Source organism: Muscardinus avellanarius (genome assembly GCF_963383645.1).
Source record: "Muscardinus avellanarius genome assembly, chromosome: 14".
Taxonomy (NCBI): domain Eukaryota; kingdom Metazoa; phylum Chordata; class Mammalia; order Rodentia; family Gliridae; genus Muscardinus; species Muscardinus avellanarius.
Genome location: NC_137800.1, coordinates 91,541,665 through 91,602,612, shown reverse-complemented (window position 1 = coordinate 91,602,612; position 60,948 = coordinate 91,541,665). Strand labels below are relative to the sequence as shown.

Genomic DNA, 60,948 nt, shown 5'->3' with positions numbered 1-60,948 from the left:
ACACACACACACACGGAACTATGTTTATGCAAAGGGTCTCCAGAAATTTCCAAAGAAGGGCGGAGCCCGGCTCTGCACTGGCTTAGACCTGGTTTTAAACTTTCTTTACACACTTAGAGCACATGTGGTTTGCATTGCGGGCTGGGGGTGTGGGCCACAAATAAGGAACCACACCCGAGCTTCCTCCACCCAGACTTGTTTGTTCTTCGTACTAGGGATTGAGCGGAGGGGTATTCTACCAAGCTCTATACCCTAGTCCTGTGTTCAAGTTTTTATTTTTATTTTTGTGGTATTAGGGGGATTCTATCTCAGAGCTACACCCCCAGCCCTATCTTAATCTTTTATTTTGAAACCAGGTTTCAACTAAGTTGCTGAGAGTGGCCTTGAACCTTTAATCTTCCCATCTCAGCCTCCCAAGGACTGGGCTTACAAACAGCTACCACCATGCTCAGCTAAAGTTTTTTCTTTTTCTCTTTTTAAAGGGGTTCTTTTTTTGTCTTTTTTGGAACCGGGGAGCGAACCCAGAGCGCCACACCTGCAAAGCCGGCGCTTTGCCACTGAGCTACACCCCGGCCCCTTTTTTCTTTTTTGAAGTACTGAGGAGGGAACCAAGGGGCATTCTACCTCTGAGCTAAACCCTCAGCCCTATTATTTTTTATTCTTTATTTTTATTTATTTATTTATTTATTTTTGCGGGTCTGGGATGGAACCCAGAGGCATTTGACCTCTGAGCTACACCCCCTGCCCAATTTTTTTTTTTTTTTTTTTTTGGTGGTACTGGGGTTCCTGGAAGCCCTTCTACCTCCGGGCTACACTCCCACGGGCTACACTCCCAGACCTGTTTTTTAACATTTTTATGTGGAAACAGGGTCTCTTAAGCCAGCGAGGCTGGCTCCGAACCAGCGCATCCTCCTGTCTCTGCCTCCCAAGCACGGGGGATTACAAGCGTGGGCCACCACGCCCGGCCCTGCCCAATTTTTTATTCTTTATTTTGAAGCAGGGTCTCACTGAGTTGTGAAGGGCCTCACTAAGTAGCTGAGGCTGGCCGTGAACCGCGGTCTCCTGTCTCAGCCTCCCAAATGCTGGGATTACAAACACGTGCCACCACGTCCGGCTGCTTTTTTTTTTTTTTTAATTTTTAAACAGGGTCTCACTAAGTTACAGACGGCCTCGCTAAGTAGCTGACGCTGGCCACTAAGCTGTGATCCTCCTGTATTAGCCTCCCACATACTGGGATTACAAGCGTTTGGCAACACACCTGGCTCTATTTTATTTCTATTTGGAAACAGGGTCTCACTACATTGGCTAGAGCCTCACTAAGTTGCTGGGGTTGGCTTTGAGCCTGTGATCACCCTGTCTCAGCTTCCCAAGTCCTGGGATTAAAAGCACATGTCACCGTGCCTGGCTTATTTTTTATTTTGAAACAGGATCTCACTAGGTTGCTGAGTCTTGCTAAGGTTGCTGAGGCTGGCCTCAGGCCTGCGATCCTCCAGTCTCAGCCTCCCCAGTACGGGGCGATGGGCGTGGGCACCCAGCAGCTGCAGCATTGTGAAACATTCCATGCTGCCTCTGTGGCCTCTTATGCTGGCCGGCGGGTGCGCTTGGTGTCTTGGTGCGAGGAGGCCTCTCCTGTCCCCAGCAGTCATGGCGATGACAGGTGCGGCGCCCTGCACGTCCATGAGCAGCCACACGAAGGAGAGGGTGACCATGACCAAGGTGACGCTGGAGAACTTCTACAGCAACCTTATCGCGCAGCATGAGGAGCGGGAGATGAGGTGAGAGCTCTGATCCGCATCTGCGTGGCCCGAGGCCTTGCCGTCAGCCGCTTATTTCTACAGCCACAGGACCTGCGAGTGCACCATGGGAAAGCCTGGGGCGCGCCTGTGACCCTTACCTGGCCGGGCCTGGGGCGCGCCTGTGACCCTTACCTGGCCGGGCCTGGGGCGCGCCCGTGACCCTTACCTGGCCGGGCCTGGGGCGCGCCTGTGACCCTTACCTGGCCGGGCCTGGGGCGCGCCTGTGACCCTTACCTGGCCGGGCCTGGGGCGCGCCTGTGACCCCTTACCTGGCCGGGCGTGGGGCGCGCCTGTGACCCTTACCTGGCCGGGCCTGGGGCGCGCCTGTGACCCCTTACCTCGGAGGCCGAGACAGGACACTCGCAGCTCGGAGCCAGCTGTGGCCGCGCAGCCCTCGGCAGCCTGTGAGGCCCTCTTTCTAAGTACAGAAAGAAATTTGGGCTGGAGGTGTAGCTTGGAGATAGAAAGCTTTTTTGTGGGTCTGGGGATGGAACCCAGGGGCATTCTACCTCCAGGCTATACCCCCTGCCCTATCTTTTTTTATTCTTTCTTTTGAAACAGGGCCTCACTGAGTTGCAAAGGGCCTTGCTAAGTAGCTGAGGCTGTCCTCAACCGTGATCCTCCTGTCTCGGCCTCCCGAGTGCTGGGATGACAGGTGTGCGCCACCGCGCCCCGCTGCCAACCACCATTTTGGTCATTTCCCTCCACTCCAAATTCTGCTTTTATTTTTGTTGTTTTTCACTCATTGCTTACAGCAGGAAGGAAGGAAAAGGCGTGAGAATGAAGTGGGTTTTAGTCAGGGCTCGAGAAGCACCTGTCGGCAGAAGGTGAATGCCGGCGGCTTTGTGATCTGCTGAGGAAGTGACTGAAGAGAGCAGACACAGACAGACAGACAGACTGAGCACGCACGCACGTTTGGTTTGGGAGCGGGGTTCTGTGTTGCGTTATGCAGTCTTTTTCAAGCTGTAAGTTGAAGAATGGGAATCTTTTCGCCTTAGTAATTGTAAGGCGTTCTGTTGATAGTTGTGTAGGTTTTGTTTCAGTGAACTATTTTTATGCCCCTCGTTTGCCATGTTTTTTCTTTCTATTTTTTTCTTTTCTTTTTTTTTTTTTTTTTTTTGCAGGTCTGGGGATGGAGCCCAGGGGCATTCTACCTCTGAGCTACAGCCCAGCCCTATTTTGTATTATTGTGAAGCCGGGCCTCACTGAGTAGCTGAGGCTGGCCGCGAACCGCGATCCTCCGGTCTCGGCCTCCCGAGTGCTGGGATGACAGCGTGCCCGCCACGCCCGGCCCTGCATTTTTCAGAAACCAATTAGGTTACATGGGATTTCAGACAGCAATTGAAATATTTTTCATGCATGTTTTGTTGTTGATTATTTGTTTTAGACAAAAGAAGTTAGAAAAAGTGATGGAAGAGGAAGGCCTAAAGGATGAAGAGGTAATTGACATTGGAGATCCTCCCGGAATCCACAGGGAAGGCAGGTGTCAGCCACGAGGCGGCCTGGGCGCGGGCAGGTCTGCCCGTCCCACAGGAGGTTGAAGGGGCGTGCTTCTGGACCTGGGAGAAGGCAGCACTGAGTGTCCAGCAGAGCAGGATTTCTCTAGAAGCCACTTTAGTTGATTGGAGTTAGAATCCAAGAAGAAGGTGAAACCAAGATCAAACTAAGCCGGGCGTGGTGGGCACGCTCGTCATCCCAGCATCCTGGAGGCTGAGACAGGAGGGTCACAGTTCCTGGACAGCCTCGGCTGCTTAGTGAGGCCCTTTGCAAGTCAGTGCGACCCTGTTTCAAAATAAGAAAAAAAGATTAGGGCGGGGGGGTAGCTCAGAGGTAGAATGCCCCTGCGTTCCATCCCCAGTACTGCAAATAAATAAATAAATAAAACTTGTATTTTATTTTAAAAATTGAAAGGCAACAGTGCCGGCGGAGTGGGCTGCCGAAGCGGGTCGGTCAGAGCCCGGCGGGGCGCGAGCAGCCCGGGCCCTCTGGCCCTGCGGGAGGGACCTTGGCTCTGCCTCCAGCCGCCAGAGTCAGAGTGTCAGCGCCCACCCTGCCCTCCTTTGTCTACTTTAGAAACGCCTCAGGAGATCAGCGCATGCTCGGAAGGAGACCGAGTTTCTTCGTTTGAAGAGAACAAGGCTTGGGTTGGAAGACTTTGAGTCGCTAAAGGTCATAGGCAGAGGAGCGTTTGGCGAGGTAACGCCCGCACGCAGCAGCCCGCTTCGCAGCAGTGCCTCGGCTGCCGACCTGCACCATCTGGCTGTGGAGCGGTGGTGCTGCTCTCGTGCTGGCCAGGCGGGGGGTGAGGGCAGGAAGCCGTCCACGTGTGGGCTTTGTTTTTTTGCAATACTGGGCATGGAACCCAGGGGCATTCTACCTCTGAGCTACACCCCCAGCCCTATTTTTTATTCTTTATTTTGAAAAGAGTCTCACTGAGTTGCAGAGGCCTCACTGAGGAGCTGAGGCTGGTCTTGAGCCATGATCCTCCAGTCTCAGCCTCCCGAGTGTCAGGATAACAAGTGTGCCTATCACACTGCAAAGCCTTTTCTTCTACTTTGTTACCACTAGGTGCTTATATTCAGATTATAATGCGTTTTTCTCAGGTCCTGGTTCCATCTCCAGCATTGCAAAACAACAAAGCAGAACAAAATCACTTTGCTTTAACATAAAAGCACTGGCTTGGTCGTGTGAACCTTTGACTTGGCGTTTCTTTTCTCATTTTGAGGTGCGGCTTGTTCAGAAGAAAGACACGGGGCATGTGTATGCAATGAAGATCCTCCGCAAAGCGGACATGCTCGAGAAGGAGCAGGTGAGCGCCGGGCGCGTCTCAGCGCTCCGCGGCCGATGGTGGCGGTGACGGAGGGCACAGGATGCAGCTCGGGGTGGTCTTCTTAAAGCTGGAACGCGGGAGGAGCTGCCTGCGCCCCGCCGAGCCCACGGTGGTGTGGCGCGAGCCCTCTGAGGTCATGCTTGGTGCAGTAGCGTCTCTCGCCAAAGGCTGGAAACAGAGATTGTATGTTCACTTCGGCACTGAGGCCTGGCAGGTAGGAATGGGTGTGCAGTGTGAAGCTTGTCTTGGCACGCTTTGTTCTGCAGGCTCATCCATTGCAGCCTGAGGATGCTGGGGCGGTACGGTGCCCAGGGCCGCGCAGGTCCTGCTGACAATGCAGTGCTCAGGGAGGCTGCTGCGTGACAGTGCAGCCCATCCCTGCGCCCACCCCGCCCAGACAGCTGGCCAGGACCTGGACCGCTGTGCAAGAGCTCTGCAGATGAGAATAAGGCCGCCACTGGGAGGCCTTTTTTTTTTTTTGAGGGTCTGAGGCATTTGACCTCCGAGCCATACCCCCTCTGCCCTATTTTTTATTCTTTATTTTGAAACAGGGTCTCACTGAGTTGCTGAGGGCCTCACTAAGTAGCTGAGGCTGTCTGCGAACCACTATCCTCCGGTCTCAGCTTCCCAAATGCTGGGATTACAGGCATGCGCCACCAAGCCTGGCTGATGGCATGTTTTTAATAAGCCAGGATGCAGACTCTCCTGAATTGGGCCTCTCTTGCTGATTGATTCAGACAGGTGGCTGTGGGCGCAGGGCTGCGGGAGACCTGGCTGAGGGAGGCAGAGCCCACCGGGGTGAGAAGGGCGCGGGCTGGGGTGAGCACAGGCCCAGCTCAGGCCGGCCCTGTGTCCACCCCAGGACCACAGCCATCCCATCCCGCCTTCCCGCCTTGACTTAGGCCTCTTCGTGTTCTCCTGCGCCCCAGAGCCCAGGCTCGGGAACTCCAGTGTGAGCATCACACCTCGGGCAGGGTCTTCAGCTGAAACCCACCTCGTGCCACGGGGCCAGGCAGGCGCACTTGTTGGCACAGCCTCGTGGCCCCAGTTCCTCGAGAGGCGGAGGCAGGAAGGTGGCCGTGAAGGTGCGTGGGTGATTGAGCCGTCTCCCGTGAAAGGCCGACGGTAGCGTCCGTGGAGGCTGCTGGGCTGTCGGCCCTGCGGAGAGCGAGCCAGTGAGCCGCGTTTACGTGTTGCCTGAAGGTAGTGCACGGCCCGGCCTGCAGTGCCGAGGAGCCGCCTCATTCAGGAGGCGCACGGGAGAGCCCTGCTTTGCGTGTGTCGCACTGGGGAGTCGGGTTGGTTCCTTGGTCTGCTCCTGTATTCATCTTTCAGAGCCGGGGCTGAGCCCCGAGTTTACTCTGTTTTGAAACAGTGTCAGGGAGTTGCAGAGGGCCTCAGCTGAGGCTGGCCGCACACCTGTGGTCCTCCTTTCTCGGCGTGCGCCACCACCCGGGCTGTTTTTTTTCTTTGTTTTTGTGCTACTGGGAATTAAACCCAGAAGCATTCTACCTTTGAGCTACAACACCCAGCCTTCTTTATTTTTTGTTTTTGTTTTGGTACTGGGGATTGAACGCAAAGGCCTTCTACTTCCAAGTAGACTTTATTTCTCATTTTGAAACAGGGCCTCCCTAAGTTGCTGAGGCTGGCTTTGAACCTGCCATCCTCCTGTCTCAGCCTCCCAAGTACTGGAATTATAAGCATGTGTCAACATGCCTGGCTTATTTTTTTTTTTAATGGTTTTCATTAGGTTGCCAAGAGTCTTGCTATGCCGCTGAAGCTGTCCTTGAACCTGTGATCCTCCTGTCTTAACCTCCCAAGTACTGGGATTACAGGTGTTTGCCACCAAAGCCAGCCAAGTTTATTTTTATGAGACATATTTCCTATAGTTTTAGGCAAGTCTCAAAACTTCTATTCAATAAATAGTACTCAGAAAAAGAAAATTGTATAGTGAGGAATATATTACAACTCTCAGAATTATTTCCTATAGTATGTGCCAAGAGCCCAGCCTGGTAACAGGTGATCCAAATAGATTGTTTTATTTTTGTTGTTTTTGTGGTACTGGGGTTGGAACCCAGGGGCATTCCACCTTTGAGCTACACTCCCAGCCATATTTTTTATTCTTTAATTTGAGACAGAAGCCGGGCGTGGTGGGCACGCTTGTAATCCCAGCATTTGGGAGGCTGAGACAGGAGGATCACAGTTTGTGGACAGCCTCAGCTACTTAGTGAGGCCCTCTGTAACTTAGTGAGACCCTGTCTCATTGAGTTGCAGAGGGCCTCACTAAGTAGCTGAGGCTGGCTGTGAACCCCAATCCAGTCTCAGCAGCTTAGCAAGGCCCTCAGCAATTTAGAGAAACCCTGTTTCAAGATAAAAAATAGCTGGGTGTGGTGGCGCACGCATGTAATCCCCATGCTTGGGAGGCGGAGACAGGAGGATTGCGCGGGTTCAAAGCCAGATGCGCTGGCTTAAGAGACCCTGTTTTCAAATAAAATATAAAATAGGTCTGGGAGTGTAGCCTGGAGGTAGAAGGGTTCCATCCCCAGTACCATCAAAAAAGTAAAAAATAAAAAATAAAAGCCGGGTGTGGTGGTACACACTTGTAATTCCAGTACTTGGGACTCCGAGACAGGAGGGTCCAAGTTCATAGCTAGCTTCAGCTGCTTAGCGAGGCTCTGTAACTTAGCGAGGCTCTGTAACTTCAGCTGCTTAGCGAGGCTCTGTAACCCTGTTTCAAAACAAAGTGAATAAAAAGTAGGCTGAGGTGTAGCTTGGAGGTAGAAAGCCCCTGGGTTCATCCTCAGCACCACACACACACACACACACACACACACACACACACTCTCTCTCTCTCTCTCTCTCTCTCTCTCTCTCTCAATAAATAAAGGACCTGTCTCATGATCTTAAACATGCGTTAATTCCTGCACGAAGCGCTGTGTGACGTTGATTGTTCAGCTCATGTCAGCTAATGGGCTCGATGCCCGAGGTCTGACTTCAGTCCGGGCCAGCTAAAGCCTCTCATCACAAGCTCGAGGCTGCTGAGGCTGGCTAGGAACCTGGGACCCTCCTGTCTCAGCCCTGCAAGTGCTGGGGCTGCAGGTGTGCGCCACCATACCCAGCTGCTTATTGAATCTGTTAAAAAATTCTCCAAAGAACATAGTACAGACTGAAAATGGGCCCAGCCTTGGCCAGGAAGAATGAGACGGTAAACACAGGATACGCCAGGTGGGATCTGAGTCCACACGGAAGAGCAGTGTGAGAGCAGCTGCCCTCACTGGAGACTGGCCCGTGGACAGAGCGCAGATACTGTCTTGCACCGCTTCGTGCAGGAATTAATGCATGTTTAAGATCGGCATGCTGTACACACTTAAGACTGGCAGCAGGACCACAACCTCTATTTAAGGCTTAGACTGGCTGGGTGTGGTGGGTACGCTTGTAATCCGAGTACCTGGGAGGCTGAGATGGGATTGCGGGCTTGTGGCCTGCCTCAGCAACTTAGGCCTTCTGAAATTTAGTGAGACCGTGTTTCAAATAAAAGGGATAAGCTGGGCGTGGTGGCGCACGTTTGTAATCCCAGCGCTTGGGAGGCTGAGACAGGAGGATCGCACAGGGTCAAAGCCAGCCTCAGCTACTCAGTGAGACCCTGTTCTCAAATAAAGTATATATATAAAAAAAAAGGTCTGGGAGTACAGCCCGGAGGTAGAAAGCCCCTGGGTTCCATCCCCAGTACCACCAAAAACAGAAACAAAGGCAAAAAGGGATAAAAAGGCTGGGGTGTAGCCTGGAGGTAGAAAGCCCCTGGGTTCCACCCCCAGTGCCCCCCCCACACGCACGCACATACACATGTGCGTGCTTAGCCTGGGGCTTATTCTAGACTTGATCACATGATGCAGCTCAACCTTGGCTCTCCGGCTGAGGCAGGAGAGTTGCTCGTCCAGGGTCAGTCTGGGCAGCAGGGAGAACCTTTCTGCAGAAAACGGGGACAGGTGGGGCTTCATGATATGAGCTTCATAATTTATTTCCTTTTTTACGTGTATGTGTGTGCTAACAGAAATTAGCCCGGGCGCATTCTACCTGAGCTATACCCTCACATCCCTTTTTGTTACATTTTATTTTATTTTATTTTATTTTGGTGGTACCTGGGGTAGAATCCAGGGGCTTTCTACCTCCGGGCTATACTGTCAGACCTATTTTTTTTTTATATTTTATTTGGGAACAGGGTCTAAGTTGCTGAGGCTGGCTTCGAACCTGTGTGATCCTCCTGTCTCAGCCTCCCAAGGGCGGGGATTATAAGTGTGCGTCGGCTTTGTTTTTTATTTTGAAACGGGGTCTTGCTAAGTTGTCCAGGGGGCCTTGAACCTGTGACCCTTCTGTCTCAGTCTCCCAGTTACTAGGATCATACCATGCCTGGCCCCTGTTATGTATTTAAATTGGTCAATTTGATACTATGGTGCATGATTATTACTATTTGGTTCTGGGATTGCGCCAGGGCACTGTGCCTCCAGGCTGTGCCTCCAGCCCTTTTCCTTGTGAAGTGGGGTCTCACTGGCTGTTGAGCCTCACAGTTGCCGAGGCTGATCTCAGTCCTGGGGTTTTCCTGCCTCGGCCGCCCGAGTCCTGAGGTCGCAGCTGTGCTGTGCCTCGGTGCACAGCTGGGGAGCATCATTTTAGCGGAGCAATCCTGCCAGGTCTCCTAGGCTCCTGCAGCTTGTCTCCTCAGCTAGGTATTTCGGTAAAAGTAGAAAACTGGAAATGTATTCACTTAAATCTATAATTTAACTTCCATGTTCTTATTTTTTTCCCTTAGGTCTGGGGATTGAACTCAGGGCACACTACTACTGAGCTATGCCCTCAGCCCTTTTACATTTATTTATTTATTTACTTATTTATTTTGTGGCACTGGGGAGGGAACCCAGAGGCATTCTACACCCCCAGCCCTATTTTATTTTTATTTGGAAACAGGGTCTCGCTGGGTTGAGAATCCCATTCCTTGCTGAGACTGTCCTCAAACTCGGATCCTCCTGTCTCACCCTCCCAAGTACTAGTGTTACAAGTGTGCACCACCACGCCTGGCTGGCACTTACTTATTTTTTGCAGTACTGGGAATGGAACTCAGGAGCGTTCTATATCCAAGCTATACTCCCAGCACTGTGTGTGTGTGTGTGTGTGTGTGTGTGTGTGTGTGTGTGTGTGTGTGTGTGTGGTGTACTGGGCACATTCTACCTCTGAGCTACACCCTTATTTTTTAGTTTTTATTTTGAAACATGGTCTCACTGAGTTGCAAAGGGTCTCACTAAATAACTGAGGCTGCCCTCGAACCTGTGAACCTCCTGCCTCAGCCCCCAAGTCCTGGCGTTACAGGCGTGCGCCACCACACCCGGCTCCTTTTTGGTTGTGAGCCGGCCTGGGCCTCCCCTGAGCCCTGACTCCGCGGCTCCGCCCTGGGTTGGCATGGAGTGGCCCCAGCCCGCGGCTCCTCGCGGCTCAGTGCAGCGAGGCCTCCTGGGCAGTGTGGGTTGCGTGCTGTGGTGCCGTGGTGTCCGGAACTGTCCCTCACCGCACAGTGCACACCCACGGCAGGGCCCCGTGGTCTCACCTGGCCCAGTTGTTCCCAAAAGAGGTTATTAGAACAGAACTCTCTGCAGAGGTGTGGTGCCAGGGGCTCGGCACCTGGAGTCGGTGGGCGCTGGAGGAGCTGCCGCCGCGGGAGCGTGCACTCTGCAGCGAGGGCCTCCCCAGGTTTCATCGGCCACCTCCGGCCCAGCCGGTGTTGAGCTGGTCTTGTCTTGCCCAAGCAGATCTTGCGTGTCGTCACAGTTACGTACTCAGAGCAGCCTTGAACTTGTCTACACTGCGAGCAAGGCGTGTCATTAATCCAATGCGTGTACCTCCAGGTCGGCCACATCCGTGCGGAGCGCGACGTTCTAGTGGAGGCAGACAGTTTGTGGGTTGTGAGAATGTTCTATAGTTTTCAGGATAAGCTAAACCTCTACCTAATCATGGAGTTCCTGCCTGGAGGTAATGACCGAACGTCGCAGGCCCCTCCCTCTCTGCCTCTCCTCCCGCCCGGCTCCCCTCCTCTGCTCCTCAGCCTCGCGGTCTGTCTGCCTCTCCTCATGGCCTTCCGGAGCCGGCCGCCTATCTGAGTGGGCCTTCTGTGATGTAGCGACCTTCCCATTCTGTTAAACACAGGCATTTCTTCCCTTTTTCAACCTGTAGGGCTGAGCGAGGGAGTTGCCAGTATAAGGCCAGGGAGGGCGGAAACAAGGAGGCCTGCCGTCCCTCCTCCAGCTCCCCGCTGTAGAAGGTTTAAGTTTTGACGAGTGGACGTGTGCCTCTCCTAAGGCAGCTTCGAGAGGAGCCAGACGGAGCTCGGCGTCTGGTGGGGGACAGTCAGTTTTCCCGCGAGCAGACTTGGGGCAATTCTGAGGAGGAAAACCAAAATTACCCATTTCTTTTCTGGTTTTTGCAAAGCAGATAGAGCTGGAATAAAATATTGATCTTGAGACAACCCTTAGCTTAAAAGATCCAGGGTCATCAGTAGTTTTTATTAACAACTGATCAAAGTTAGGAAACAGTGGGTCAAGTTCCGCTGTAGAATGGGGAGCGGCTCTTTAACCAGGGCTGGGGGCCGGCGTGGTGAGCGCCTGGCCACTCCCAGGGCCGTCTTCCAGGGCTTCTCCTGCGCCGCAGACCCTGCCCTTTGGGCTCGCGGAGTGCTCGCAGGAGTCGGCCTGCAGCCCGACCGTCAGGCTGGGCTCTCTGGCCACCTGGGCAGCTCTCCCGGTCGGGAGCGAAGGCCACACAGCTGCTCAGCCATGGTCGCCGCACTGCCCGTCTCTCTCAGGCCTGGAAAACTCTGCCAGGAGAAACTGTCTTATTTTTCAAGTCTTGGGTCAAGAAGAACATTCAGTAAATGGTTACATTTTTGCCCGAGTGAAAAATACTTCCCTGCAAGACTATGTAAGATAAAGGTATGAATGAAATGAGATTCAAAAGCCAGTGCAGAGCCGGGCGTGGTGGCGCACGCCTGTAATCCCGGGATGGCGAGGCTGAGACGGGGATCGCAGGTTTGAGGCCAGCTTTGGCAACTGAGACAGCAACCTAGTGAGACCATTTCCAGATAAATAAAATCAGGCCGGGGGTGTAGCTTGGAGGTAGAATGCTTCTGGGCTTGATCCCTAGCACCAGAAAAAAAAAAAAGGCCGCACAGCACTCTGAGGCTCCTCCTCCCTGTTTCCTAACATGAGCTTTACGGGCGTTAAGCCGAGTCTCCTATTTCTCCTAGCTTTAGACTGCTCAGGTGTTCTCCGCTTTTGTCTAACTCTTGACTTTTAGGATCTCAACCTTTCTTTTCTCTTTTAATTGTGGTATTAAGCAGAAATAATTACATTTTGACTTTGCAGAAAACTAAGGACATTACTAGTTAGGTGCTAAAGTCTGCTTCTGTATTTGGAAAGTAGCAGGAAAGCCCCGGCTCCCCGCCCCGCGCCCCCGCCCCTCCACCTCCCTGTCACATCAGGGCACCCCCTTGCCCTCCACGCCCGCGCCTCACGCCGCGCGAGCTGCGTTATCTTCTAGTGTTCCGTGGACAGGGTGGAGAGCGCGCTTTCAGCCTTCCCATATATCCACACTTTGGGCGTTTCAGTCTCTAACGATGGCATTACAACCTGTATGCAAATATTATCTTCTACATGGAGAGAGATTTGCACATATATTTGTGCAAACTGAAAAGTGAATTTTTCTCCCTAGTCCAGAGAATTATCCTAAACACACTCTTTTTTTAAGTTTGAGAGGAATTTCCTTTTCCTCTCAAAAGTAGAATGAGCTGGTGCCCCGTGGCGCGCCCTGGGTAGTGAGGAGCGCCTTCCTGTCCCGGGCCTGGCCGGGGTGTAGAGCGCGCCTCCGTCCGCCGTGTGGTGGTGGCTTTGCATCTTTGCCACAGGGGACATGATGACCCTGCTGATGAAAAAGGACACGCTGACCGAGGAGGAGACGCAGTTCTACGTCGCAGAGACCGTGCTGGCCATCGACTCCATCCACCGGCTCGGGTTCATCCACAGAGACATCAAGCCGGACAACCTGCTGCTGGACAGTAAGGTGGGCGCCCACCGCCCGGCCGGCGCCTCATTCCGCCATCTCTCTCCCTGGTCCTGGGATGGAACCGGGGCATTCTTCCTCTGGGCTGCATCCCAGCCCTGGCGTTTTGAAACGGGGTCTCCTTAGGTTGCCGAGAGCCTCGGTACTTGCTGAGGCTGTCTGGGAACCTGTGGTCCTCCTGTCTCAACCTCCCAAATTCTGGGGCTGTAGGCGCAGCCGCCAGGCCCGACTACATTGTTTTTAATAGGTAAGCTACTTTCTCTGAAAGGCTATGTCCCTTTAATTTCATTAAACATTCCTCTTAAAGGACATTCACTTTTGGGGTATTTTTGGTTTTTTTTTATACTGCTCCCAGAGACATTCTACCTCTAAGCTACACGTCTGTCTGTCTGTCTGTCTGTCTGTCTCTCTCTCTCTCTCTCCTTTTCCTTTTTTTGCAATACTAGGAATAGAACCCAGGGGCATTCTACCTTCAAGCTACACCACCAGCCTTATTATTATTATTATTATTATTATTACTATTATTATTATTACTATTTATTTTGAAACAGGGTCTCACCAAGTTGCAGAGGGCCTCACTAAGTAGTAAAGGCTGGCTGCCAACCTGTGATCCTTTGTCTCAGCCTCCCAAGTACTAGGATTAAAACATGGGCCCACACACATGGCGTAGAGCTTAGAGTGTTATTTTCTTTTTTTCTGTGATACTGGGGATGGAACCAAGCTACACCCCCAGTCCTATTTTTTAGTCTCTTTTTATTTTATTTTTTTGTGGTACTGAGGGTGAACCCAGGGGCTTTTGTTCTACCTCCAGGCTATACTTCCAGACCTACTTTAAACTTTATTTGGAAATAGGGTCTCACTACATTGCTGAGCGCCTCACTAAGTAGCTGAGGCTGGCTTCAAACCTGTGCGATCCTCCTGTCTCAGCCTCCCAAGCACGGGGATTACAAGCGTGCGCCACCACGCCCGGCTCTAGGCTATTTATTTATTTACTTATTTATTTATTTATTTTATTTTGTTGGTACTGGGGTTCCTGAAAACTCTTCTACCTCCGGGCTACACTCCCAGACCTGTTTTTACATTTTTTTTTTTTTTTTTTGGAAACAGGGTCTCCTAAGCCAGTGGGGCTGGCTTCGAACCTGCGCGATCCCCCTGTGTCTGCCTCCCAAGCTCGGGGATTACAAGCGTCGCCACCACGCCCGACTAGGCTCTTTATTTTTGAAACAGGGTCTCACTGAGTTGCAAAGGGCCTCACCAAGTAGCTGAGGTTGGCCGCGAACTGCGATCCTCCCGTCTCCACCTCCTGAATGCTCGGATTATAAGCATGCACCACCATGCCTGGCTGAGTGTTATTTTCTAATAAAGCCAAAGATAGTCATTTCCTCCTAGCATATAGTTAACTCTCTGCTAAGGCCTCACCTGCCTGAACCCTGTCTGGGCAATCTCCTTTGTTAAGGAGGAGCCCAGCCTAGAACCAGCAAGCGCAGCAGCAGCTTTCCGGCAGCAGCGAGCAAACCTGCTCCGGTTCCAAGCCGTAGCCCCGCGCCCCGAGCTCGAGGAGGAGCCGCTCGGCCCGGCCTGGCCCGGCCCGGCACTGCCTCCCCACCTCTGCTTCAGATGCGCAGAGAAGCTGGGTTGTGGAGACGCTCCCTCACAGAGCTGTGGAGGGAGCTCCTGGCTGGGCCTGGTGACGCACATTGACATCTCAGTGCTGGGGACGCTGAGACAGGCGGATCCCAGGCTCGTGGCCGGCCTCAGCTACTTAAGCCCTCTGCAGCCCTGTTTCAAAATAAAGAATAAAAAATAAGACTGGAGGGTGGAGCTTGGAGGTTCCATCCCCGGTACTGCATTAAAAAAAGGAAGCCGGGCATGTGGCGCACGCTTGTAATCCCAGCATGAGACCGGAGGATCGCGGTTCGCGGACAGCCTCAGCTACTTAGTGAGCCCCTCTGCTACTCAGTGAGACCCTGTTTCAAAGTAAAGAATAAAAAATAGGGCAGGGGGTGGAGCTCAGGTAGACCGCCCCTGGGTTCCATCCCTAGTACCTGTCAGTTTCTTCTCCACAGGGTCACGTGAAGCTTTCTGACTTTGGCCTCTGCACGGGACTGAAAAAAGCCCACAGAACGGAATTCTATCGGAATCTGAGCCACAGCCTCCCGAGCAATTTCAGTGAGTGTGAGGCGGTGCCCGGGAAAGAAGGGCCGGCCCCGGGCGGGTGGGCCCCGCCTCTGTCACAGCAGAAAGACCAGCACGGGACGCGCATGTGCAGGAGTCCCTGAAGAGCGCGTAGGACAGCCCCGCTCACCCCGGGCACGCTCTGCCAGCCACGCCCCAAACGCAGAAGGCCCTAAAAGTGACAGTGCTGCTCTTGGGCATTTGACAGCGACGCTTCTGAGAACAGAGCGCGTTGGGTGTTGAGGGCCGGCGCACAGCTGTGGGTGCAGGGAGCCCCGCCGCGCCGCGCCCCGCCTCGCTACAGCTGTCTCTGTGCTTTAGCTTTCCAGAACATGAACTCCAAGCGGAAAGCGGAGACCTGGAAGAGAAACAGACGGCAGCTGGTGAGTGCGGTGGCGGCCGGGGGCGCCACGACCTGTGCGCGCCCCACGGTGTCGGAGGGGCGGACTCCAGGCTGGGAGAGTCCCCCCTCCTGCTCCGCCTTGCGCGGGGTCCTCCCCACACCACGCAGCTGCCTTGAGCTCCGAGGCGCTGGCCTGCAGAGTGGGGACGTCTGGGTAAAGACGCCTCGGTCAGTGCCCAGCCTGCCCTGTGACGGAAAACACTGCTGGGTGGCCAGAGCTGGAGAGAATGGGAGGGGAATGCAGACTGTGCGCACATAAAGAACCCCACAAGTCGAAACAGAAGCCACTTTCTTGCACTTACCTGGTGTGTCGGACATTATCTATTTACTTTTTAATGGTAGTGGGGATTGAGCCAGGGGCATTCTACCTCCAAGCTTCACCCCCAGCCTGACTTTCAATTCTGACACAGGGTCTCACTGAGTCGCAGAGGGCCTCACTAAGTAGCTGAGGCTGGCCTTGAACCTGCGACCCTCCTGCCTCAGCCTCCCAAGTCCCGGGATCACATACCTGCACCTCCATGCCGCTGCCAGGCGGAGCACACTGTGACAGCAGCTGGTCGGGCCTGCCTGCGGCACGGCGGCGTGCGTGCTGGCAGGTTCGAAGGCCACTGGCGGCCGCTGTCGGAGCGTGACTCCTGCTTCCGTGGCACCTTTGGTTCTTGGGAGCGGACCCCAGTCGCGAGGCAGAGGGGCCGTGCCCGGGTAGTCAGGAAGGCTGGCACTCGTTCACCAGCGGCCTCAGGCACTTCTCTGGAGATGCAGTAACTGAAGTTAATCTTTTTTCTCTTTTTTTGGTATTGGGGTTGAGCCCAGAGGTGCTTTACCGTCGAGCCGCGTCTCAGTGCCCATTTTGTGTGTGCTGTGGGGGTTGAGTCCAGGGATCTTCTACCACTGGCCTGTTTCATTGAGACAGGGCCTTGCGCTCTGGCTGGCTTTGGTCCAAGTACTGGGCACACGTGCCAGCACACCCAGCCCTTTTTATTCTGTACTTTGTGGCAAGGTCTCGCTAGTCTTCCCGGTCTAGCCTCAAACTTGTGACCCTCCTGCCTCAGTCTCCTGAGTAGCTGGGGTTTCAAGCTGTAAAACGAATCTCTGATGTTTTTTCCTGGTATTAATTTGGGACAGTTATCTGCAACATAATTTCCTCTTCTTGGGAGCTGTGTTACTCTTTAAACTTGTAAATTGTGTTTTTGTGGAACTGTTTCCGGGGTTGGTTGGTGGTTAGGGAGTCAGGACGGGTGGGCCCCTCCAGTCCTGTCTTTCCGTGGCGCAGCTGCTCTCAGCCTGCACATTGGAGTCACCGGGGACCCCGGACCGTAGTGACGCCCAGTGTTCACCCCCAGAGGTTCTGGTGCAGTGTGTCTGGGGCGTGTAGCCTGGGTGACTGAGGTGTGAGAGACTCTGGCGGCGGGGTGCCATGGCCCACGTGTGCAATCCCAGCGCTTGGGAGGCTGAGACAGGAAGGTTGAAGGTTCGAGGCCAGCCTCAGCACCCTAGTGAGACCCCATTCCAAAACAAACAAAAAGGGTTGGGGGTGTACCTCCCTGGGTTCCATCCCTAGTACCACGCATACAGAAAGAGTGACCCTGTGTGATAGCGCTGTGTGCCTGGTGCCGAGCTCCCGGCCGGAAAGGACGTGGCGGGCAGTCGCCGTGCCTTGTTGGAGACTGATAGTGGGCTCTCTTTTGGAAGTAACAAAAGTCAGGACTCGTCTGAGCGTCGGCGGGGTGGGCACCCAGCCCAGTGCCTCGCTCCCGCCAGGGGAGTGCTCTGCCGCCGGGCGGCGTCCGGCCTTTTCCTTTTCTCTTTAGGAGCAGGTCAGGTTGTAATCCCTGGCTACTTGCTATGCTGATGATTACTTCGGGGATAATTAAATTCGAGCTCCTTCATGTCCTTGTGCTCTGAGATGGGCTCTGTGCCTCATGCGCACCCAGGGTCAGGTCAGTCACTGGGGACGGCTTACGAGTCTGCGAGGAAGGAGGCGTCCGTTTCCACCTGGGGTTAAATGGCATTTGAAGTGTTTTCGAGCATCTGAATGGATGTGGGGTCCTGGGGCCATGGTCTCTTCTGTTCCCAGTAGGGATGGGAAGTGTAGATGCAGGTCGTCCCGGCTGGCCTCGCCCCGGGACCGTGCCAGGGCGCTTCCCGCAGGCGCACTGCTCCGTCCACCCCTTGTGCGCCACGGGCACCGGAGGCAGGCGGTGTTTGGCAGCGTGGGCCTGGGCCGCTGGCCTCTCTCGAGGTGCTGCGTCTGCCGGCCGACTTAGGTCAGCTGACGGAAGCGACCCAGCGGGAATGGAGGGCGCTGCCACTCAGACAGCAGATGGCGAGGCTGGCCCGCGTGGAGATGGACGAGGTCTGGGAGGGCGCCGGCGGCCAGGCAAGGCGGCTCCAGCCGGCGCTGCTCTCCTTCCGGGTCCAAGCCTTTGGGTGGCATGTATCTTATAATTCCAAAGTTGGTTTTAACAGAGCCTTAGTATCTTGAAGTTCTTTTCCTGTGGCAATAAAGCTCTGGTTTTATAATCTTTGGTCAATAAGATTTATATAGCATTCATCTTTGTTAGAATAAATCTAGTCTTTAAAGAGTATCTATAGTTTCTTACCTTTATAATTAGAATGAAAATGCTTTTTTTTCGAGGGGTCCAGGCCATGTTTCATATTTTAAAGCTTGAAGAAACCTCCCCAACCAAAAAGAATGGGCACTTATATTAATATTTATATTTTTAAAATTTAACATTTGAAGCCAGGTGTAGTGGCACATACTTGTAATCCTAGTACTTGGGTGGCTGAGACAGGAGGATCACATGTTCGAAGCCAGCCTCGGCAGCTTAGTGAGGCATTCAGCAACTTAGTGAGACCCTGTTTCCAAATAAAATATAAAATAGGTCTGGGAGTGTAGCCTGGAGGTATCAGGCCCCTGGGTTCCATCCCCAGTAACACACACAAAAAATTAAAGCCGGGCGTGGTGGCGCACGCTTGTAATCCCCGCGCTTGGGAGGCTGAGACAGGAGGATCACACAGGTTCGAAGCCAGCCTCAGCTACTTAGTGAGGCTCTCAGCAACTTAGTGAGACCCTGTTTCCAAATAAAGTATAAAATAGGTCTGGGAGTATAGCCTGGAGGTAGAAGGGCTTCCAGGAACCCCAGTACCACCAAAATAAATAAATAAATACATACATAAATAAAAAATTAGGCTGGGGGTGTAGCATGGAGGAAGAATGCCCCTGGGTTCCATCTCCAGTACCTCAAAAAAAATAGCTATTTGATTACCTGTTTGGAGAAATATATTCCTATTTTACAATGTACATTGAAATCAACTAGAGCTGGGCGTGGTGGCACACGCTTGTAATCCCCGCGCTTGGGAGGCGGAGACAGGAGGATCGTGCTGGTTTGGAGCCAGCCTCGCTGGCTTAAGAGACCCTGTTTCCACATAAAAATGTTAAAAAATAGGTCTGGGAGTGTAGCCCGTGGGAGTGTATACCAGAGGTAGAAGGGCTTCCAGGAACCCCAGTACCACCAAAAAAAAAAAAAAAAAAAATCAACTAGAGATAGAAATTAAATTTCATAATTTTAGAAAAAAGTATCAGACAATATTTGTGTTCTCAGAGCAAGTAAGCTTTTTAAAATGATACAAGCAGTATAAGTCATAAGGAAAATGTCAGTTCATTTTACTACTGTGTATGTGGAGCAGCGGGAACAGTGCGGTGCGGAGCCCGCAGCCCGGCCCAGCCCCGCGCCTAGAGGGCCCGGGAGAGCCCACGCGCTCCAGCAAGCCTGCCTGTCACCGCAGGAAATGGCTGTGTGGTCAGAGATTCCACAGCAGCCAAGATAACTGACCTTCAGCTGCGTGCGACAGCTGGGTGACTCTGCAAGCCTGCCATCTCAGCCACCTGGAGGCTGAGGCAGGACAACTGAAAAGCTGAAGGCCAGCCTCGGCCATTGCAGGAGACTGCCTCAAAATCGCAAGTGAGAAGGGCTGGAGATGCCGCCCAGTGCAGAGCGCCCGGTCAGTCTCAGTACCACAGAGTAAAAGGAAGCAGCATTGGGAGGAAGAACGAGAGCGCGGCAGCCCCTGGACAGAACGACACTGTGTTATAAAGCACGAGACTAAGTAAGAGCCGGCCCGGCGGAGCGCCTCGTACCCGACAGGAGTTCTCAGCCAGGCTCAGCAATTTAGCGAGACCTGTTTCAAAATAAAACTTAAAAGGGCTGAGGGTGTCTCTCAGGCAGAACACCCCAGGTCGCCAGCACCAAAAAGAAAAATCAAGAATCAAAACAGGAAAAACTAAACATCTTGTTTTGGGAGCAAATTAGATCTGCTTGGTGCGCAGAGGCCCGCCCCGGCCTGACCGGAGGGCGGCTCGGCATGGTGACCGGGCGGGGTGGCTCAGTGCAGCTCACTGGTGGAGTTATCCTCAGAGCTCGATGAGGACGTGTGTGGAGGTGACATCATAGTGCTTTTGGTATGACAGATAATACTTCATTTAAAAATCATAAAAACAGTAAGCATCAGACTGGGAGAAAATAGTTCCAGTATGTAGAACTATTAAGGACTAATGTCCTGAATTTATAAGATTTCCTATGAATCAATAGAAGAAAAGGAACAAAACACAACTAAAAAACTACTGGGCGAAGAATCTGGGAAGAAATTTACAGGAAAAGAACCAGGATGGCTAATTATCCTGTGAGCTGGCCTCAGCCTTACTGGTAATCGCTTCATGTTCATCCACTGGTAACGCCAAGTATTGGCGAGACAGGCGCCCGGTGCGTTCGGTAGGAGTTAGCCCTGTGGAGGTAGACCACCAGGTTTAGGCCGGCAGTGCTCCTGTGCGATGGAGGTGCGCATGGGCGGTGCTCCCACGCCGCGGAGCGCCTGGGTGATGCTCCTGGGTGGCGCTCCTGGGCAGTGCTCCGAGTGACAGTGGTGCTCCCGTGCCGTGCTCCTGCATTGTGGAGCTCCTGGGTGATGTTCCCGGGCGGTGCTCCTGGGAAGTGCTCCGAGTGATAGCGGTGCTCCCGCATTGCGGAGCTCCTGGGTGATGCTCCTGGGCAGTGCTCCCGCACGCACTGCGTCGGTGTGCATTCAGTGTGGTCTAGAGAAGCGGCAAACGCCATTGTGACTTACGTGGCGGGAAATAATGCTCCGGCTCAAAATCATGATGTTAAGTGAAAGGCCGGATGTAACAGTCATGTCATAGCCGGCAGGCGTGGGGGTCCACCTGACCGCCCTCCCCGCAGGCCTTCTCCACCGTGGGCACGCCCGACTACATCGCCCCCGAGGTGTTCCTGCAGACCGGCTACAACAAGCTGTGTGACTGGTGGTCGCTGGGCGTGATCATGTACGAGATGCTCGTGGGTGAGTGGCGCCGCCTTCCTGCCGTGGCTCGGCCGCTGGCCGCGCTCCTCATCTGGCTTGTGCCTTCGCCTTCTCCTCGGGCGGCTTTTTAACCGCGCGGTGTGCCGAGAGCGCCCCCGTCCCCTCTGGCCGTCCGCCCCCTTGCTCTCAAGCCCTGGGAACAGCGGCCCCCTGGCCTCTCGCCCTCCCTTGCAGGGAATCTGGATTTGAGGGCACACCTGTGGGTGCCTGCCGTCTGGGTCCATGCGGACCTCTCAGGAGGTCTGTGCTCTTGCCCGGGGGGCTGCCCGCAGGATGAGGCCCCCTCTGCTCCCGGGCACCCGGCCCTGCACCTCGCTGCCGCCCTCCCCGTCTTTAGCGAGCTGGCAGCCTAGTGGGGTCAGAGGCACGGCTTCGCCTGGGCTTAGTGTTGGGGAAATGAAAGTTGGCTTGGACGCTTTCTGGGATGTGTGCGAATCCTGTCTGCCAAGTGGGATGGACACACGGCAAGGGGAAGCCCAGGCAGACTCAAAGCTTGGGGTGCGCGGGCTCCAGAGTCCCTTTCCTATTGCAGGCTACCCCCCTTTCTGTTCTGAGACCCCTCAAGAGACGTACAAGAAGGTGATGAACTGGAAAGAAGCCCTGACTTTCCCTCCAGAAGCCCCCATCTCTGAGAAAGCCAAAGATCTGATTTTGAGGTATCAGAAACCCGCCAGCAACGCTCAGCCTGCGTGTGTGTTACTGGGCTTGAACTCGGGGCTGTCCTACCTCTGAGCTGCGCCCCAGGCTCTAGTTCTTTTCTTTTGGTGTACTGGGGGAGAACTTTCTACCTGTGGGCTGTACTCCCAGACCTATTTTGTATTTGGAAACAGGGTGAGAGCCTCACTAAGCGGCTGAGGCTGGCTTTGAACCTGCGCTATCTTCCTGTCTCTGCTTCCGAAGTGCTGGGATTACAAGCGTGTCCTGCCACACCTGGCTTTCTGTTTCATTTATTTTGAACAGGGTCTCATCGAGTTGCCTTGGGTCTTACTAAGTTGTTGGGGCCAGTCTTGGTCAGCGACCCTGCTGTCTCAGCCCCCAGGTCCTGGGGTTACAGGTGTGCGCCACCACGCCCGGCTTGCCCCGACTTTGACATGAGTGGGTTTCCCCCTCGCCTCGTGGGTTTGCTGCCGCTGTCCCCCATTGCCGTCGTGGAGAGAAGACGCTGCCCTCTGTCCGCAGGCAGGCCAGGTGCGCTGACGGCTCTGTCTCCCCAGGTTCTGCTGTGAGTGGGAGCACAGGGTCGGGGCCCCCGGAGTGGACGAAATCAAAAGCAACGCCTTCTTTGAAGGTGTCGACTGGGAACATATCAGGTATGCCCACAAAGAATGCTCTGCTTATTCCCTCGGGCCGTGCTCGTTTCCAGGCAGGAAGCGCCGCGCGGGCAAGCCGGGCAGGGTCTAGTGGAGAAGGGCAGCGGTCTGGCCGGCGCCCCGTGCCGAGTCCAGGTTGTCCACCGTCTGGGGCGTCCGGAGCGCTGTCCTTGCCCAGTGTTGAGGCCCCGGGACCAGCCCTGTCCACAGACGCCCCTGGGGGTGGCGAGGGTGGCACCAGCCTCCTCACTCAGCATCGGCCGGCTGCTGGGCAAGAGGGAGGGCGCGCTCGGGATGTCACGAGGGTGCCTGGAGGCTCACTTCTCTCAGCAGAAAGGCAGCGCGTGGGGCACGCCGAACTTGGAATCTGAGCTGTCCTCGTGCCTGTCTTCTGGTGCTGAATGCTCTGTCTTAGGCTTCCTCACTAAACTCACGTTCGGGTGCGGTCAGCTGGCTTGGTCCCCCCGCACTGAGAGTGGGGGCTGCCGTGGGTGGGCCCCCAGCCCTGCCACGGGTCTCGCAGAGGAAGCGGCGCACGGGTGCTCGCTGTAGCGTTTGGGCATCTGTTCTTGCAGAGAGAGGCCCGCTGCAATCCCGATCGAAATCAGGAGCATCGACGACACCTCCAACTTCGACGAGTTCCCCGAGTCCGACATCCTCGAGCCTGCAGGTAAGGCCAGCAGCACGTGGCCGCGCGCCACACCAGCACGCTGCGCAGGGAGAGTGAGGGCAGGCCCCGTTCCTGGGCTGCTCAGGGGCCGAGTGAGTCCCGAAGCCTCTTTTGTGGTTTCCTACTCGTAATTAAAGATCAGGCACATCGAAATGACAGGGGTGGGAAAATTGAACTCAGAAAAGAATTCTTGTTCAGAAATACGAGGTTCAGCCGGGTGTGGTAGCGCACGCTTATAATCCCAGCATTTGGAGGCTGAGACCGAAGGATCGCGGTTTGCGGACAGCCTCAGCTACTTACTGAGTCAGCCTTCTGCAACTCAGTGAGACCCAGTTTCAAAACAAAGAATAAAAAATTGGGCTGGGGGTGTAGCTCAGAGAGGTCGAATGCCCCTGGGTTCCATCCCCAGACCCGCCAAAAAAAAAAAAAGAAAAGAAATACGAGGTTCAAAGACTCGGCAAGGAAGGGAAGGCTTGCGGAGCGGGGTGCAACGGTGTCCAGGAGAAGCCGGAGCCTGTGCCGACGGCCATCTTGGGCCTAGGCAGGCGGCCCTTACGTCTCTTTCTTTCCCAGTGGCCACCAGCAACCACCCGGAGACGGACTACAAGAGCAAGGACTGGGTGTTCATCAACTACACCTACAAGCGCTTTGAGGGCCTGACCGCCCGGGGCGCCATCCCTTCCTACATGAAGGCAGCCAAGTAGCCCCAGGCGCTCGCGAGCTCCCCTCAGCAGCGCACGCTCCCCCTCTCGGGACGTGCCTGGAGAAGCCGGTGGCCGTCGCTGCGACAGGGCCGTCGCTGCAAACGGGATGCCCCGTGGATTTCTCCTATGATGCGTCTGAAAGCCGAGAGAACGGTGGCAACCATTTCTGCCGTGTCAGCAGTGACAGCTGACTTGCTGCTTTAGACGCATCCTGAGCCGATTTGATAAGTGTTTTTAGAGTTTGAAGGATGAGGGGAGAACGGCCGTCGTCCAGCACCGAGATTGTCATGCTCTCGCCAGGTACCAGCCTGTACCTGCCACGTGGACACGGCCTGCCCAGTGCTCCAGGGGTCCTGTCTGCTGTACAGCTAATGGACTCATCAAAGTTCCCACCGCTGCCCCTGCGCTGAAAGGCAGCGGCCACGTGGGGGGGGGGGCTTGCCTCGTGGGCCCACGTCTCCTTCCACGGTGCCCTTTATTTATGGTACAGGATCCAGACCCTCGGCTGGGGCTCGCCCTCCCGCCGTCCAAAGCTCTCCGCATGGCGTGCACCAGCTCCGCCCTTTGCTGCTCTTAGATGCAGAGCTGCGGGCCTCGCTCAGGGTCGGGATGGCGCGGAGCCTGCCTCTCTGCCTCTCACACGTGGCGAGGCCTGGGATGGCTGCAGGGAGCAGCGGTGCCCACGGGGGCTGCGAGCAGAGCTTGTCCCGGTCCTGGGCACAGCCGGCTGTGCCCACACAGTGCCGCCATGAGAGCGCCCGCCTGCTTGAGGAGAAGGTGCCTTCGCTCCCGCCTCTGGCCGCCGCCTTGAGTGCAGGCTTGCCTGTGCCTGCCCGGCTGACCCGGCCTCCCACCAAGTGCCTGCCCGCCCCGAGGGCTTCCCAGTTTGGACCTGAGGATTTGATGACACGAGGCCGCCGCCGCCTGCCGTGGAGCTCAGAGGCCTGCGCCGGCCGGGAGGTGCTGCCCCTTGCTCCCGCTCAGCCGGTAGCCACAGGGAGAGGAGTCTCTGGCGGAAGCGGAGCCGTGTGGTTTCCCTGTGTTGCGGAGTGGCTGGGGTCTCGGCTGCATGCGCCAGCGCTAAGGGGAGAGGGGGGAAGAGGCCGCCGTGTGCTGGGGAGCGCAGCGGGGGTTTGGTCGGGGGAATGCCCACCTTCTCGTTTTTAATCCTTTGAATAAACTGTGAGAGTGGAAACGTGCGATGTGTTTAAAGCAGTGTGGCCAGGGACTCAGAAAAGCAGCGTCCTGGTGGCTTCACCTGACCCCTGTGGATGCGCGTCCCCGTGTGGGCTTTATGCTCCCTGGCATCACCAGGAACAAGCGGAGAGGGGCAGACCGCACAGGAGCTGCAGACACGGTGTTCTTTCCAGGTCGCAGGGACATTCTGGGAAACTCTGGTGCCGTGCTGGCCCCGCCCCGTTCTCACTGAGGAACTAGCAAATAATACGACTTTAACTTAGAGGGAATGCTGGTGCTCGGCCTCTACAAGCCCCAGCAGCTGAGCTAGCAGTTCCTCTGGTGCGTGTCTGGAGTTCCTGAGACGCCGCGGGCGTCCTTCAGAGCGCTCACTTAGAGCCGAGCTGCGAGGGTGACGGGCGAGGGTGACGGGCGGCGCCGCGGTGACGGCTGTGCCCCTCTAGACGCGTTTCCTTGGAAAGCACACTGGGCCGCCGCGGTCTCTCTCGAGCCTGTGTGTAGCCCCCCTTTCTGCAGCAGAGGGACATCCTACCTCCAAGTCAGACCTCCAGCTCGTTTTTAATTTTGCAACCGGGTCTAAGTTGCGGGCTTGGACAGGCAGCCTCCACAGGGCTGTGCACCTCACGCCTCTGCCAGAAGCCCGCGTGCCTTCCGCCTCGTGTCCGGCCTGGGGCCAGGGGTCAGGGCAGTCCCGGTTGAGTGTGGGGCTTGGGACGCGAGCTAGCCAGGAACTCCAAGGCAGGCCGGGCTGGCCCTGGAGCGGTGCCACCCGCCCGGCGCTCTTACTGTCGTGGCTGCTTCTGCTAAGAAACAGCACAGATGCAGAAATCATGTTTTATTATAGAAAAAGCATCCCAAATACAGGATTTCGTAAACACTGGTAGGTGAGCAAGTGCAACTTCCAAAGTAAATCCAGAGTGGAGAGGCAGAGCCAGAACACAGCCTCCTCCCAAGGCCGACCGGCGGGGCCGGGGCTCCCGCACCATCCCATCTCCACGGCTCCAGGACGACGCAAGGGGCACTGGCTGCATTGCTGAAGACTCTGCGCCACGCTGGCAGAATCAGAGTTGGAGCCTATGCTCTGAATGTTGTATTTTAAGGACAGACATCAAGGAACACACTAGAAAAATGCTCCCATCGTCCCTGGGCCCATCCCACAGACCTGCCCGGCACCATGGCCTCCCTCACACCTGCCCGCCCCGAGGGTGCACACTAGCGCTGCCTCCTTCCTCTCCCAGCCCCTCAGCAGCGACCTTCCTGGGCCCGCTGGGGAAAAGCCCCTCAGGAAAGCGCTCCTGTACGAACAGCCTGGCTTGCTCACGTAGGCACTTGGAAGGGACGCCAAGCCCCAGCCGCCTTCTGTATCAGGGAGAGCGCCTCTTGCCTGGTGGGCCAGTGTCTCCGAGGGGGACGGCTGCAGAAAGCCTGCCTCTCCCCAGAGGGCCTGTAGACCGGCTCTCCTGTCTCACCACCCGGTAACTAGCAAAGCGCCTGCACACACTGCCCTCACTCCGGCCCCATCGCCCAGGCCGGCCTACAGTTTAGCGGAGACCCACTTTTTGAAGCCTGAGGGAACTGGCTACAAAAGGGTCAGGCACTGCCTCGCCCCACGCCTCCTGCCACCTAAATGAGAAGTGGCCAGCATGGTGCTTCCAGGACACGCAGAGGGAGTCCTCTGCGAAGCACCGTGGACACAGGAGTGCGCGACACGGGACCGCGCTCACCGCTCGCGAGACCGTGGCCCCGCCCACCTCACACCTGAGCCGGTGCGCCTCAAGATGTCAACCTCTGCCTTCAAGTAACCCCTAAACTCACGCCCAGCCCCCAGCCGTGCAAATACCAGCTGCCAATGTGATTGGCGCCCTAGGTGAAGGAAGGCTCGGGCCAATCCCCGCGACTTTTCCAAGCAGAAACGACCGGTTCTCACTGATGCCGGGCACACGCAGAGCACACACACCGGTTCTCACTGTGATGCCGGGCACACACAGAGGACACACACACCGGTTCTCACTGATGCTGGGCACACGCAGAGCACACACACACACTCCTGACACTTGTTCTTCAATCCCGGAAAGAGGGCTTTCAACACTGACTTCATTTTTGGAGGCCTGTGGCTAGAGCAGTCATGAAATGAAGCCCGATGGCTTGTCCTATAGTATCTCATGGAAACGGAGGTAAAGAAAACGCGTCACGTTCTTACCCTTGCTTAGAAGATGTCCCTATTCCCAATCTGATGGGGAAATGCCGGGTGGGTGGCCGGAAGCGCAACTTCCACCAGAAGTGGAGACAGTCCCCAAGCACTTGTACCTGGCCCCGGACTCTTGCCCGTGGAGACGGGAGAAGATGGGTCACCACCCACCACGCACCGTTAGCAGAGCAGACAGCTCCAATACGAGGACCAGACAGCCCACTGCAAAACGAACATGGCTGACGCCTCCCAAACCCCATAGCACGAGAAGGTGCACAGGAAATCCTGACGGAGCTTGCCCCTCAGCGTCGCTGCCCTCGCCCTGAGCACCTCTCGATCTTTCTGTTAAGATTCCGAGCACTTGTGAGACATTTCTGCCCTCATCCTGAAAGCCTTGAAGCCACGACTCAGTCTCCCAGCCAGAGAGAGGCCCTAGAGTGTCAAGAGGACGGGGAGAGGGCCCCTCGGAGGCCCCGCCAGGGTAGCCCAGCGGCTTGACGTGGAGGTGTTTCTACCTGGCTTGTGTGTTTCCCTCCAACGAACCACTGGCTGGTTGAGGCGAGCCTAAACTCGAAGCCAAGGCCTCGCCCTCCACGCGCTTCCCGCCAAAGAGCCCACCCGGCGTGGTTTTGGACTGTTCGCTGCACTGAGCAGCAGTACCGGCCCCTCTTAGGGAAGCGCTGCCTCCCTCCGGCACTGGGTGCGGTCTGGGTGCCGAGGGCCCTCGTGAGCATCTCACTGGCGCCTGCTTCTAGGAGGAGGGCTGTCTGCTTTTCAGGTTGGTCCCTTCGCCATTAAGCAATTCGCTGAGAGGACACAAAACCAGCCAGCCAGAGCCTGAAGGGTGAGCGCAGCTTTGCTAACGCGGGGGAACGGAGCCTCTCCCTCCTCTCCTGCCTCTGCAGCTGTGTGGAGACAGCGGACAGCACCAGACCCAACAGTCCGAGTTACCAGGGCTGGAGCGGCAGCGCAGCTGCCAGAGTGCCGGCTCCATCCCCCGCGGGGGCAGACTTCCTGCGAGGAGAGGACCGTGTTAACTGGGGTGGACGTGGGCCAGGAGAAGCACGCGCCCTGGGCGACACACCAAGGCGGGGCCTAGTCCTGACAGTCGCGGGGGCCCATTTGCGCGAGCGGGGCGTTGAGCCGGTCGAGTTCGTCCACCTGGGGAGGGTGGTGTATCGGCGGCTCCTGGTCCTCCGGGACATCCTCCCCGGCGCCCACCAGGTTCGTGAGGGACTTGCTCCGCACACACTGGAAATCCACGTGGCGGCTCTTCCCTTCCTCCTTCTCCCACGACATCTGGATGAAGGGGCGCTGCACGTAGTTGTAGATGACTTCGGAGCGGCCGCCAGGGCGCCTCTTGATCTTTTCTTTGCAGGTGGGGTACCCTGAAACAGAGGCGCTGTCCTCACGGCTCCGGCAGAAGGCGCCCACTGAGCCGCCCTTCCTCCCTCCTCCCACACCCAAGCCGCGAGAAAAGCCACGGGGAGCGGCCAGCCACTCTACGGAAGGGACAATCCTGCCCCTCCTGGTGGAGGCGCGATGCCTCCGACTCGGGCAGGAGACTAGCTGTGGGGACAGTGCCGGGGACCCGGTCGTGCCAGGGCGCAGGGGGCACTGCTGCCACCGCTGCCGCTCACAGCCACGTGGCTTGAATGAGAAGAGATGGGCTGATGGGCCGCAGGAAAGCAGGGTGCCGCCCAGCATCCCCAGGGCCACGCATCTGGAAGAATGTCCTCATGGGCGAGCGCCCAGGGGGCTGCGCTGGAAGGCGGGAGGTGTAGCCCCCTTCCTCTGGGGCCTCCCGAGAGGCACAGGAAAGACAGAAAGAGGCTTCATCTCAGGGATTCTTCCCCTTCAACACCCAGAGTCAGACACAAGGCAGAGACAGTGAGATCAGGGCCCAACGAGGCAGTCAGGAGGGAGGCGCGCCTCCTGCCCCCAAGAGTGGCCAAGGACCCGTGCCCAGGCACCCGCAAAGCTAGTGAGGCGGACTCTATCCCAAGATGGCCCAGGGACAGGGTCACGACTGGGTGCTGGTGCCCTCCCAGCCGGGGAGCCCAGGCCTGCGCTGCCACTGCAGAAGGCACGAGGAGGCCAGGCGAGGCCCTGCGGCCGAGGCTGAGGGAGGCGCGCTGGGCGGGCCGCGGCCCTGCTGCCCCGGCTCCCTCGGCCTCCGGGTACCTTCGATCCCAATGCGGATGTTTTTCAGGCCCCGCTCCTTCAGCACCGTCTTAGCGACATCGCGATTCTCGATGTATTTGAAGAATCTGTAGAGCTTGGAGCTGTAAAGAACTGAACCAACAGAAACCCGGGTTGGTGAGGACTGCAGCCCGGCGAGGCCGCCAGGGCGCGGAGGCCGCAGGAAGCCGTTATCTGCGCAGAGGAGGCTCCTCTGAGCGCCACGGAAACCTGGGAGCCATAGCAGGCAGCACCTCCACCGCCCAGGCGGCCACTCAGAGAGCCAGGGACGCAGCCGAGCGGGAGGTGCTCGCAACGCTCTGCAAAGCACTCGTCTCCTTCATACACAGAGAGCTAGAGTGTCCAGAGACCACCAAGTAAAAGCCTAACAATACAATCTTGTTAGCCAAAAGGCAGGTTTTCAGAATACAGTTTACAGAAAAGGGAAACCGAATGGCTCCTAAAACATTCAAAAGCCTTGCAAAGCCGGGCCCAGGGGCGCACGCTTGTAATCCCAGCACTTGGGAGGCTGAGACAGGAGGATCGCAGTTCGAGGCTAGCCTCAGCTACTTAGTGAGGCCTTTGCAACTCAGTGAGACCCTGTTTCAAAAAATAAAGAAAAAAAAGGGCTGGGGTGTAGCTCAGAGGTAGAGTGCTCCTAGGTTCTATCCCCAGTACTGCCAAAAAAAGAAAAAAAAGAAAGAAAGAAAAAGTAAGCCTTGCACATGAAATAAGAGGTGCGAATTAAAACTCACTTCTTACCTATTGAGAATAGCAAAGATAGTTTTCAAAATACCATTCCGGCTGGGCGTGGTGGCACACGCCTGTACAGTCCCCGTACTTGGGAGGCTGAGACAGGAGGATCACAGGTTCCCGGACAGCCTCAGCTACTTAGTGAGGCCTTTTGCTACTCAGTGAGACCCTGTTTCAAAGTAAAGAATAAAAAAACTGGGCTGGGGGTGTAGCTCAGGGGTAGGATGCCCCTGGGTTCCATCCCAGTACTGCAAAAAAAAAAAAAAAGCAAATAGAGGCTGCTCGCTGACGGCATGAGATTCATGGCCTGCACATCCACCACAGGCTGGCCTCGCCACTCACGGCAGCACAGAAAAGAAAGGGAAGTTTTTATTATTTTAACTTTTGCAGTACTGGTGATGGAACCCAGGGCCATCCTACCCCTGAGCTACACCCCCAGCCCTATTTTTTATTTTGAAACAGGGTCTCACTGAGTTGTGAAGGCCTCACAAACTAGCTGAGGCTGTCTGCGAACCGCGATCCTCCTGATTCAGCCTCCCAAATGCTGGGATTACAAGCGTGCGCCACCACGCCCGCCCGGCCGAAGGTGAAGTTTTGTAGTAGGACGTGGGATAGGATAAGCTACATGACACACTAGCGTTTGAAGAAAAATGCAAAAACAAGAATACAGCTGCTTACTTGTACTTAATATATGTGGAAGATAGAAACAGGGGAAGCAGCAGCAGCAGCAGCAGCAGCAGCAGGGGCGCACAAGGTCCTTAAACACAGGCTTTTGTACGTCTTCATTTGAATTATCATTACCAATTCAAAAAGATGGGGTGCGTGTGTGTGCGCGCGCGTGTGTTCCTGGGGATGGGGCCAGGGCCTTCTACCTCCATGCTACACCTCCAGCCCTGCCCGCGGGGCGCTTACTTTGGGAATACTCCTCCCCCATCGGCGGGGGGTGGTCTTCGTCCCAGTCCACGGAGTCCTCGTCCGTCAGCACGACGATGTGGCACTCTCGCTCCCCTTTCTTGGCACAGCCCACCATGATGGGCAGAATCAGCTCTTCGAGGTAGTGATCGAATTGCTTGTGAGCACCATCGTTGGACAGCTCATGCAGCAGAGCGCCTGCAGAGACACGCGGCCGAGGGGCTGACTACACGCAGGTAGCTATCTGCTCTACACGCTCAGGTCTACACGCAGGTATCTATCTGCTCTACACGCTCAGGTCTACACGCAGGTATCTATCTGCTCTACACGCTCAGGTCTACACGCAGGTATCTATCTGCTCTACACGCTCAGGTCTACACGCAGGTATCTGCTCTACACGCTGAGGTCTACACACAGGTATCTATCTGGTCTACACGCTCAGGTCTACACGCAGGTATCTATCTGGTCTACACGCTCAGGTCTACACGCAGGTATCTATCTGCTCTACACGCTCAGGTCTACACGCAGGTATCTATCTGCTCTACACGCTCAGGTCTACACGCAGGTATCTATCTGCTCTACACGCTCAGGTCTACACGCAGGTATCTATCTGGTCTACACGCTCAGGTCTACACGCAGGTATCTATCTGCTCTACACGCTCAGGTCTACACGCAGGTATCTATCTGCTCTACACGCTCAGGTCTACACGCAGGTATCTATCTGCTCTACACGCTCAGGTCTACACGCAGGTATCTATCTGCTCTACACGCTCAGGTCTACACGCAGGTATCTATCTGCTCTACACGCTCAGGTCTACACGCAGGTATCTATCTGGTCTACACGCTCAGGTCTACACGCAGGTATCTATCTGCTCTACACGCTCAGGTCTACACGCAGGTATCTATCTGCTCTACACGCTCAGGTCTACACGCAGGTATCTATCTGGTCTACACGCTCAGGTCTACACGCAGGTATCTATCTGCTCTACACGCTCAGGTCTACACGCAGGTATCTATCTGCTCTACACGCTCAGGTCTACACGCAGGTATCTATCTGCTCTACACGCTCAGGTCTACACGCAGGTATCTATCTGCTCTACACGCAGGTATCTATCTGCTCTACACGCTCGGGTCTACACGCAGGTATCTATCTGCTCTACACGCTCAGGTCTACACGCAGGTATCTATCTGCTCTACACGCTCAGGTCTACACGCAGGTATCTATCTGCTCTACACGCTCAGGTCTACACGCAGGTATCTATCTGGTCTACACGCTCAGGTCTACACGCAGGTATCTATCTGCTCTACACGCTCAGGTCTACACGCAGGTATCTATCTGCTCTACACGCTCAGGTCTACACGCAGGTATCTATCTGCTCTACACGCTCAGGTCTACACGCAGGTATCTATCTGCTCTACACGCAGGTATCTATCTGCTCTACACGCTCGGGTCTACACGCAGGTATCTCTGGGGAGAAAGCGTGGCGTGGTCACAGCTGTTATCACCAGGAAGGCCCAGAGAAGTGGCCTGTTTAAAGACAAACCATTTCCTGCTCCAGGGTGGCAATAAGCTGACTTCAGCTGCCCATGCCTAAGGGTCCCCAGTTTTCTCAGCTGCCCGCGGCTAAGGGTCCCCGGCTTCCTCAGCACTGAAGCTCTGCCAGACACAGTGTCAGCCCACGACATCAGCTGTACGAGCGCTGGAGCCCACCGCGTGGGGCGACTCTTTGTAGCCCTGCCTCCCGATGCTCGACCCGACCTCATGGATGGGACCAGAGTGGAGGGACGATGTGAGGGCCTGCTCTAAGTGTGGACAGGACCTGGCCGACCACAGGCCCAGAGCCCGTCACGCACATGGCAGGGAAATGCATTAGGACGCCAAAAATGACTCTGCACTACCTCGGGGACCTGCGAGTGATAAGAACATGGAGTCTGCGGTCAGACAACACGAGTTCTAATCCTGGACTTACAGTGCTAACAGGCAGTTTTCATTTTTCTCATTTAAGTGAAGTTAGCCCCCATCTTTCAGGTCTCAGGGTTAAATGTTACAAGATTTACACAAGTCTATGCCCATAAAGTATGTAGCTAACAGTAAGCTAGAAAGAACAGTAGTAATGGTGAGAAGAACCTAGCTAATTCGCGCTGTGCAACTGGGAGCCTTTCCTCACGGACAGCCTGTTAGAGGCAACACCGACCCAAAAGGAGGCACCTCGCCCGGAGGCGTGGTAGGCAGGCCAGACCCGCCCAGCGCCCAGCTGACTCCGTCCCACAGTCCAGCCAGCCAGCTACGGCAGCCCCGGCCGCCCCCTGAGCCCCGGGGCCCTGTGGGCACTTACTCAGATCCTGACATCGGATGGTGTTGAAGTCAAAGTTAATGCACAGATAATCGCATGTGTCTCTGAGGTCCGGGATGGAGATGCCGTCAGGACAGTGGATGACACCGGTTTTGTAATAATCCTGTCAACACAGCAGGCGGTGTGGGCAGAGGACAAGGTGCAAGGCCGCTTCTTCAACCCACTCGCTCTGGCTGTTACCATGGGCTCGCTCACTAGACGCCAGAGCGCCTCCTGGCTGCACTGACATGTTTAATCATTAGCAAAATGAGTTATGAGCACAGAAAACAAAAGGATGGGCAGTAACTGGAAACCAGAGACCCAAAGCAGTAGCAGTGTGGGTGGAAGTGTGGGTCTCACTGGGGACCAGCCCCCCTCCTGCCCGCCAGGCAAGCGCTCTGCCACGGAGCTGCGCCCCAGCCCTTTTGGTTCTTGTTGAGGCAGGGTCTCATTTGCGGCCTCAGCCTCCCGAGGGACGGACGCCGGGGTGCAGTGCCGGGAGCTCTACGCACCAGCACCGTGCGGAACACCGTGGCGCTGATTCCTTCCGCGATCTCATACTCGCCCTTCTCGTTGGGCCGCGTGAAGTTGTACTCTCTTCCTGGTCCGAACATCCTGAAAAACACCAGGGACGGCACTGCCTTCTCCAGCTGGGCCCGCCGAGCCCACCCAGCCCCGTCCTGCGAGGCGCCATCGCCCCACTCATAATGGAAGCTGGAGCCGACCTGGGCCCAACACCTACGCCAAGAGCACTCCTCCCCGACAGGACAAGAAGCAGTGTTCGCCTTAGGAATCTGCGTGCAGTGGAGGAGGTGGCAAGGCCGTCCTGGCCACTGCTAGCTGCTCCCAAGCCTGCCTCCAACGCCCTTCCCCCCCTCTCCTGCGGCCCTTCTGCGTTAGCTGGGGTGGCTGCGGCCTCTTCCCGCCAGGATCACTGCTGTCTCCCTCCTGAACTGCTGGGGTGGCTGCTGATCACCAGCTTCTCACAACTGCCCCTGTCCCAAAGGTTTGAACATCCCCGCCCTGGCTCAAAACAACCTCCAGAAGCGCCAATCCCAAAGCTCAAAGTGGCACAGAGAGCAGGAACCCGACATGGAACAGCACGCGGTGGCGCCGGCCCTGCTGCCTCCCGGTGAGCCGCGGTGCTTGAGTGGGACAGACCCAAGAACTCACAGCATTTCACCTTCAGCCACCAAGAGGAAGAAACTCTACGCTTCATGGGAAAACTGACCCTCCCTAGCTTCAGAGTACCACGAATCTGTTACTCAGAAAATGCCCCTGGGTTCCATCCCCAGTACCGCAAAAAAAAAAAAAAAAGGTATGGCCAATTTAGAAAAAAAAAAGATTTTTTTCCCCAGGGGCATTTGACCTCCAAGCTACACCCCCAGCTCTAGTTTTTATTCTTTATTTTGAAACAAGGTCTCACTGAGTTGCAGAGGGCCTCACTAAGTAACTAAGGCTGTCTGCGAACCGCAATCCTCCTGCCTCAGCCTCCTGAACACTGGGATTACAAGTGTGCACCACCACGCCAGGCTTGTTTTTATTTTTTTAAACATGGTCTTTCTAGGCTCACTACATTACTGAGGCTGTCTTGGAACCTATGATCCTCCTGTCTCAACTCCCTAGTACTGGGATCACAGGCATGTACCACCACACCCAGCAAAAAAAAAAAAAAAAAAAAAAATATATATATATATATATATATTTTATTTTATATATATTATATATAAAAGAGCACGTCTTAGGTCTCAGCTTATCACGCAGCGTTAACCTGTGCAGTTCAGGAGATGTCACCTTATTTGGTGACCTTGCAAAGGCGCGGGTGAGGCCCACAGGTCGCCACACCCACTTCCACGGTTCCACTTGACCTGACAGCTCGCTGTGCAGGCTCCCGGCGCTGGCTGTGTGCGCTGGGGTGGAGCCCGGGCTCTTACGCCAGGCAAGCCCGAGCCGCACCCCGGCCGCCCACAGCCCCTCTCAGATCACCAGCACGCGAGGCTTTTACCGGCTGCCACCCTTTTGCACAGAAGTGTGAAGGCAGAGGAGCAGGAACACGTGCTCCCGGCCCCACCTCAGACGCATCTGCGTTCAAAGGCGGAGAGCGAGTGAGCGAGCGCCAGAGGACACCAGTTACCTCCCCAGCATGGTGTCCGGGTGCGCGGTGAAGATCTGCGGGTTCACCACGAAGCGGGCGCCGTCCACCAGGAGCGTCACCTTCTCTGGCGCCTGGGGGTAGGAGCTGCTGCCGAAGCCCACGCTGCTGCTTCCAAACCGCTCAGGGGCAGCGAAGGGCTCAAGGCCCCGCTTGCTCCCACTCTGGAGGCCGGCGCCCTTGGTGTCCTCGGGCAGCGGGGCCCCGTGCGGAGGCTGCAGGCTGGCGGGCTGCGAGGCGTGGTCCCGAGGGCGGTCTGCAGGGCCACATGAGCAGGCAGGGCGTGAGCACAGAGCCCCTACGACAGACACACAAGACCCAGCGAGGCGCGGGCGCACACCGAAGGACCCCAGGGGCTCCGGCCTGGCTGTGTGCATGCGGTGGGGACTCTCACTTTAAGTCAACAGCTGGGCGTGGTGGTGCGGCTTGTAATCCCAGTGCCTGGGAGGCTGAGACAGGAGGACCCGCGTTCGTGGACAGCTACCTCATGCGGCCCTTTGCAACTCAGTGAGACCCTGTTTCAAAATAAAGAATAAAAAAATAGGGCTGGGGGTGTAGCTTGGAGGTAGACTGCCCCTGGGTTCCATCCCAGACCCGCAAAAAAAAACAACCAGGACTGTTTTCACATTTTCTTTCCCAGATCGGAGTGGTGGTTCACACCTGCGGCCCAGGGACTCAGGAGGCTGAGGTAGGAAGATCCCAACCGTGAGGCTGGCCGCCAATGTAGGGAGACCTTTTCTCAAAATAAAATTTAAAAATGGATGGGAGCGGCTCCGTGACAGTGTCTGCCGAGCGTGTGATTTCAATCCCTAATACTGCAAAGGACATTCTAGAAAGGACATCTCATCCAATGTTCCACTTTTCCTGGGATTAGCGGAGGCTGGTGGTGAGCCTTAGATCCCAGCCTCAGCGGGAAGTGACTCTCATCAACCTCGTGAGACCGTGTTTCAAAATAAAAATAAAACAGAGCTGGGGTGAACTCAGAGGTCGAATGCCCTGGGCTCAACCCCCAGCCACACACACAAGTCCTGCCCCGCACCTTCACTCCTGGGCCCCGGCTGGTAGGCGGCATGAAGGCCGGGCACGGCCAGGCTGGCGGCTTCTGCTTCTTGAGCGGCAGCCAAGGTGTCGTCCACTAGGCAGCCGGCCTCTGGCCGCGATACCTCGCCGCCGCCATGGTGCGCGTTCATCCTCAGACCCCGTGCACTCAGCGTCCTGGTCAGGGGTCCTGGAAGACAGGAGAGTGCAGGTTCAGAGCTGCCACGCAGGTTTCTTCCGAGGACCGCCACGATCCGAAGCCAAACAAGACACGGAGCTCCCGCTCCCGGGAGACGGCGCGTCTTGAACATCTTTGTAAACTCTTGGTAAGAGGAACCGAGGCTCACAGCGGGTGCGGCGGCGCGCGCTGTAACCTCAGTACTTGGGAGACCTAGAGGAGGGGACGCAGGTTCGCAGCCAGCCTCAGCTACTCAGCGAGGCCTTGTGCGACGCAGTGAGACTCCCGTGGCTACGTGTAGTTTCTACGCCACCACTAAAAAGTTCTAGAACATCTTTCTAAAACACTGGGGCTTGTGACTCTAGATAATGACTGACATTCTTCTGTCAGATCATGTAGTAAGAGCCACTGAAGATTCAGGCAAACACAACAAAGCGCGTGTTTGAAGGCATCAGAACACTCGCGAGGCACTGGCTTCCTGGAGAAGGATCGAGAAGCCAATCTAGGCATCGCTGTGAGGGTGCCGGCAGATGTGACCGGGTCACAACCGTGTGATCCCGCGGGCGGCCACGCCGTGCGCCGACCGGCTCCTGGCGGAGGCTCTCTCTCCCCGGGTCGTTTCTCTGCTGGAGCCCTGGCTGATCGAGAAGGGAAATCAACTGGGCCTCAGTGCGTGCCACGCTCCCTCCAGACTCGGCACGCTGGAAGCAGCTGCTAAACCGCTGTACTCGGGGCAGAGGAGCGGGTGGCGGTGCGCCGTGCTCTCCTTGGGTGGCGGTGCGCCGTGCTCTCCTTGGGAGGCTGACCGAGGACCGCGGGTGGGGCCGCCTCAGCAGTCCAGCAAGTGTCAGCAGCCAGGACGGCCCTTACTTCAGAACCAGAAAATGAAGCGGGGCTGGGGCGGAGCTCAGAGGCACAGGGGCCCGGTTCATCCGCAGTCACACGCGCACAGGATACGCAGTTCTTCTATGTAACTTATGCCAACAAAACAAAAATGTGACATGGAATGAACATCCTACAGTCGACTGAAACTGCACCGAAAAGTCCCATAGGAAAGACTCTTCTGTGTTTTTGGTGGTGCTAGAGATCGAACCTACAGACATTCTACCTGAGCTACACTCCCGCCCTTATTTTATTTTGAAAGCATCTCACTAGGTTGCAGGGGGGGCCTTGCTACATTGTTGAGGCTGGCCTCAAACCTGCAATCCTCTTGTGTCTCAGCCTCCCTAATACTGGGATTGCAGGCATGTACCACTGTGCCCAGCTTCCCCTGCAAAATGTAAATGTTGAAGTCCGCAGTGCCTCAGAATGTGACTGGATTTGAAGGCCATCCTTTAAAGAGGTAGCTGAGGAAAAGTGAAGTCACCACGCTAAACCCTAACACTGTGTCTTTGTAAGAGGTGAGGACTCAGATACAGAGGGACCGCCAGGCGGGACACAGGGAGAAGTCGCCACCCGCCAAACAGGGCGAGGGCCGCATTCACGTCACCCGATTCCACGAGCCTGTGAGCACAGGGCCAGCAGCCACAGACAGACAGACAGAAGCAAAGCCTGTGCAGAAACCAGGGCTGGCAACGAACCCAACGCCCTCCTAAACTTCAGTAAGGCTCTCCCTGACTTGTTTATTTTGGGCACTGGGACTTGAACCCAGGGGCATTCTACCTCTGAGCTACACCCCCAGCCCAATTCTTTATTTTTATTTGGAAACGAGGTCTCACTAGGTTGCTGAGAGTGTCACTACTTGCTGAGCCTGTCCTCGAACCTGCGACCCTCCTATCTCAGCCTCACAAATCCTGGGGTTACAAGAATGGCTTCTCCCTGTTTTGTCTTTTTATCTGTGGTGATTCTACCTCTGGGATACACCCTCCAGCCTTAAACCTGCAATCTGGATTATAAGCATGCGCCACCACGCCCAGACAAGAAACATACTGAACTAAAGTTAGATTAGAGCCGGGCGCGGTGGGCACGCTTGTCATCCCAGCATTCGGGAGGCTGAGACCGGAGGATTCGCGGTTCGCGGACAGCCTCAGCTACTTAGTGAGGCCCTCTGCAACTCAGTGAGACCCGGTTTCAAAATAAAGAATAAAAAACAGGGCAGGGGGTGTAGCTCGGAGGTCGAATGCCCCTGGGCTCCATCCCCAGACCCGCAAATAAAAAAGTTGGACTAGCCTTCTGCTGTCTTACAGAGACACGCAGTAACCTGGTTGGGACGACAACATGCCTACAACGGAAAGGACTGGACAGAGCTCGGCACCCGGCCTCTGAGCGTCACGAGATACTGAAGCCTTGATGACTCTTTACAGGAGTACTAAGCTCACTACCCGTCTCGGGTTTCCAAGACAGCCGTCTGCTTGTCCAGCGCTCTCTCCCGGGCTCGAGCTCCTTCTCTAGCTCTCTTGGTCTGTGATGAGATCGTATCCCGTGTCCGCCTTCCAGACAGTGTGCTTCTGCACTCGCTCCCCTCACCACTTTGAGTTCTCGGGACTGTTCCGTTTCGAAGCCCCAGGAGCCCTCACTCTGCCACCTCCTCGCTGACTGCTCACCAGAAAGACGAGAGGACTGAACTACATCCGGGGCCCCTTCGTCCCCGCAGCTCCTATTTCCACGGCTTCCAGCTGGGTCTCATTCAGCGTTCCAGCAAGTTCCAGCAATCCCGATGCTTTCCGCTCCCTGGCTGAGGGTGGGAAGGGCAGATTCAAGGATGGAAGAGATACCACAAGGAAAGGCACCGCCTGGTAGGAATCACCAGGAAAGATGAAGGAAGACGGCTCAGACTCCAAAACTGGACAGAACCACAGAGCTGAACTTTAACCGCCTCTCTGTTGTTGCTTAAAAAAATTACTCAGCCGGGTGAAATCCCAGTACTTGGGAGGCTGGGACAGGAGGATTGCAGGTTGGAAGCCAGCCTCAGCTACTTAGTAAGGTCCTTCACAACTCAGTGAGACCCTGTTTCAAACTAAATAAAAAAATAGGTCTGGGGTAGCTCAGAGGTAGAAGGCTCCAGGTTCAATCCCCAATATTGCAAAGTAATAATAATACTGATGATAATAATGACTCTAATCATTTTACTTTATAGGCATGTTTTATCTTCTTTCCCTTGGGATGCCAGGGATTGAACTCGGCCTCACATATACTAGGCAAATGCTCTACTACAGAGCTACAGCCACAGCCCGCTACACAACTGTTTGAAAGGGCAAGAAAAGAAAAGGCCTGTTGGCAGACTGCAGGTCACCCAGCCCTCACTAAGTCTTAACAGCAGCACATCTTGCGGCCGTATTTGCAATATTGTCGATAAAGTGACCTACTACAGCCGGGCGTGGTGGGCACGCTTGTAATCCCGCGCTTGGGAGGCTGAGACAGGAGGACCGCACAGGTTCGAAGCCAGCCTCAGCTACTGAGTGAGGCTCTCGGCAACAAGTGAGCCCCTGTTTCCAAAAAATAGGTCTGGGAGTACAGCCCGGAGGTAGAAAAGCCCCCCTGGGTTCCACCCCCAGTACGACCAAAAAAAAAAAAATAATAATAATAATACAATAAAATGACCTACTACAGGGCTCTGCAGAAAACAGGCATGACTGGGCTTTGGGTGACTGAACTGACGTCCAGCTGGGCTGAAGGCCCTCGTACATGTGACAGGTACTAGTTAAAGCAGAGAACCTCCAAGCCCAAGGCGGGAGGAACGTGGGTGCCTGGCTGTCCTGGCTGTGCGGGAGGCCGGGCGAGCCGGGGATGCGGCCTAATGGCCCAGTGTGAGCTCTGCTGACCCGGGGACAGGCCAGAGGGAGAAAGGACCCGCTACTCAGGCGCAGGCAGCCTTCACACAGCCAGGCACAAGAGGACCCGAGGGCAGAGCTTTCCTGCCCCGATGTCAGGCTCAAGAGACATCCTTCCTCTCACTGCCTCCGGCAGGCAGGGCCTGGACGGGCGGGGAGGGAGGAAGCCACAGAGCAGTGAGGCGCCGGGCGCTTCATGAGAGCCCAGGTCCCCACTCCACCTGAGGGACGAGGGGCGCTGCTGACCTGAGATGCCGGCCCAGGGTGCGGACCCGTCACAGAACTCTAGAATCCAACTTGTGGGTGGTGGGTGCTAGGGTGCTGCGGCCTTCGGTTTGACGGTTACAGAGCAGGATTGATGGACTGATTAATGAGAGTTGAAGGTGGAGTTTTGATTTGGGATCCGTCACATCCTACTGATATTCCAACACTTTGATGGGCCATTAAAACCCTCATTTCCCGAGATATAACAGATGCAGGTAAGTTCAAAGCAGCGGGGACACAAAGGGCTTAGAAATGTGCTTTCATAAGCTTTCCAGCTCCGTCAAAACCTGCTCTTATGAGCTCCCTGGATTCTTACTTAAAAGCAAATTAGTTTAACCCAGAAAACTTCAGAAAGAATCACTAATTCCAAAACAGAAACGCCCGTGGTGGTGGCGGCCCGTGCTCTTAATCCCAGTACATGGGAGGCCGAGACAGGAGGATGGCAGGTTGGGAGCCAGCTTAAATACTTAGTGAGGCCCTCTGCAACTTACTAAGACCTTGCTTCAAAAAAAAAAAAAAAATAGGATTGAGGTAGGTTTACCTCCGAGGTAGAATGCCCCGGGGCTCCATCTCCAGTACTGAAAAAAAAAAAAAAAAAAAAAAGGTTTTTCTGATAGTGCAGAACTGGGCTCGCAAGCGTAAAGACGCTGCGGGGCGGGGGGTTAAAAGGAAACTGCCGGCTCAGGCTCCCCAGCTCTGTCCGCAGAGCCGGGGCTGGGCTGGTCGTCTGTGGGTGGCAGGGGAGGCTCGGAAGCAGGGGGGCCGGATCAGCGCCGTCCACTCTGCTGCAGACCTTGTCCAAGTCCAGCCAACAACAGAGTTATTTTGATTTTTGCGGCGCTGGCGACGGAACCCAGGGGCATCCTACCCCGAGCTACACCCCCAGCCCTGTTGTACTTCTCCTTCTGAAACGGTCTCGCTGGATGGCCGAGTGGCTCACTTGGTGAGGCTGACCTCGAACCTGCGACCCTCGGTCTCAGCCTCCCCAGCACTGGGATGGGGCGGGCCGCCGCGCCCCGTCCAACTACATCCTTCTTAAAGGGGAAAGTAAGTGTCCGGGGAAAAACGGAGGAAAGGCGGCGGCCGCCGGGCTGGTCTCCGCCGGGACTCGCCGCGGCCCGCGGCCTGCGGCGGGCCTCCCCCGGGCCGCCCGCCCCTCCGCGCTACCTCCGCTCCGGCCGGGGCTCGCCGCGCGCCCGCTCCGCGCCCGCCGCCGCCGCCGCCGCCGCGGGGACCCGCCTGCAACGCGCACGTCACAGCCCGCGCGGGGCACGCCGGGAGCCGCCCGCCCGCCCCGCCCGCCGCGGGGACCCGCCTGCGCCGCGCACGTCACAGCCCGCGCGGGGCACGCCGGGAGCCGCCCGCCCGCCCCGCCCGCCGCGGGGACCCGCCTGCGCCGCGCACGTCACAGCCCGCGCGGGGCACGCCGGGAGCCGCCCGCCCGCCCCGCCCGCCGCGGGGACCCGCCTGCAACGCGCACGTCAGAGCCCGCGCGGGGCACGCCGGGAGCCGCCCGCCCGCCCCGCCCGCCGCGGGGACCCGCCTGCGCCGCGCACGTCACAGCCCGCGCGGGGCACGCCGGGAGCCGCCCGCCCGCCCCGCCCGCCGCGGGGACCCGCCTGCAACGCGCACGTCAGAGCCCGCGCGGGGCACGCCGGGAGCCGCCCGCCCGCCCCGCCCGCCGCGGGGACCCGCCTGCGTCGCGCACGTCAGAGCCCGCGCGGGGCACGCCGGGAGCCGCCCGCCGCGGGGACCCGCCTGCGCCGCGCACGTCAGAGCCCGCGCGGGGCACGCCGGGAGCCGCGCCGCCCGCCCCGCCCGCCGCGGGGCGTGGCCAGCCGGGGGGGGGGGCCTGCGCGAGGGGGCGGGGCCGCGCCCTGTCAATCACAAAAGGTGTCGGCCGGAAGGCTGCGTCTCTGGGCCGGCTTGGAGCAGCCACCCTGTAATCCCATAACGTGGGAGGCCGAGACGGGAGGACTGCAGGTTCAAGACCAGCCTCTGCAATTTAGCGAGCCTCCGTTTCAAAATAAAACAGGGCTGCCAGTGTAGCTCAGAGGTAGAACGCTCCTGGGTTCAATCCCGGTCCCCCCAACACACACACAAAGCGCTTTCCTCTTGGATATTAAAAGGCGCTCAGAAAAGCATAAGTATCACCCAAAATGAGTAAATAATAGTGCTTTATAATTAATAGTTAAGGCCGGGGCCAGGCGCGGTGGGCAGGCTCGTCATCCCAGCATTCAGGAGGCCGAGACAGGAAGATCGTGGTTCGAGGACAGCCTCAGCTACTTAGTGAGGCCCTTTGCAACTCAGTGAGCCCCTGTTTCAAAATAAAGAATAAAAAATAGACCCGAGGGTATAGCTCAGAGGTAGAATGCCCCTGGGTTCCATCCCCAAGACTGGGGAAAAAAATTAATAGTTAAGGCTCATTTTTGGCTTAAATTTTATACAATACAGTATCAGACCTGGTAGTTACTTTGATTTTTCATTTTTTATTCTTTTGCGGGTTTGGGGATGGAACCCAGAGGCATTTGACCTCAGTGCTACTCCCCCTGCCCAATTTTTTTAAATTCTTTATTTTGAAACCGGGTCTCACTGAGTTGCAGAGGGCCTCACTAAGTAGCTGAGGCTGCCCGCGAACCGCGATCCTCCGGGAGGTCTCAGCCTCCCGAGTGCTGGGATGACAAGCGCGCCCGCCACGCCCGGCCTGGTAGTTACTTTGGGTGGATGTAAAGGAGATGGGAAATGAGTGTATATTCCCAGAAAGCACAGGTGTATGCTGTTTTATCATCTTTTTCTAATGTAATATATCCCCAATCCTCAATCTCTGAGATGCATTTGTAATCAGAAGCTCTTTCTGAGGCCAGATGAGCAGACCTGGACATTTCAGGTTGTAATGGCCAATTCAAAAGGCAACGGGATCCACCCGTGATGCCAATCCTTGCTGCCTGGGAGGCCGGGACAGGAAGTGGCCAGCCATCCTGGGCAACGTGGTGCCACCACATCTGGCCCAAAGTGACTTTTAAAGTGCACAGAAGCTGGGCATGGCTGCACACCTGGAACCCCAGGGCTCGGGACCTGGGACAAGAGGTTCGAAGCTTCGAGATCAGCCTCCGCAACTTGTAACCCTCTTCAACTTCGTGAGATCCTGTTTCCAAGTAAATTAAAAAATGAAGAAGGGCCGGAGGCATAGCTCAGAGGTTAAATGCCCCTGGTTTCAATCATCAAAACTGGAAAAATATTGGGGGTCCTTTTCTTTTTTACACGGTGGGTATAGCTCAGAGGTAGTCTGCCCCTGGGTTCAGTTTCCAATACCACACCCACACGATAAATATATAAATAAAATAAAGTACACAGAATGCTCGGCCAGAATGAAATTGACCTCTGTAAATAGGAGTCCTGTGGGGAATCGGACCAGGAGAGCTCGAGGTAGCAGCCTGGTCCCCGCGCCTGGCGTCTGCTGATAGCTGGTTAACTCCCCTGCTCCGCGCGGCCTTCCAGAGAGCTCTGCGACTCTGCGCCCTGGGGCCAACGCAGGGCCGCATTCCTGACCCCAGTACTGACAGTGCTGGAAGGTTTCTGTTACCACCTGTGAGGTTGTTGTTTGTTTGTTTACTTTTGTGGTACTGGGGATAGAACCCAGGGGCATTCTACCTCCAAGCAAAACCCCCAGCCCTACTTTATTTATGTATTTATTTTGAAACAGTCTCACTAAGTTGCAGAGGGTCTCACTAAGTAGCTGAGGCGGTTCTCAAAACCTGGGATCCTCCTGTCTTAGCCTCCCATGTACTGGAATTACAAGCCTGAGCCACCATGCCTGGCCTGTGAGTTTTACCTTTTTTTTTTTTTTTTTTTCTTGCAGTACTAGGGATAGAACCCGGGGCATTCTACCCCCAAGCCACACCCCCAGCCCTATATTTTATTCTTTATTTTGAAACAGGGTCTCACTGAGTTGCAAAGGGCCTCACTAAGGAGCTGAGGCTGTCCTCGAACAACGATCCTCCTGTCTCAGCCTCCCGAATGCTGGGATGACAAGTGTGCGCCACCGCGCCCGGCCTCCTGCGTTCTGTGAGTTTTTTTTTTTTTTTTTTTGGTACTGGTACTGGGAGTGGAACCCAGGGGCTTTTCTAGCTCCCGGCTTCACTTCTAGACCTATTTATATTTTTATTTGGAAACAGGGTCTCACTAAGTAGCTGAGGCTGGCTTTGAACCTGTGCGATCCTCCTGTTTTAGCCTCCCAAGCGCAGGGATTACAAGCGTGCGCCACCACGCCCGGCCCCTTCTGTGAGTTTTTAAAAAACTGATCTCAGAAGCCTGGCATGTGACATGTGGCTCACGCCTGTCATCTCGTTACTTGGGAGGCTGAGACAAGAGGCTCGCAGGTTCAAGGACAGCCTCGGCAAGTAGACTTTCACCAACCTAGTGCAATACCGTTTTAAACATAAAAATCGAATAGGGCTGGGGTATAACTCAGAGGTGGAACGTCCGTGGGCCCAGTGCGCGCTCTCGAGAGTGTGGGAGGAGAATGGAGCCTGGGGACCCCGCTCCCCTCCACCACAGAGCGGGCCGCCGACGTCAGCCGCTCACTACACGGTGTTGGGAATGTATCCATACCATACGTCTCGAGAAATATTTCCCCTTTTCTTAGAGAACATTTGCCGTGTAAGCCTGCAATTATGTAGGCATGGATCATCTGGACTTGGGGTGCTGTAAGACTGAAGAGCTTTTTCTTGTCTTTGTTATTTTTCTTTTTCTTTCTTTTCTTTTTGGCCATTCTACCTCTGAGCTCCACCCCTACTCCATTTATTTATTTATTTATTTATTTATTTATTTATTTATTCCCTGAACTGGGGATGGAACCCAGGTGCATTCTACCTCCAAGCAACACCTCCGGCCCCACTTTTTTATTGTTTTATTTTGAAACAGGGTCTCACTGAGTTGCAGAGGGCCTCACTAAATAGCTGAGGCTGGCCATGAACCGCGGTCCTCCTGTCTCAGCCTCCCGAATGCTGGGATTACAAACATGCCCACCACGCCGGCTCTTTTATTTTTATTTTGAAACAAGATCTCATTAGGTTGCTGAGGGGCTTGCTAAGTTGCTGAGGCTGGCCTCAAACCTATGATTCTCCTGTCTCAGCCTCTCCAGCACTGGGATAACAGCCGTGTACCCCTACTCCTGGCTTGATGTTCAACATTTTTGAATCTGCTTTTTGTTCATTTTTATATCTCCCTTTGCAAAGGGTCTGATTGATTTTTTCTCTTTTTACTATTTGCTACGTCATGGAGATTCTTAAAGCTACAGTTCTGTTTCCCATTCTACCCACCCTCATTTCTTCTATCCTACCTCAGGGTGGTATGGCACATGCCTGTAATCCCAGATACTCAAACTCAGGAGGCTGAGGCAGGAGGATCACAAATTGGAGCCCAGCCTGGGTAATTTAGTAAAGGACTGTCTTTAAAAAAAAAAAAAAAAAAAGCCGGGCATGGTGGCGCGCGCTTGTAATCCCAGCATTTGGGAGGCTGAGACCGGAGGATCGCGGTTCACGATCAGCCTCAGCTACTTAGTGAGGCCCTTTGCAACCCAGTAAGACCCTGTTTCAAAATAAAAGAATAAACCGGGCGTGGTGGCGCACGCTTGTAATCCCAGCATTTGGGAGGCTAAGACCGGAGGATCGCAGTTTGCGGACAGCCTCAGCTACTTAGTGAGGCCCTCTGCAACTCAGTGAGACCCAGTTTCAAAATAAAGAATAAAAATTTGGGCAGGGAGCCGGGCATGGTGGCGCACGCTTGTAATCCCCATGCTTGGGAGGCTGAGACAGGAGGATCGCGCAGGTTCGAAGCCAGCCTCTCTGTCTTAAGAAACCCTGTTTCCAAATAAAATATAAAATAGGTCTGGGAGTGTAGCCTGGAGGTAGAAGGGTTCTATCACCAGTACCACCAAAAAAAAAAAAAGGGCAGGGGTTGTAGCTCAGAGGTCAAATGCCTCTGGGTTCCAGCCCCAGACCTGCAAAAATAAATAAATAAATAAATAAATAAATAAATAAATAAACAAACAAAAGAATTAAAAAAATCGGGCAGGGGGTATAGCTCGGAGGTCAAATGCCCCTGGGTTCCATCCCCAGTGGCGCACACACACACACACACACACACACACACTAATTTAATTGGAAGCTGGGCATGGTGGTGCATGATTGTAATCCCAGTACTTGGGAGGCTGAGACAGGAGGATCACAGGTTCAAGGCCAGCCTCAACAATGAAGGAATTCTCTTATCAACCTAGTGAGACCCTGTTTCAAAAAAAAGTTTATAATAAAAATAGGTCTGGGGTTGTAGCTAGGAGGTAGAATGCTACTGTGTTCAATCTGCAGTAACACACAAACACACACACACAATATGTACATATATATATATATATATATATATATATATATGTTTTTTTCAACAGGAAAAAAACATGAAAAAAAAACATGATGGCATTGTTTATGAACCTAAAGAAGTTCTGAATCCAAGTCTCAAAGTAACAAATTGTTGCCAATTGCTATGGGCAAAATACCGTTTTCAGAAGGCATACATGAGGAGACTGGCTGGTTCCCAGCCCAGTTAAAGCCATGTCAAGGAACCCAGGTAAGAAACCCGCGGGAAACTAAGCTAAATACTCCAGGGAGCACGTACTTTCCTTGGTGTTGAGGCCGCAGAGTGGGCGTTAGGTGTATTCTTTGCAAAGGGACTGGAAGAAGAGGACGGGGTCCGTGCCCCCAGGTCTCCAGGCAGCAGGCATCTAGCAGGGACTGGACTTCACGGTCCTCTCTCTGAGCTCCCAGCAGCCCTGGGTGATTGGCGCGCTGACTCAGAAGTAGGCCACATTTATCTCTGAACAAAAATGTGTTTGTAAGCCGGACGTGGTGGGCACGCTTGTCATCCCAGCATTCGGGAGGCTGAGACCGGAGGATGGCGGTTCCGGACAGCCTCAGCTACTTAGTGAGGTCCTCTGCAACTCAGTGAGACCCGGCTTCAAAATAAAGAATAAAAAATAGGGCAGGGGGTGTAGCTCGGAGGTAGAAGGCCCCTGAGTTCCATCCCCAGACCCACACACACACAAAAAGTATTTGTAAAATTGACCCAACTCTACCTGTATTCCTAAAGTCGGGAACATTCAGATTAAGTCCTTTCTTGATTTACTGCTAGAAGAGAGAACATGAAGGAAAGAGAAATTTGAAATTTTGTTTTGCAAAAACTTGTGATTTCTAAATGTCCCAGAATCCTGGCAATTAAAGACTTTTTTTTCCCTTTGTGCTGATTGAACTCGGGTTGGAATTCAGGGGCGGTCTACCTCTGAGCTATACTCTCAGTCCAATTTTTTAATTTTTAATTTGAAACAGGGTCTCATTAGGGTTCTGAGAGGCTCACTGCTTGCTGAGGCTGTCCTTGAACCTGGGAACCTCCTGTCTCAGCCTCCCAAGTACTGGGCACAGGTGTGTGCCACCACGCTTGATTCTAAAGCCTCCTGTTTCAAAGAGCTTTAAGGGAGAGTGTTGGAATTCAATGCATGGGGTCTTAGGCTTTTAGGTTTAAAATATTTTTATTTTTGTGGTGCTGGGGATTGAACCTACACCCTAGGAACCACACCCCAGCCCTTTTTATTATTTTATTTTGAAATGGGGTCTCATTAAGTTGCAGAGGGCCTTGTTAAATTGTGGAGGCTGCCCTCTAACCTGTGACCCTCCAGTCTCAGCTTCCTGAGTACTGGGATGACAGGCCTGTGCGCCATGCCTGCTGACTAAAATTGTAAATTTTCATGTGTAGATGTCAACAATGATTTGCCAAAGCTTGCAATTCCATCACCTATGAACCTTCTAGAACTTATTTTTATCAAGATGCAATTTATATGCCATAAAGTTCACCATTTAAAGGTGCAAAACTGTGGGATTTTTTTTTTTTTGTGTGTGTGTGTGTGGTACTGGGGTGGAACCCAGGGGCCTTCTACCTCCGGGCTACACTCCCAGACCTATTTTATATTTTATTTGGAAACAGGGTCTCTTAAACCAGCTGAGACTGGCTTTGACCCTGCGATCTTGTCTCAGCCTCCCAAGCGTGGGGATGACAAGCCTGAGTGGGATTTTTTGTATGCTCACAAAGTTGTGCGGCCATCCCCACTGTTCTAGAACTTATCATTTATTATAAAATTTTATTTTTTCTCTTTCTTCTTTTTTCCCTTTCTTTCTTTCTCTCTTTTTTTTTTTGGTACTGGAGATTGAACCCAGGGGCATTTTACCTCTGAGCTACATCTCCATCTATTTTATTCTTTATTTTGAAACAGGGTCTGTCTCACTGAGCCGTGGAAGGCCTCACAAGTTGCTGAGGCTGTCTGTGAACCCGCAATCCTCCTGTCTCGGCCTCCCAGTACTGGAATTCAAGCATGTGCCACCCCGCCGGCCTTCCTTTTTCCTTTTTTTGGTGTTACTAGAGATTGAATCCAGCGGTGTTTACCTCCGAGCTCCACCCCAGCCCTTTTTGTATTTTGTTGGGGAACAGGCTCCTAGGTTGCTGAGAGGCTCCTAAATTGCGGAGGCTGGCCTCGAAGCCTGCAGTTTCTGGTCTCGGCCTTCTAAATACTGGGATTACATGACTGCACCACCGCACTCAGCTGCAATCCCAGCACTTAATTACGGTTTCAATACACAAGTCGAGGCGGGGTGGAGAATGGCTGAAGCTACCGCCTTTGCACTCTCCGCCTGTGCTCATGCCTAGGGCTCTGGGTCAGCGCGTGCCCGTCTGCCCTGGGTTAGCGCGTGCCCGTCTGCTCTGGGTCAGCGCGTGTCCGTCTGCCCTGGGTCAGGGCGTGTCATGTCCGTCTGCCCTGGGTCAGCGCGTGCCCGTCTGCTCTGGTCAGCGCGTGCCCGTCTGCTCGGGTCAGCGCGTGCCCGTCTGCCCTGGGTCAGCGCGTGCCCGTCTGCTCTGGTCAGCGCGTGCCCGTCTGCTCTGGTCAGCGCGTGCCCGTCTGCCCTGGGCCAGCGCGTGCCCGTCTGCTCTGGTCAGCGCGTGCCCGTCTCCCTGGGTCAGCGCGTGTCCGTCTGCTCTGGTCAGCGCGTGCCCGTCTGCTCTGGTCTGCGCGTGTCCGTCTGCTCTGGTCAGGGCGTGTCATGTCCGTCTGCTCTGGTCAGCGCGTGCCCGTCTGCCCTGGGTCAGCGCGTGCCCGTCTGCTCTGGTCTGCGCGTGCCCGTCTGCTCTGGTCAGGGCGTGTCATGTCCGTCTGCTCTGGTCAGCGCGTGTCATGTCCGTCTGCCCTGGGTCAGCGCGTGCCCGTCTGCCCTGGGTTAGCGCGTGCCCGTCTGCTCTGGGTCAGCGCGTGCCCGTCTGCCCTGGGTCAGCGCGTGTCATGTCCGTCTGCCCTGGGTCAGCGCGTGCCCGTCTGCCCTGGTCAGCGCGTGCCCGTCTGCTCTGGTCAGCGCGTGCCCGTCTGCTGTGCACGCAGTCTCGCTCCCCGCACATCCCCGCAGCGCGGAGCCCGGGCCCCGTCGGCCCGCCGTCTCCCTGGCAGGCTGCCCCCCGGAGGCCCGTCCCCGCACACGCTGGCGGGAGCTCGTTTCTCCCCTTTGTAGTTTACGATTTCGCCGTGGACATGGGGTGGCAGGGCGAGGAGGGCGCCGGAGCGGGGCACAGGGCGCCATCGCACGGTCGGGAGCCCCAAGGCGGCCTCGCCTGAGCCAGAGCGACGCCGGGCTACGAGGCCGCGCGCGCTCCCGCCGGGCTCAGGCGAGCGGGCGCCTGGGCGCTCCCCATTGGCTGCAGCGACCCACGTGACCTTCCGGCGCTACCCGCGCTCGGCTTGGGGAGGGCGCGCCGTCGTGCGCGCGTCCCATTGGTGGTCGACGTCCACGTGATTCTTCCGAGCGCTCCCACAGGAGCTCCGCCTGCGGAGGGCGTGGCGCCTTGGGCGCTCCCCATTGGCCACGCCGTTCACGTGACTCCCGCGTGCGCTTTTGCCGGCGCGGAAACGCCTTTCCTGGACCGGTTGCGCGGCCCCGGCCCCGCCAGGTGCGGAGGTCGTCCTGGGGTGCCCTGAAGCGAGGGATCTCAGGACCGCCCGCCTAAAACTCACGGGAGGCCGGCCGCCGAGGAGGGCGGTGCCCTGGCGGCATGGGCCCCGGCCGTGCAGGCCGAAGCGGGAGCCCTAAGCCATAGGCTGAGGCCAAGGCTTACCGTTACCGTGGGGAAAGCACGCGAAATGGACACCGCGGGGAAAGTGCATGGCTTTTGTGTGGGACTTTGGGAAGCCCTGCGGGTCGTGGAAGGCCAGCGCCGCCATCTTGACGCATCGCTCCAGGGGCAGAGGGGCGCGGGAGCGAACCGAGAGGCTGCCTAGGCGGCGGGCGGGGAGCGGGCCAGGGCCCCGGTGGTGGACGAGCTGTGACCATTACTGACAGTACGGGCCCGATGAGTGGGTGTATAAGCGGGGTCATACACAGCCAGAAGAGTGCACCCCTAAGGTCTTCCTAGACGATGCTGGGGTGCTCACTGCTGCCCCACCTCTGTAAGTCACCAGTTCCGCCGCCTTCGGATGGACACAGCTTTTCATTCAGAAACTCAGCTGGACGTGGGGGCGCTTAAGTAATCCCAGCATTTGGGAGGCCGAGACAGGAGGATCGCAGGTTTGCGGCCGGCTTCAGCCTCTTGGTGAGCCCTCACTAAGTAGTGAGGCCGCAACTTACCGTGTTTCAAAATAAAAGATAAGAAATAGGGCTGGGGTGTAGCTCAGAGGTAGAATGCCCCCCAAAAAGAAAAAAATAGAACCTGAATAGAGATGTGCTCGAATCGTAAAATAGACACGGGATTTCTTTTTCCCTTTTTTTGGTGGTACCGGGGTTCCTGGAAGCCCTTCTACCTCCGGGCTACACTCCCAGATCTTTTTTATATTTTATTTGGAAACAGGGTCTCCTAAGCCAGCGCGGCCGGCTTCGAACCTGCGCGATCCTCCGGTCTCCGCCTCCCGAGCGCGGGGATGACCAGCGCGCGCCCCACGCCGGGCTGACACTGGATTTCAAAGACATGTAAAATGAAGAAAATGTGAAGTACATAAATACTTTTCTATTAACTACATTTTATGGTGTATTCTGAATATAATGGCTTAAGTAAAATATATTCCCAAAATATAATTTCACTACTAGAAGATTTGAAATTCCATAGCAGGGCTGGGAGCGTAGCTCAGTGGCAGAGCTTGCTGAACACGCCCCAGGTCCTGGGTTGAGTGGCTAGCACCAAGAAGAAATTACATATGTGACTTGAATTACATTTTTGTTAGATAAAACTGACCTATTCCAGTGCGAATCTCGGCTTTTAGATAATCATGACTGGACTGAGCAGTTACATGATGGCGCATGCCTGTAATCCCAGTATGTGGGAGGCTGAGACGGGAGGATTGCGGGTTCAAGGAAAGCCTCGGCAAACAATGAGACTCTCAACCTAGTGGACCCTGTTTCAAAAAAACAAAACAAAACAAAACAAAACAGCGCTACAGGTGTAGCAAGGAGGTAGAATGCTACTGGGTTCAATCCTCAGTACCATAATAACAATAGTAATAATAATAATCATAACGATGATGATGACAGCGGTCGATGCATCCCTTTCTCCATCTAAGGCAATTTTTAGTGACCAGTGGCAAGTGCCTAGCGATGGTCGGATGGAGCCATCTCCTCTGAACTCTCTCCTCTCGCGCAGCTCACCCGCCACTTTCTCAGCCCAAAGCGAGCAGCGTCGGCCAGAGCCCCCGGCAAGAAGCGGCCCAGAAGCTGGCCATGCAGCTGAGACGCATCGGGGACAGCATCCACTACAGGATCGTCCAAGAGGTGAGGCCTTGCCGGGCGGAGGGGAAGAGCCAGCGGATGACGGCCGCAGGGATGCGGGATTCAGCAGTGACGATGCCTGCGTCGGCGGGCACTGCGGCCCGCACCGCCAAACCCAGCACTTGGGAGGCTGAGGCAGGAGGGTCGCAGGTTGGAGATCAGCCTCTGCAATGTAGCAAGACTTCAGTGACTTAGGGAGGCCCTGTTTCCAAATAAAAAATAAAAATAGGGCTGGGGGTGCAGCTTGGAGGCAAATGTCCCTAGCTTCAGTCCACTGTCTGGTGGCCGGGCAGCCCGTCAGGTTCACAGGTCAGCGTGTACCTCTGTACACATTTCCCAGGGTCTGTGGGCACAGTGAAGTTTCAGGAGTTACCGAGGCCTGGCCATCACCCTGGGGCGTTGTAATGTCATTGGCTCAGACGCAGCTGGGCAGCTGCCATTTTAAAGCCTCCCTGGTAAGCCGGGTGTGGTGGCGCAGGCTTGTGATCCCCGCGCTTGGGAGGCAGAAACAGGAGGATCGCTGGCTTAAGAGACCCTGTTTCCAAAATTTAAAAAGTATAAAATAGGTCTGGGAGTGTAGCCCAGAGGTGGGAGGGCTTCCAGGAACCCCAGCACCACCAAAAATAAAAAATACAGCCTCCCTGGTAAGTGTGTTGTTGTTTTTTTTTGCAGGTCTGGGGATGGAAACCAGGGGCATTCGACCTCTGAGCTACACCCCTGCCCTATTTTATTTATTTATTTATTTATTTATTTATCTTAAGGTCTGGGGATGGAACCCAGGGGCATTTGACCTCTGAGCTATACTCCCTGCCCTATTTTTTTTCTTTATTTTGAAACCGGGTCTCACTGAGTTGCAGAGGGCCTCACTAAGTAGCTGAGGCTGGCCAAGAGCGGTGATCCTCTGGGATCAGCCTCCCGAATGCTGGAATTACGCTTGTAATCCCAGCACACCCGGCTCCAGCCTTTTTAATTTATATTTTGAAACAAAGTCTTGCTAAATTGCTGAAGACCTCACTAAGTTGTTGAAGCTGGCTGCGAACCAGTGATCCTGCTGGCTCAGCCACTCAAGTGCTGGGATTTCAGGCTAGGGCCACTGCACCCAGTTTTAAAATAATAATTGAGAACATTTCTCCGAGGTCCAGCTCTGAAAGGCTCACGCCTTTGCTGCTTGGAAGCGAGTTATGCCCTGCGGGTGGAATTTCAAATCTGGCAGGCACCTTCCTTTCCTAGATGGTCCTCGGGTATTATCTCTGGCTCTGTCCAGTCAGGGACCGCTTTGATGCCGCCTTCCTGCTGCTGATGGATTTGGAAAACCTCCCTCTTGCTCTCCCCAAGCGGCCTCCGAGCTGGCTGGAGCTCCCGCAGGCTGCGCTCTCCTGTCCTGCCTTGTGCCAGGTTCCTCTCTTCAGATGGGACCTGGGAGCCGGGCGTGGTGGGCACGCTTGTCATCCCAGCATTCGGGAGGCTGAGGCCGGAGGACCGCGGTTCACGGACAGCCTCAGCTACTTAGCGAGGCCCTCCGCAACTCAGTGAGACCCTGTTTCAAAATAAAGAATAAAAAGTAGGGCAGGGCTGTAGCTCGGAGGTAGAATGCCCCTGGGTTCCATCCCTAATACCACACACACACCAAAAATACATATTCTAAGCCAGGCATGGTGGAGCATGCCCGTAAACCCAGTATTTGGGAGGCTGAGACAGGAGGATCACAAGGCTGCGGCTGTGAGTGGAGGCATGGGGCAGAGGAGGCTGGAGGGCTGCAGGGCCTCTGTATGGAGGAGGCGGCGTGGCTGGCACTAGCGAGGGAGAGAGTAAAAGCTACAGTCAGAGGAGCCAGGCCTGGTGGCGTGCGCCTGCAATCCCAGTCCCTGGGAGGCTGAGACGGGAGGAGCGCGGGTTCGAGGCCAGCCTCAGCAACTTAGCAAGGCCCTCAGCAACCTGGCAAGATCTGCTTCAAAATAAAAGAGAAAAGCCGCCTGCTTGTCATCCCCGCGCTTGGGAGGCTGAGACAGGAGGACCGCGCAGGTTCGAGGCCAGCCTCAGCTACTTACTGAGGCTCCCAGCAACTTAGTGAGACCCTGTTTCCAAATAAAGTAGAAAATAGTTCTGGGAGTATAGCCCGGAGGTAGAAAGCCCCTGGGTTCCACCCCTAGTACTGCCAAAAAATAAAAAAAATTAAAATAGTAATAAAAGAGAAAAAGGGCTGGGTTGTAGTTTGGAGGTAGAATGGCCCTGGGCTCCATCGCAGGTGGAGACGGCCTCTCCAGGGGCTTTGGGCCTCCCTGAGGGCTGTTCTTGTGAGTGAAGTGGAGCCGTCACGTACGTGGTGACGTGGTGACGGGGAGGAAGAGGAAACTCCCAGGGGGAAGTGCGCGCACTCAGGACCTAGCCGTGTACCTGCAAGTCGAACCTTCAAACTGCTTGTTGGCCGCGTGGAGAAATTAATATTTTCTTTTTTGTCGTTGTTGTATTAGAGATTGAACCTAGGGCATTCTACCCCCGAGCTACACCCCCCTATTTTTATCCTTTAATTTGAAACAGGGTCTCACTGAGTTGCCGAGGCCGGCCATGGACCGCGAACCTCCTGTCTCCGCCTCGCAGTGCTGGGATGACGAGCGCGCCCACCACGCCTGGCGGGATGAGCATTTTCTAACCTGCTAAGCTTGTGGTTCGGGACCATTCGTTGCTTCTTAAATGGTTGGCCTTGCTCTGTCTTTCTGAACAGGACCTTCAGCAGGAGGGCAGGGCCGCGCTCGCCAACTTCGTGGTCTTTGTGTTTAGACAAGTTCGGGTGTTCCGGAACTTCTTCTGGAACAACCACATGCTGTAAAGGAAGCCATCGTCAAATGAATCCCACAGGCTGCTGGAGAACTGCAGCCCCAGGGCCCTGGGGTGCGCGCCGGGGTGCAGCCAAGGAGTCACTAGGGGCCCACAAACCACGCTGCCCATCTCCCGCACCCTGCCTGCTCAGCGCCCGTCCTGTTAGAATGACCAGTGCCAAGAAATTTGTTAGAAGTTGAAAGTTCTGTGTGTGTGCGTGTTGACTTCTTCATAGGAAGAATGTTGTTTAAGAAATAATTTACAAAATGAAATAAATATTGTATTGAGCATGAGACCGCGTGCTTCTCACGTGAGGGGTCTGCTGTTCCCGCGCCTGCTGCTCGTGTCCTGTGACCTTGGTTACCCGTCGTGTCCCTGGGTCCTTCCGAAACGAAGCGCCCCACGCCTGGTGCGCGTCTCCGGCCGAGTTTGTGGGTTGCAGCAGCTAGGGCAGGCTGGCTGGCGAGGAACCGAGCAGAAACCTCCTCTCCTCTTTCTCCCTCTCTATTTATTATATTGTTATTATTATTGTTGTTGCTGTTTTTGTTTATTGTGGTACTGGAGATTGAATTCAGGGGCATTTTAAACTTCAAGCCACATCCCCAGCCTGATTTTTTGTTTTTTTGGTGGTATAGGAGATTGAACCCAGGGGCATTCTGCCTCCGAGCTATACCCCCAGCCCCATTTTTTTTTTTTTCTTATTTTGAAGCAGGGTCTCACTGATTTGCAGAGGGTCTCACTAAGTAGCTGAGGCTGACCACAAAACCCGGATAGTCCTGTCTCAGCCTCTCAAGTACTGGGATTACAAGGGTGCACCACGATGCCCAGCTCAAGATCCTGTTTCTAAACAAAAAATAAGGGTTGGGAAGCTGAGCATGGTGGCGCACGCTTGTAATCGCAGCATTTGGGAGGCTGAGACAGGAAGATTGTGGTTCCCAGACAGCCTTAGCTACTTAGTGAGGCCCTCCGCAACTCAGTGAGACCCTGTTTCAAAATAAAGAATAAAAAAATAGGGCAGGGCATATAGCTCGGAGGTAGAATGCCCCTGGGTTCCATCCCCACTACTGAAAAAAAAAAAAAAAAGGGTTGGGGTGTAGCTCAGAGGTAGAACACTCCTGGGTTTAGTCTCCAGTTTTGCCTAGCAGGTTGGAGATCCCTGTCCCAGCCGGGCCACGCTGGCCTTGAACCACCCCAGGAGTGGATAAGGACTCTGGGACTTTGTGACCCCAGGCTGGGCTGGCGCACCAGCAGGGGAACTCCTGGCTCAGTCCTGTCTGGGATGGGGAGGCACAGGAGGTGCTTCAGGAGAAAAATGTCCAGCAGGAGAGTCCTTGCCTATGTCCTCCCCAGAGAGGCTCCAGGATGTCCTCCCCAGAGAGGCTCCCAGAGAGGCCCCCAGCGAGCGGCTCTTTCATCCCTGCAGCTCAGATGTGCAGAACTAAGAAGAGACGGCTAGGACCATCTGCCACCGCCCTCCTTGGGTGGACGAGGCCCCGAGGGAGGGAGGACTTCCCAGGCCGGCCAGGACAGGAGCCAGGGCCAGATGCAGCTGCGGGCGCCTTGGCCAGCTGCAACGTGGCCATCGCCTGCTGCATGGGTTTCGTTGTTGTTCTGTGGCGCTGGGGAAAAGAACCCAGGGCCTCTTGCGTGCCAGGCAGGTGCCCTGCCGCTGAGCATCCCAGTCCGCCGGCCGGCCTGTGGATGGCTGTCCCGGGAGGGACGTATCGCAGGGGACTCCAGGAAGGGGGTTACTGGGAGCTCAGGCCTGGCCAGAGGCCACCACCCAGGCCCCAGAGCAGGAACTCCGCACTCGGCGCTGGGCCTGGAGTTGAGGGCTTCCATGAGCACTCGCTGCGCACCTGTGATGTGCCCGGCACTAGGGGAGGTTCCAAGTTCACGGACATTTTATTTTATTTTATTATTTTTTGAGGTACTAGAGATTGAAACCAGGGGCATTCTGCCTCTGAGCTACACCTCCAGCCCTATTTTTTTATTCTTTATTTTGAAATGGACTTACTAAGTTGCAGAGGGCCTAAGTAGTTGAGGCTGTCCACGAACCTGAAATTTTCCCATCTCAGCCTCCCAAGTACTGGGATTACAAATGTGTACCACCATTATGGACTTCATTTTTTTTTTTTTTTTGGCGGTCCTGGGGATGGAACCCAGGGGCATTCTACGTCTAAGCTACACCCCCTGCCCTATTTTTTATTCTTTATTTTGAAACCAGGTCTCACTGAGTTGCAGAGGGCCTCACTCAGTAGCTGAGGCTGTCCACAAACCGCGATCCTCTGGTCTCAGCCTCCGGAATGCTGGGATTACAAGTGTGAGCCACCACGCCCGGCTACCCCCAGCCCTATTTATTTATTTATTTATTTATTTATTTTGGTGGTACTGGGGTTCCTGGAAGCCCTTCTACCTCTGGACTACATTCCCATACCTATTTTTTATATTTTTATTTGGAAACAGGGTCTCAAGCCAGCGAGGCTGGTTTCGAACCTGCGCGATCCTGTCTCTGCCTCCCAAGCGCGGGGATGACAAGCCTGTGCCACCACGCCCGGCATCCTATTTATTTATTTATTTTTATTTTTTATGGCACTGGGGGTTGAATCCAGGGACATTCTACTCCAAGCTACACCCCCAGTCTTTTTTTTTTTTTTTTTACAGTTCAGCTCATTTTTCCCAGCCAGCTTGCTAGCCTCAAGGGCTGGTTTCCGGCGAGGAAGCCTGGAGTGAGAGTGGCCGGGTCTGGCCTGGGCCGCAGCAGGAAGCTGTTTGCTCCTCATCTTTGCTGAGCCGTGTGGTCATCCCCAGAATCTAAATATTTCTGCCTGTCCGGCAGTCGTTACCTTAAAACTCTTAACTGCCAGGCTTTCGTCCCAGGTGAGGAGAGCTTGCTTTTAATTCGGTTCCCACAGAGGCCTCTGAACAGCACTTTCTCTTCCGTTTCCTTCTGCTCCTCGCCCAGGCTGCCTCGGGGCCTTCCACGCACTAGTGCTCCCCGGCTGACTCGGAAAAGACGGAGGGTGCATGGCCGGGCACCAGGCCGCCTGCCGCCGGCTGCTTGAGGCCAGCCTCAGCAACTTAGCAGGTCCTGGGCAACCCAGTGAGGCCTGCTTAAAACCCAGAATGAAGCCAGGCGTGGTGCTTGTAATCCCGGCACTCGGGAGGCTGAGACAGGAGGATCACGCAGGTTCGAAGCCAGCCTCAGCTACTGAGTGAGGCTCTCAGCAACTTAGTGAGACCCTGTTTCCAAATAAAATATAAAAAAATAGGTCTGGGAGTATAGAAAGCCTCTGGGTTCCACCCCCAGTACCGCCCAAAAAAAAAAAAAATAGGGCGGTGGGTGCAGCTCGGAGGTAGAATGGTCCCTGGGTTCCATACCCAGTACAGCAAAGAAAGCAAGAAAGCAAGAAAGAGAATACAAAGTGGGCTGCAGGCTGGAGAGCATGCAGGAGGCGGCCGGAGGCTCACCCTGGAGGTCCAGGCCATCCAGTACTTGTGATCCTCTGTCTCCAACTCTCAAACGCTAGGATTACAGGCGTGCGCCACCATGCCCAGCCTGTTTGACTGTGTGTGTGTGCTGGGGATGGAACCCAGGGGCATTCCACCTCTGAGCCACAACTCAAGCCCCAGTTTTCATTCTTTATTTTGAAACAGGGTCTCACCACGTGGCTGAGGCTGCGATTCTGTCTGCCTCCCAAGTTCTGGGATTCCAAGCGTGCGCCACCAGGCCGGCCTAAGGTGTCTCTTAGTCCTGACGTCTATCGCCTGGGCGGCCATGTCGTGTCGTGGGCCAGGCTGGAGGGGCGCGGTGCGGAGCGTGCTGTGGCGGGCTCGGGAGGCGGCGGGCCTCGGGGAGGGGCACAGGGCTCGACCCTTCTTCCCCTCCCCGGGTTGGGGCAGAGGTCCTCCGGCTCACAGGGGAGCTGGCGCCACTGGCCAGGCAGGGGCCCTCGCCCAGGGCAGCCCTGCAGTTCGGGACCATGTCCACCAGGGGGCGCGGGAGCCTCTTTTGTGCTGCTGCGCTGTCCTGTTCTGTGCTAAAGCCCGTGTGTGTGTGTGTGTGTGTGTGTGTGTGTGTGTGTGTGTGTGTGTGTGTGTCTTGTCTGTCTGTCTGTGTTTTGGTATTGAGGATTGAAACCAGTAGCATTCTACCTCCAAGCTACACCCCAGGCTATGATCTATCTATATCTATCATCTATGTCTATCATTTATTTATTTATTTATTTATTTATTTATTTATGGTACAGGATATTGAACCCAGGGGCATTCTATCTCTCAGCTACACCCCAAACCGAATTTATTTATTTATTTATTTATTTATTTATTTATTTATTGCGGGCATGGGATGGAACCCAGGGGTAATTGACCTTCGAGTTATACCCCCTGCCCTATTTCTTATTCTTTATTTTGAAACAGGGTCTCACTAAGTTGTGTAGGGCCTAAGTAGCTGAGTGATCATGTGAACCGTGATCCTCCTGTCTCAGCCTCCCGGATGCTGGGATTACAAGCGTGCGCCACTATGCTCAGCCTCCGACTTTTATTATTTTTTTATGGTACTGGGGATGGAACCCAAGGGCTTCCTACCTCCAGGCTACATTCCCAGATCTATTTTTTTATATTTGATTTGGAAACAGGGTCTCATAAGCTGCTGAGGGCCTCACTAAGTAGCTGAGGCTGGCTTCAAACTTGCATGGTCCTCCTGTCTCAGCCTCCCAAGGACTGGGATTACAAGCGTGCCCACCATGCCCGGCTTCAGCCTCAGAAACTTAATGAGGCCCTCCATCACTTAGTGAGACCCTGCTTCAAAATATAAAAGTAGCCGGGAGCTCACGGGACCCCCTGGCTTGCCTGTGGGGGGCCCCAGGGAGACCGGCGGCGGGGTGCCGCGGCAGACCTCGGTCTCCCGGCCGGCGTCGAGACACCCTGGCCGAGGAAGCGGCGGCATGGTTGGCATGCCTGGCTGGAAAGCCCCGGTTTCGGTTCTGAGCACGGGGGCCTCCCCTCATGCAGGGTCAGGTCCTCTGGCGGGCGGCAGGCGCAGGTCGGAGCAGGGAGGCACTGCGTGCAGCTGTGAGTCATGGCGCCGGAGCCCTGCCCGCCCAGGTCGGCCGCCAACCCTGGGACGGCAAACTGAAGCGCAGAGGTGTGGCGGCCGAGGGCGCTGTGGCCTTGGAACTGACAGAGCCATCCCTCCCCTGCCAACTCCAAAGGGAGCTGCAATAAGCAATGTCGGGTTTCCTGGCCAGTCAGTGAGTAATTCACCACCCGGGTTTGACCAGCCACAGGGATGGAGACGGCCCTCCACCGAGCAGGCGGGGAATTTGAACTTGGAGCCAATGCCAGCTCGCAGGAGGAAAGCCCGCGACTGCGTGTGTGTGTGTGTGTGTGTGTGTGTGTGTGTGTTTGCTTTGTTTTTGTGGTACCAGGGATGGAACCCAGGGACATTCTATCTCCGAGCTACACCCCCAGCCCTATTTTTTATTCTTTATTTTGAAACAGGGTCTCACTGAGCTGAAGAGGGCCTCACTAAGTAGCTGAGGCTGTCCGCGAACCGTGATCCTACAGTTTCAGCCTCCCGAATGCTGGGATGACAAGAGTGCGGCACCACGCCCGGCTTATTTTTAGTTTTTGAAACGGGGCCTCACTAAGTAGCTGAGGTTAGCCTTGAACCTGGGATTGTCCCGTCTCAGCCTCCCAAGTCCTGGGTTTACAGGCATGGGCCACCACACCCAGCCTTTCCTTACTTAAAAAAAAAAAAAAAACTTTATCAAAACTCTAGCAGCAGTACTGGATTATAACATATAGAATAAAATGTCCACAAATCTGTACAGATATGAATAACCGAATAAAGACCTGAGGGCAGGAGGAGCCGCCTGCCCGCCCTCAGGCGTCCGGAGGGGACCGAGACAGAAGAGCTTCCCTGCTCACAGATAACATCACGTATGAAGTGTCCTGAGGAAC

The 60,948-nt window shown here is 55.2% G+C and overlaps 2 protein-coding genes across 2 annotated transcripts; one reads left to right on the top strand and one right to left on the bottom strand.

Moving 5' to 3' along the window:
- Positions 1-1,644: 1,644 nt before the first annotated feature.
- STK38 (serine/threonine kinase 38) lies at positions 1,645-23,364 on the top strand (the record flags this gene model as incomplete). The annotated part of the gene is made up of 13 exons (XM_080710109.1): positions 1,645-1,775; positions 3,184-3,235; positions 3,870-3,992; positions 4,522-4,605; positions 10,521-10,644; positions 12,572-12,726; positions 14,793-14,895; positions 15,223-15,284; positions 20,542-20,659; positions 21,213-21,336; positions 21,895-21,990; positions 22,566-22,660; positions 23,234-23,364. 13 exons carry the CDS (start codon positions 1,645-1,647, stop codon positions 23,362-23,364), a joined length of 1,398 nt encoding a protein of 465 aa, XP_080566235.1.
- Positions 23,365-27,844: 4,480 nt separating this feature from the next.
- KCTD20 (potassium channel tetramerization domain containing 20) lies at positions 27,845-39,922 on the bottom strand (the record flags this gene model as incomplete). Its single annotated transcript, XM_080710421.1, has 10 exons — positions 27,845-28,137; positions 28,934-29,044; positions 30,596-30,793; positions 32,932-33,052; positions 33,441-33,543; positions 35,063-35,336; positions 36,120-36,308; positions 38,618-38,697; positions 38,865-39,078; positions 39,841-39,922. 10 exons carry the CDS (start codon positions 39,920-39,922, stop codon positions 27,845-27,847), a joined length of 1,665 nt encoding a protein of 554 aa, XP_080566547.1.
- Positions 39,923-60,948: the final 21,026 nt, after the last annotated feature.